Genomic DNA, 72089 nt, shown 5'->3' with positions numbered 1-72089 from the left:
TATATGCATACACTTCTGAAAACATTAACTGGTGTTATTCTGAGAATTATCAAAAAGTCATTTGAGTTATACACAAAGCTAAATAGAGGATGTTCTACACTAAATGGTGCATTTGATAGATTATAAAGCTTAGAGAGTGAATATTAAAGTGGACCACACCATTAAATATTTTCAATAAAACATAAAGTTGTAGCTACTAGCTAGGTCAAGGAAAACTGTTGGATATAACAATCATTATATTTAAATGAAAACAATCATTATATTTAAATGAAAACTACATGTTCAAATCATCCACTCTAGTTGTGTCCCATGTAAAGGCAGACATACTTCGTAAATTGTACTATATTCTTTGCAAGCTGTAGCTAGTTCATTAGTTGAGCACTATGTAAACCACATCATGTACTTGTTACTTGCAGTATACAGGTCTAGTAATAACCCAAAACAGAATAGAAGGTGGGAATAAAACTAACTGGGATGCGAGCCTTGCTTTCATCTATTTATACACCATTTTTGACTATCACACATAACTAGAGTCATGCTATAGCTAGTTCTCTATTGCCATAATATAAAACCATTTATGCAGATAATCCCGAATGTAAGAAAGTGTCACATCAGCCACCTATGCTGAAAAGATCATATAGCAATGCTGCTAAAGTAATATAATACGTTGCCAATTGCTTTAGAAAATCTATCTGGCTGTTACTAAAGGTTTGAATGCACAATTAAATCACTATAAGTAGTAGAAGAAAGTAGCTCATAGCATACTTCTATAGCTACCATGCAGCATCAAACTTAACTTGTGTTTAGAAACACATGCCATGTGGACAGGCATTAAATAGAAACTTCAAACAAACATTTACAAGTAGAAACCAACTAATTCCAGCATTATTACTGTCTGATAGTTGACTGCACATTCAATCCACAAAAAAAACAAAAAACACTTCCTGTGCCCCTGTTCTGGGTTTCGTAACTGATCTGTTACTTAATTAGCAAGTCGCAGTGATTAAATCATCTATAAAGTTTTACAACAAGCAACATGCGCACAAGAAGACAAATAGCAATTGTTCAACCATTTTCCCACTGGTATATACGTATATGTGAAAGCACAAACTGAGCTTAAAATTCAGTTTTGGAGATACATGCATATAGCGGCCATTAAACGTTTTATTCCATGATAATATAGCAATAGAGTAAATATTGGGGGAACAAATTATATGAATTAAAAAATTATTTAATCACCCGAATGTCACAGTTTTTGGTAAATATCAATAATCAAATTATTATAGTATACATCAATCTCTCTTCAGTAACAATCCACAGTTTCAAGCTTTTACTCATAGGAGAGCCCATGAAGTTAAGTGTTCTGCAAGCCTTGAGCCACTTATAGACTCCCACAACCCATCTCTCTAAGATATGAAATAGCAGGTGTATTGAAAAGCTAAAACCAGTTTGGCCATGTCAGGATACCACTGGCCATGGAGTTAGTGAACATTGAATTGTTCATAATTTTTCTAATACCAAGAATTCATAATAAAACAACTCTTGCTAATACAGATACCATCACTGTTAGTCCGTTGGAAAGCTGGAAGTATACATGACTGAATTTGACAAAATGCAGATCCAAGATTTGAGGTCAAGTTACAGCTTCTGAATTTCAAAGCATTGGGTATGTGTGTGGAAGCCTGGTTTTGTAAACTCCTGTCACATAATAGAAAAGATTCAAACGTTTTACATGCAAGTTCTATATGTGTTTCAAGTTAACAGTGTAGGGATTTTATTTTTGTTAAAACAAAGTGAAAGAAATACACAACATTTCATACCATATAATTACCTGGTATGTCGCATCACGTTACTCTACACAAGTCACACACACCTTACATATTACTTTTGTAGTTACAGACCAGTTAATTTTACACTAAGAGACCACAGTTGCTCAGCTGCCAGCTCATCCAGAGCTGCCAGTGATGGCTCCTTCTCTTTACAATCAGCAAAATAGTGACCAGACACTCCTTCTAACTCTTCAGCTACCGCACAATAGATATTTGTCTGGGCACCTTGCCATGGTGTCTTCATTATGAGCAAAGCTACAGGAAATAGGATGATCTTCATGAACCATCGTATATTCAAATGTCGTCCTAGTTCAGTGTAAATAATTCCTGGATGAAGACAGTTAACTGTAACGCTTGTTCCAGACAACCTCTTGCTTAATGCCAGTGTAAAAAGGTTGTTAGCTAGTTTGCTCTGACGATATGCAGCTCGAGGATCATAAGATTCTGTGCTGTTGATATCATCAAAATTAATTCCTTTGCATCTTTTGTGTCCTAGAGAAGAAACGACAACAATTCTGCTAGTTGGGGACTCTTTTATTCGATCAAGCAGCAGATTCGTTAGCAGGAAATGCCCTAAATGATTGACTCCAAACTGCATCTCAAAACCATCTTCAGTTTTCCAGTAAGGACATCTCATTATACCAGCATTGTTAATCAGAATGTCTATCCTAGATTCTTCCTCCAAAATTTCTGCGGCAAACTTCTTAATGGAAGCAAAGGAAGCTAGGTCTAGTTGTTTAAAAATCACATTATCACTCCTGCTTGCCTTTTTAATTTCGGCCTCTGCTCGAGTTCCTCTCTCTACATCTCTGCAAGCAAGAATCACTTTGGCGTTTCTCTTGGCAAGATCAATGGCTGTCTCCTTCCCTATACCAGTATTAGCGCCTGTAATAATAACGGTCCTGCCGTCCAGCAATCGTTTTGAGTAACAGACACCGCCATTGAAGTAGCGTCTCAACAATATAAGAATTCCTCCTACTGCTACCACGCCAATGGCCACAACATTGAATGGGTAGTGATCTACAGGCATCGCCGCGGCTTGCCAGTTCCTCTACCACTTTCGTGCACGTAACTATTTAAACTATATATTATTGATTGTGGTTTTCTTATTTTAATTTTTCCAAATTGGAAGGAGTGGCAAAAAAGGCTAGGCCTACACGAGGGTGCTTCCCCACACATACGTATATATAATAGTTACTACAGCATACAAAAATTAGCTACATGCATGGACAACGATTTACAAAAAGCGAGAACACACCGCGTGCGCACACAAAGCAAAGCCTCTGGCAGCCATGTGGAAAATAACTATTGCCGCCTAGTGAACCAGCACTGGGATGCCTGTGCACCACTCAGGCGCTTGAGCTTTGTGCAGGCAAATCCTCCTGGGACAGGGCTATAATAACCCGCAGGAGGACTGTCCAGGTCTCATGGAGAGAGGTCGCGGAGCCTCTCTCTCTCTCTCTCTCTCTCACACACACACACACACACACACACACACACACACACACACACACACACACACACACACACACACACACACACACACACACACACACACACACACACACACACACACACACACACACACACACACACACACACACACACACACACACACACACACACACACACACACACACACACACACACACACACACACACACACACACACACACACACACACACACACACACACACACACACACACACACACACACACACACACACACACACACACACACACACACACACACACACACACACACACACACACACACACACACACACACACACACACACACACACACACACACACACACACACACACACACACACACACACACACACACACACACACACACACACACACACACACACACACACACACACACACACACACACACACACACACACACAGAGGATTACACAAAACCAAAAAAAAGTAACAGTGTGACGAAAAGAGTTATGATTCGACAATAATAAGATGGAAAAAGGACTCTTGTTCCAGGTAAATGGAGTATTGCCAAAGACTGAAAGAATATGGGAGTGAATTGATGGTGGACTGTAGTGGAGAATAGAAAGTGAGTGCCGTCTCGTACAAGAGGACACAAAAGAACAAAAGTCACTAAATTTGACAGCAATTTTGTTGTTAATACTACTGGTGGCTGAGTACAGCTATCCAGCACCTTTTAAAGTTAGTACCTTGCTAGAGCAGTCTAAGAAAACTGCATTCTGAGTCATTTTAGCTAGCTAATTCAGCCATCTAGTCAGTAAAAGAACAAAATAAAAATCCCCTCTCACGCACTGCTATTATGAGTACAGGAAGAGAAACTAATAATTAAGTTTATGTGGCCTAACCAGGCCTGTTGGGACCAAAATTTTTGTCATCTCATTTAAGAAAGTTGGGATTATCAAATGAAATAATTATGGGGTCATGCAGATGCTGACTTAAAACTACAAAAAATCCCATGTGTTACACATGGTATTGATTTAAGTAAGTGTTCCCATGTGTTACACATGGGATTGTTTTAAGTAAGTGTTCCCATGTGTTACACATGGGATTGTTTTAAGTAAGTGTTCCCATGTGTTACACATGGGATTGTTTTAAGTAAACCATACCATGTGTAATGCATGGGATTGATTTAAGTAAACCATACCATGTGTAATGCATGGGATTGATTTAAGTAAACCATACCATGTGTAATGCATGGGATTGATTTAAGTCAAATGCTTTACACTTAAAAGACACCTATATATTAGATAGTTACTATAATTATATGGGAGCATTTTAAGTCAAATACTAGATTTATATTTATTGAATTATATGTGTATTTAGACTTGATTTACAAACAATATTTCTAATTAGGAGTGTGTGATAATGAAAAAACCACAAATACTGTCATAGAGTACTTTTATAATCACGGTTTTGAGTAATTTTAAGGATAGCGTCTCTTGGAAAATTCATTAGCTTTATCATGATAATTACATTAACTTTTATTATCATATAGCCCTAGCTATTTGGAATAAATCTTATATATACTCCACCTTGTTTTCTATACTCACACCTTAAGTGGTACTAGTTATCCTAAGCTTTTCATGCAGACACAGAGGTAACTAATGTAATTGTATAAGTTGATTGCAGGAAAGATCTCAGGACCCTGAAAGCTGCTCATCATCATCACATTGAAACCCAATTTGTGTCTTTCAACAAGCCCTCCATTTACAGTGGAACCTTTCTTATCCAGGTGTGCAGTCAGTGGGCAAAGTAGGAAGTCACTACAATGCATTCTGGTCCCTCCCCTGAGTTGTAAAAAAATGTATTATCACCTAGCAACCAAGTTGTAGTTATTATTAGTAAAATAAACAAGCTACTTAGCTAACATGTAAACAGCAACTTGGCTTTCATCTAACCTAAATTTTATTATTATCAAACCACATAACTTGTCCAGACAATGAAGGTGCCAGGAAAATAGAGGTCCGGAAAAGGGAGGTTCTGTACAATGCTTAAACTTAAGTATAATAAAGCAAGTTTCATGCTTTTATAAAAAAGTGCCTGCCTTTTGCATCATGTCACTGTACTATTTGGTCCTATTACCTTCCCTCTGTGATGAACACTGATAACCTCATTAATGTGATAAATATACAAGGTGGCCAAGCTTTAATGGTTACCAACAACTGGTTATAGTTTCTAAAATAGTAATCATTATTGGCTGTGGAGGCAAGATGTACATTAAATCAGTATTGTGATTACATAAGGCATTCCACAGTATGTTGTTGGAATAAAATCTACAGCCACAGGTGGTACCTAAGTGAAATTTTACTGCACACAACACCCAAGCGTTGCCGTGTGTTGTCCATTGGAAATAATTGATATAACCATAACAGATTATGTATATACTCTTGATCATTCTATCGCATGTGTAATTGTTTTTACCACAAATTAAAAGTGTTACGTATGTCAGTTACCAGTCAAAAAATCTAACATCTTCAAAGATGTATACTGTTTCCTTGTCGAATGGGAAGTACACTCCATACTTTCCTATTAGCCCATCATAAGCGTTTATGATGCCTTTGAACCACTTTATCTTTCTGTCAACTATGAATTTCATCACCTAACATAGATCGTTTTGGAGCCTTATACAATGAAGTTGAATGTGACATCCTACAGTAGTACATATATAACAAACTTTACTACTGCAAGTATAAAGTGCTTATACAGTACTTTTACTTTTTGATTGCAGTTGTAACAACAGAATCATTTACTGCAACTTCTTCATCCATGACACAATCTTCATGATCACCACACAGTGAGTTTGAGACAGTAGTTACAACATGCTTCCTACGATAACAACATGTTGATGTCAATGAACATTGTGCACTGACAAATATACCTTTGCTGCTTAGTTGCCACAAGTGAACTATCTTCCATGGTTAATCCTGAAGCAGAACTGGTTCCTGAGTCATGTGTCCTATATAATGTAGATATACATATCAAAACGTACCAATTAATTATGTATAATATTTCATTTGTAAGCAAAACACTTTGTTCAAGTACAATATTTCCTAACAATTTACAGATTTAAATTTTCCGACAGGTGGAATAAACAATGCCTAACCTTTAGCTCTCTTTGTAATAGTTAATCTAGCTCGGTTTCTATGTTACATCATTCTAGCACACCTCCTACTCAGCATTTATGCCTCGAAGACACTGGTACATAAGTGGTGACTTGACTGTTTTAGACAATGTTGCAGTAATAGTGAGTTAGAATAGAGAGCTCCGATCATAAACACCAAGAGAATTTCACGGCAAGCATGAGGTCACAGAAAGCCACAGAGGTTTGTAAAGTTGATAGCTAAACAGCATATAGTTTGAGGTTCCAGAGATGCATGAGAATGGCAGCTAAAGTGAGTAGCATGATTGTCTAGGCTTACACAGAGTGATATGGTGAAGACCACAAACTTAGCCAGCTGCCCGCTACTAAACCGGCGAGTAACACCATGGTTTTAACTATGGCCAGCCGTATAGAGATTAAACAGTGAACCAGCTACCAATGCAATGGTTTACACAAAAAAGCATACCTGAGTGCAATTTTTTGTTTTGTCACAATCAGCTTGCAACTGCTCTTGATGTTTATTTGCATGTTAAATAATAATCGTCAACAAGAGTTAGTACTAACTACATTACTTGTACTGTAGGTTGAATTGTGGTTGTCAACAGCTGTCCTAGGTCTCTTCGTGAATAAGAGACCTACACACTTTCTACGCAATTAATACCTGAGGTGCAATAGTACTGTATATTACGGATCATAGTGTTTTATATACACCTTTGATGAAGAATACTGACCGGAAACCAGCCTCATAGTACTATGCATAACGCAATCTGTACCTTCGCTGTTTGCTTGTAGTTACAACATCTGAAATACTATCCCCATTGCACAATGTTTTATTGCTGGATCCAGAGTCATATGTCCTGAATAATACCACTGTGTATATACATGAGCATTTAGAACATTATTTCACCTATAGGCTGTTTATTGGTAGTTGTCACTTCTAACTGCATATCTTCAGTTGCTGTGGCTCCACTTTTGGCAGTTCTATATACACATAGATAAATGGTAACAAGTTCAATGGATTCAAAATTACTTGTAAATACTAAAATTTTTATGTAATGTTATATACGTTCAGTCACCTATAATTCTCATATTTAGCTATAAATTTTAAAGTAAGGGGGCTAAGAAGGACCAGGTCCTGGTTGTTATATCTTATGCACACTTGACATATATAACTGGGGGATCCAGCCTCCGTAGCTCCCCTCCCTTGTGCTATGCCTACGTTTGTAACTTATTTTCTTGGAAATTGGTTTTTCATCTGTTACAAATGAAACTTACAATTTTGAAAGGTACATTGTTACTAGCCAGTTGATGCTTTGTTTAAACACCCATATGTATGTGAGGAGAAACAAGGAATCTTTGTAACCGGATCTGCAGAAACCCAACATAATCCAATGGTAAAACTAAGATTGTCTAATTTGCCCACTAAAAAGAAATTCAAAAATCTTTTGCTTCAGTGCAGTAGGCTAAAGAAAACGTAAGTTAATGTAAGTTATGAATGTGTGTTTTCATGATGTTGAAACAATGGTACTCAAACAAAGAAGCACCACAAAGGATAAAAATGATGCAACAAGGAAATTCCCTGTTTATGGAAAACATGATGATGGAAGTCTCAACCCATACCTCATATCTTTCACAATGTTTTAGTAAGCATCTGGAATTTACAAAAGCCGGCCATTTTCGCAAACATTTACTTTGCTATAAAAAACATATTGGAATAAAGCAGGTGAAAATATGTGTGCCACATAAAAAAAATTACACACGTTTGAGTTGCTTCAGTATGCAGTGAAACAAAGCTCAAAATAATAAAACCTGTACGCTATGAGATTCACCTATTCACACCTACGACTTTCCTACAGCCTGCTGTGAGTGTAGGTCTGGTTTAAAAAGTTAGTAAATAAACTTAAAATCTTGTAAAATACATATTATTGCTACATACATATGATCCCTACTCAGAATATTTCATTATTATTATTATTACTAGGACCGCGTCACATACAACCAAGTACATACACCAACGTGACAGCCCCCCAGTGAGGCTATTAGGTGGTGAATGCATTATCCCCAAATCAACTCAATATGTCACAGTAGTGACAGATATAATACAATAGTGGCATCGTAACTAAAGGCCACCAGTAGCTAAGTGCCAGTACATCATTGGTGTGCATAAATGGCACAGTGATGTGTACAAAGTATATGTATACAAAACATACAGGAGAGAACTATACATTATTGCAGTATTGTATGCAGCAATACATTATAGGCAACATCACCATGCAGATAAAAAATATTAGCCAATATACAGCAATGCATATCAACATCAACTAGAGCTAAGTAAGGTTCATCAGTGATGTAGCAATGGCACAGTGATGGGTGACACACTATAGTTATGCATACACAACTTGCAGGAGATAGCTACACAATGCTGTAGGCGTATGCAAGCCAGATGAACCAGATAAAGGAAGACAGCCAAGCCACTAGAGCCTGGTAGCTACGCCAGGTGAAGGCAAAAAAGATTAAGCACGTATTGAATTGCCTGACACCAACACAAAGAAAGTTCGCCATGCCAGCTGCACAAGACAAAATTGTTTACTTGTATTTTATATGTAACTGTAAGCTTATTGTAAAGAGCGTGGCATATGTCAGTTTAATGTTTTCTTGTATTGTTTATTTACGTGAATGAATCCACTGGCAGCTGGCATGGAGACTTGAGATGTTACAAACATAAAAACTTACTTGTAATCTTCTTGTTTACACAAGTGGCTTCTGGCTCTCCAGCACGGGCATCACTAATCTTCTTCGCGCAATATGTAAGTAATTAAGCAAGGGTGTGGTACTGGGCGTTATATAGAATTACACGTATGGTCAAGTCATCAGCACAAACAGGAGCGACGATTATACGTTTGTGCCTTCATTCATAGGCGAATCTATCCCCGGTTAGTTCATGTCTCTAGGCCTCGTAGTTTTCTCAAACATTAATTATTTATTTATTTAATTAATTATTTATTTATTTATTTATTTATGACGTAATTTTAACCGCGTTTCGTATTATTCTTAGTACTTGGTTGTATAATTAACACTTTATTATGGTGTTTATTAGTAAGGATTATAGAAATTGAATATCAAATCATAGTTTGCACTAGACAATTACCACCAGATATTGATAGATGACTGGCACACATTATTAGTTAATGACTGATACTTTTGTTCATTTTCCTTACTCACTGCACTGCCTCAAATTCCTCATTCCACCTACACATACAATAATATGTTGCATGTTGTGTCACACTGACCAGTGTGCATATATGTATCTAGCTGCTCTGGCATCTACAAAACAGTTTACACTACCTTATGTACTAGGGTCCGAATCAAAACTATATCAGGATTCTGAACACTTAATCCTCCACTGATATGAAGGGTGATTAGTGCCATAATTATGCCATATATTTACATTATTGAGGTAGACTATCATAGTGTGGTGGACTGCAGGGTAATGGTGATTTTGCCTATAATTACTGCCTTGTTACTATTAATTGTGTGATGTTTCCATTACATGTGATATACACAGTAGTTGTCATCATGATAAGTATGTATACTTTGATATAAACCATTATCATGCAGCATTGCCATTATAATAGACTTTTACCATAATGACATAGACCTTTGCCATTATGATATAGACTTTTACCATAATGACATAGACCTTTGCCATTGTGATATAGACTTTTCCATTATGACATAGACCTTTGCCATTGTGATATAGACTTTTACCATTATGACATAGACCTTTGCCATTGTGATATAAACTTTTTTCATTATGACACAGACTTTTTCCATTATGATATAGACTTTTTCATTATGACATAGATCTTTACCATTATGATATAGACTTTTTCATTATGACATAGATCTTTGCCATTATGATATAGACTTTTTCATTATGACACAGACTTTTTCCATTATGATATAGACTTGTAATAATGTGATATAGTTAGCTACAGTGGTAAATCTTGGGGGAGGTACTCCAGCAACCAATTATTTATACATACTTGAAATACTATCTAATAGAGCAGTAAAGTGTATATTCTTCTATCACAATTAAGACTATTTAACCAAAATCTACCTAAATTATCTATGCCATAGCAAGAGCAGATCAGATCTAGGGTTTTATAAATGGGTGCTCACAATGGCAACTAAAATAGAGAGGAGGGAGTGGTAGCTGGTTAATGCTCCTGGTTAATGCTCCTGGGTAGTACAGTAAGTATGCAAAGCAAAAACTCCTGATGCTTGTAACCATGACAACCATAAGCTCTATGTATACATTAGCCTATGTATACATTCTTTTCAATTAGGTATGTGTTCCCACATTATACTCAGTGATCTTGGCCCTAGCTTCCTTGCTCCTCCTCAAGTTGCTTGCCTTTACTATCATCAGATACTTCACGCTTGTACTGTTCTGGACACCATAGATAATAGGTGTCTACTTTCTATGTATGTTATACCCAGCCATACTTCCTCCCCAGAATCATATGGGACACTAAAAGCAAACTCCCAAGTACTAAAGTAAAGAAACTTATCTAATCTCCACTATGTTTCTGCCTCCTAAGAAGTATTTCTATAAGGAATCTGATCAGCCTATAGAATTATTTTGAACTGTACATGTCATTGTTCCAGGGGTGCCGTAGTTTTGCCTAAGACCACAAGGGATCTGATGACATGTAAATACAAAATCTTAGTGACTACTATGACGAGACATTTATCGGTTACCATTTAGACTCATGAACACCTCTTATGTCAGTTGTATACTTTTGTGTAACTAGAATTCACTTTATTCCTTATGCTATTACACTGTTCCTTATTGCCATCTCTATTACAGGTGACAGTCTACCAAAACATCTTTATTGTGTTCTAAGTAATGCTCCATATCAATTAAGATTGCTTCACAAAATATATAATATTGTAAGACTTTGCTTTACAGACAAACACATTTCTAGACTGAATTAAGTAGGTGGTCCTATATATTTTATAAATGGTGAAAAGAGCAGTACTCAACTATACTGATGTGAATGGCTGACCCAAAGTCATGGCAGTACAGTGGAGCTTGTCTTGATGTCTGTCCAACTATATACCAACCTGTCCAACCACCTTAGTAAGTCACCAACCTACATGATGCAGCTACTGTACAACACCTTTGTTGAAGGAAAATCTGACGAGTCCACACTACATCAGGCTTCAGCAATCATGTTTTCATAGTTCTGACATTCGTTTATAAAAGTGTGTGATCTAACAGATATATACAAGACATAACCCTACTACTTGTCTAGCCATGATGCTTTTATAACAAATTTGTGCATGGCACCATAGCACCATCCATGCAATTATTGCATATATATGACAACTGTAGGTTATGCATGTATGTATGTAAATCATTTCCATTTGAAAATTCAGATTCATTAATATTGCTATAATATATATAGGTGTTTTCCCTTAGCATTAAAGTAACCTAATAGTGCATGCATACCTTACATGCAGTAGTTAAAAAAGAACTCTTGACTTCACAGTTGCAAGCTAATTTAAGTCATACAAAACTTCTGTGTGTGGTTTAGTGTGTATATATATGTAATCCATCCTCCTGACAGTAACCTGACTGGAAGATGCATGAGCAGTAATGGTGGCAATACCACTAGCAGCAGCGACAGCATTGGCAGTCCAACTTTCTAAGTAAGATGTGTACAAGTAGTGTGTGTATGTATGTGTTTGTGTGAGTAGCTATAAGTATCATATGTGCATACTTATATGTGTGTCCCAGTGCTGGTTCATTGGGTAGGTGTGACTGCTAATTTTTATAGTAATCAAAGGCTTTGCTTTGATGTTTGATTGTGTGTGTGTGTGTGTTTGTGTGTGTGTGTGTGTTTGTGTGTGTGTGTGTGTGTGTGTTTGTGTGTGTGTGTGTGTGCGTGTGTGTGTGAGTGTGTGTGTGAGAGAGAGAGAGAGAGAAGCAGCATGATCTGAGAGCTAAATTTTGTAATCAAAAGGTTTTACGTTTGATGTTTTGTGATTGCTTGTTGTTTCCTTGAACAAGACACTTTATACTCACATATCACATTGCTCTGTTCTACCCAGCTGTTATAATGGGGAGTTGGTGTTAACTAGGAAAGGAAAAGCAGCCCACCTAGCTGTGCTGTCAAAGGCTAGCTAGACCTGGTGGTAATTGGTGTCCATGTCTCAATGCCCTCACACATTACAAGTGAGGTTCAAGTGGGACTTTGGAAGTTATTGTTGTGTAAAAAGAATACTTCAGATATAAAACTGAAAATTATTTATGAGATTAAGTATGGAAGTGACTTTTAGCCAAATGGTGAATTGCAGAGAAAAAATAAATAAAATATCTATCATTCATGATATTAGGCATTTTAGTCAAATGGTTTGCAAGTGCTTTTAATAAAAGTCTGGTCACCCAAACTCATCCGCTGGGTTGGAGCATACACAACAATATAAGTGCAGTATAGCTATTAGGGATCAAGGAGGTTTACAAAAAACACTTGACCATGGCCAGAAACCAGCAACACAATAATTTCATGGTATCTTGACTATCAGTTAGGTACCTGTAATAGTCCTGTATTAATAAGCCTAAACGTACCTTCAGCACAACCTAACCACTTCCTATAAGTTGCTACAATTTTTGGTACATTTTAACAGAAATTTTCTACTGATTAACTATCCGATGCTTCAGACAATTGTAATTAAATTACAGCTAAGGCTTTGGTCTGACTTTTTCTCTGCTGTGAGTATAGGCATCACTTCAGCTTGACAGGTGCCTTACTGCACTATGCATGGTGGGATTAATTACCTTTGTCTTCCTAATTTTTGCTGACTGCACAAGGTGTCAATTTGTGATAGCTTGTGATGATTTCCTACATTTGCAATAGGAATCATCTGTATTTTTATAGTAGCTGCAGAGCTCCTTACACTATTCTTCATTTGTAATGCAGTTTAACAGGCTGACACATAGCTGAAATTGAAGCATAATGACTGCTTTACTCTTCAGTAGTAATTGATAGTTGGAGTGTGTGTGTTCAGTTGAAAACATACAGTCTGCATATGGTGCTATTGTTTATTTTGATATGGTATAAGTAGATGTACCAGTTATAATCACATTATTCAAAAGTAAGCAAACAAGTATGTGCAAAGAAAACGAGGTCGATCAGGGATCATAGAAATACAAAGAATTGAAACAAGGAGATCACCTAAGCACATGAAGATATACCTGTGGACATTTAATTCCAAATTCAGTTATGGATTACTTATATCCGTACTTTTACTTTTATGATCAAAATAATGAACATTAAACTATATAATAGTGTGTTGTTATCTTTGCATAGGCTTACAAGGGGTATTCATCATCATAAGGCATGAAACTGGAATCAAGACATTTGATTGTTAATATTCACTTTGATCACTTGAATTAAGCTAAAATCTGTGCTTAATATTTTAAGCAGGATGTCTTATAATGATCTGGAAATTATAAAGTTCCTTGATCACCTGTTATTGGCAGTACTTGGCTGCTTTATATGTAGCTTTAACTAGACCCTTGATCACTTAATTGCATTTTTATCCTAGGTTCAAGCACTGGCACAAAACCTGTAGAAGTGACTACCCTTTAATTATTTTGAACTCTGGTCCAAGGGACATGCAACATCGCTGGGAAGGAAGAGATTGTATAATTAACTCTTGTGATTTAATAGTTACATTGCAGTTGTTAATAGACAAATTCCATAATAAGGCTTTATAGCATATAGAAATAACCGTTGTCCCTAGCAACCTGAATTTCCCAGTATTATTAGGTGATGATGCCTAAAGTAACTTCTCCAAATTGTGAAAGGATAGCACATATATGTCATAAGATATGACATTTTGAAATTTGTGGCTTTCCCATACATATCTATGTGAGAGGGCTACAGTTGCCCCTTCTGGGCAATCACAAAAATGAGGTATTTCAACGTATGGAAATTCTAAAATTAAAAAGTACATATATCTCAACATTACATAATTTGTAGTCAACAATAATCTCTCCAAGTGTTATATGGATAGTGTATATAGGTCATAAGATATGACATTACTTGAATCCCCTGATTTGTGTGATTACTGAGAAGGGGCAATTGTTGCCCCTCTGATTGACAATGTTTGGGAAAATTGCAACTTCAAAATGTAATATCTCATCATTCTCATGACTTATTTATGCTATCTTTTTAAAACTTGGAGAAGTGATTTAAGACAATGACACCTATAAATAATGTAAAATTTAGGTTGCTAGGGGCAACAGTCGAATTTTCATTGATGTGAAATTTGTCTATTGCATTAGCCACTGATGAGTACATAATGCATGGTGTATTACCTTTTATCACTGACCATCTTTACACAAGTACATCTCAGATGGTTGCTTGTAAGTTGCTTCATATTTGTGACCATCTCAACAAAGATGATCCACCTATGTAGTTCACACATTTTTTTGGTCTCAGCATTGTATACAGTGTCCAAAATAGGTTATCAAAGTTTCAGCCATTGCTTGGGCAGTGGGAAGGAGACTGTAGCCCTTGTCAAACAGATTATGGAGGGAATATCTGTCATCAAACATTGGCAATAGTTGTGCTGATTTATTACAGCTAATGGCTGAGTGTACAAATCCTTAGCTATGCCTACAATTCCACCAGATTCTACTTGCAATTATTGCTATTCAAAGAGGAATTCCAAGTTATCAGCTTGCACTGATTACGTCCCTGCCCTTTGTTCACACCACCTGACTATAAATGTATCAAGATCAATATACCCCAATAGAGGATTCATCCTAATACGACAGTCACACTTGTGTTAGTGTTCACTGCTGATCAAAGATTTCTTAGAAGGAGGGATCCTCCTATGTACATCTCCATCTATTTGATACTAACAGGAGTCCATAATAAAGAAGAGTCCTCTCTATTACAGATTCTTGATACTAATATAAAGGAGATCAATATACCCTAATAAAGTAGTTCCCTAAAACACCTAAAATCCCACTAAAAAGGTGCCTCCTCCACAAGACCTATTGAGGTAGGTAGATTTGGAATTATAGTGCTAGATACAATAGACATAGAAAAAATTTATTTGTACAGCAACTGCCCTGAAAACTGAATTTGTAACCATAACTTTCATTTGCATATATAGGCCTATAATGCTCACTATGAATTGACAAGTCAACCAAGTTATATACAGTTTTAGACCTGCATTTATACTTGTGCAAACAAAGTATTAAGGAATTTTAAATGAAGAAATGATGATTTTGATTACACCTACTGCATTGTACATGATCCTTTAAGCTATTTATCTGCATGCTTTAGTTGCAAACTAGACTGCAATTTGCTGAGACGGTCACATATGCACATATGTTGACAATTTGTATGTTTCTCAACAGTTTTTACAACCAACTGTCTGACTTTAACGATGAAGAACTGATCATGGACTAACAACTAACATTATTGATAGTCATAAGAGATGCCTATGTGTAATTTAACTACTTAAAATGTATACAGAGAATATTTATAGTTAAAGTAATAGTAGAATGAGTTACATGTATATTGCAATTCACACATTACAGTACATGTATGTTCCTGAGTGATCATTCCACGTTTATAGGGTAGTGTTCTGGGGTAATGCTAAATTGTGTTGTTATCAGCACATCCTTTATATGTAACCATTGTGGCCTGTAATAATGGCAAAAACTACACCCCTATCACATAGCAGGTCTTATCAATAGAATTGATATCTTGATTCTGAATCTTGTATAATGAAGCCAATTAAATGTAGAATATGGCCTGAAAATTTTGAACATATGTACTACTATGTGGCTGCTTGGTGCAGTTCCAACTTAATCTCACTATTCTCCTTTACTCCTCCACTGTGTAACGATAGTAATGATACATGGTACTAGAATACTACAGTCATGCATGAGATCAAGGAAAAATGGCCTCAACATTGTCAACAATGAGGTGGCTTTATTATTGTGTACACCTTAGCTATGTTATAGGGACTTCTGCAGTACACGACAATAAAGTCATGCATGTAAGGATGTGCAAAATAAATGTATGCCTACAAGGCTACGTAGCTATCCTTTAGTGCTAGGTAAAGCTTTTAGGTTGACATATCTTAAGTCCTTTTCAAAAATGAGTACATAAATGCAATCCTGCCTGTAACTATTGCATAGTAGCATTATGTACACTCATAACCTAAAAATCAATGTTATGTAAATACAGTTATAAAAGTACGTATCTACATGGACTTTTAATGATAGAAGTTAAGATACGTATGTTATAATATTATTATATAATGCAAGATCACAGCAAATCAGAGTTCAGAAGTATGAGTATGATATATACTTAGGATAACAAATTTATGGGTGTTACACAGTAAATTTCTTTATTAATTGTATTTTATAGTTATTTATATAATCTTAATTTAGTGAACTCTTCCTACTAGACTGCGACATGATCAATACAGGTAATATCGGGAGTTAATATATTCATAGGGGAGAGTGACTACATGGTGGTATAATTATATGGTCTGTACAAAAGCACTTCTGCAAGTTCTGATCATATCAAGAGTAAAATACTCTTGAACATATGTACACCACTATCCTGCTTCCAAAGAACTGTTAATGAGGTCAGCCTTCCTTCTAAGAGAAGCCTGTGGTGTTATTTGCAATTGCAGTGGAGCCTTTACTCAGTAATATTATATGCACTGAACCCTAAAATCAATAATAACTTAACAAGAGTAAATAATAAAAGTGAGACAATGAAGTTAGACACTCTCTTTATTGTTTACTCTTGATAGTATTATAGTATAAATCATCAAGAGTTAATAATAGTGAAGAGAGAAGGTATAACACTGCATAGGCCTTATAAAATGATCCTGAGAGAGTGACTCACTCCCATACTGGAGTTAGACACTCTGATGGTGGTGAGAGTGTGTAACACTGCATCCTGAGAAATTCAAAGGAATCCTTTCTGCTAATTTGTAGTATTCTCTATAGGTGAAGATTGTTTTAATTACCTAACACTGTATAGGCCTGAATAACTGAAATGATCTTCAGAGGTGTAAAATGTTTACAAGTAAATGTGATGTTGTACACTGAGAGAACAGTACTCTCCCTCTACTATTATTAGCTAACTCTTGATATCATAAATCATGTATTACTTCAAATTCATGCATGTGAAGATTAAAATAAAAAGGTCAGTCTCAATCTGCATGTACATGACACTGAAAGTTTGAAACTAACTTATCACTGTATATGGATATAGCTAGCCACACCAATAGCTACACTGCAAATTTTACACCACAGCCAGTCGTGCTCAGGCAGCCTTTTACAAAGTATTTCCCATGTATCAGGCAGGATCAGACAGCTCAATATGCTTATACTAATTCAGTCAAATTGTTACCAAATTGCATGTATCTTAGAAGTCTAAGTTTGCAAAAAATGTTGTGGGAGTGAGGGTTCAGGCCCCCTTGAGATAGAGCATACATGCATGCTCGGGACCTTGTGCTTTGCATAATGCATATGCTAGCAGATGTATCAACCAGTTACCACCTTTTCTCCCTACTTTAAATGCACTTGTTAGCACCCCTCTGTAAAATTCTAGATCTGCTATTAGATATAATTAAAATAGATGTTGGTTAAAATAGTCTTAATTGTGATAGAAGAATATACATCTGACTGCTCTATTAGATAGTATTATCAAGTATGTAAATAATTGGTTGCTGGAGTACCTCCCCCAAGATCTACCACTGTAGCTAACTATATCACATTATTACAAGTCTATATCATAATGGCAAAGGTCTATGTCATAATGAAAAGTCTATATCACAATGGCAAAGGTCTATGTCATAATGGTAAAAGTCTATATCACAATGGCAAAGGTCTATGTCATAATGAAAAAGTCTATATCATAATGGAAAAGATCTATGTCATAATGAAAAAAGTCTATATCATAATGGCAAAGATCTATGTCATAATGAAAAAAGTCTATATCACAATGGCAAAGGTCTATGTCATAATGGAAAAGTCTATATCACAATGGCAAAGGTCTATGTCATAATGAAAAAAGTCTATATCATAATGGCAAAGATCTATGTCATAATGGTAAAAGTCTATATCACAATAGCAAAGGTCTATGTCATAATGAAAAAAGTCTATATCACAATGGCAAAGGTCTATGTCATAATGGTAAAAGTCTATATCACAATGGCAAAGGTCTATGTCATTATGGTAAATGTCTATATCACAATGTCATAGGTCTATGTCATAATGAAAAAAGTCTATATCATAATGGCAAAGATCTATGTCATAATGGTAAAAGTCTATATCACAATAGCAAAGGTCTATGTCATAATGGTAAAAGTCTATATCACAATGGCAAAGGTCTATGTCATAATGGTAAAAGTCTATATCACAATGGCAAAGGTCTATGTCATTATGGTAAATGTCTATATCACAATGGCAAAGGTCTATGTCATTATGGTAAATGTCTATATCACAATGGCAAAGGTCTATGTCATTATGGTAAATGTCTATTATCATAATGGCAAAGGTCTATGTCATTATGGTAAATGTCTATATCACAATGTCATAATGGCAATGCTGCATGATTATGGTATCATTATAGTCTATATCTAAGTATACATACTTATCATGATGACAACTACTGTGTATATCACATGCAATGGAAGCATCACACTATTAATAATAACAAGGTTGTAATTATAAGCAACATCACCATTACCCTGCAGCCCACCACACCATGATCAATAATGTAAATATATGGCATAATTATGGCACTAATCACCCTTCATACACTGACAGTAGCAAAAAGAAATTTTGAGCCTTCCTATATGCAATGTAGACAAGTTCTTATACTGTAGTAATAATCTATGCCAATTACCTGAAACTCCCTGATTATACACTTATATTGAGGTGATGAAGGACTGGCTCCACTTTGCTGTCTGCATGACCCCTTATCCCCTTCCACCAGTATGTCATAAACAAGCTAAAATTTGATGAACATAATTATTTCAGTATAATGGAATAATTAATGTATACACACTTTTATTTGTCATGCGTTATAGTTACTAGGTCAACTTGTTCAGTGTAGCTATCTTGTGATGCTCCAGTGGCCATTACCTATTAAAATGAGATGAGTATCTACCATCCAATTTTATAGGTAGTTCACTTAATATGAAGCTTCTCATTTAAAGTTTACCAGAGTGAAATCACATGAAATACAAGATATATATTGTTACATGCAGGTGTAATGCATGGATGATCATTTACAAGATAGTATCATTGGTTTATACACATTATAGGAGGTGATCTTTTAAAGACATACTGACATTAGGCCAACATTTATTAATTCCTTGTTTTCTGTCCCTAAAAGAACATTCAACTAGTGTGGCGGATGGTTATTATTATTAATATGGTTCATTTCTCTTCATTGAGGCAGCCAGTTGGCTATCTGATGTTTGTTCTTGCAGTGTTTTGATGATTTTTGAAAATAATAAAATTTTAGTTATCTGTAGGGTCAAACAACCTGAAAAATGATTGGCTTTGCTTGTGAAACTCCAATAAACAATCATATTTGTGTGCTGACTTCATAGACAATCGCTGGAGGCACACAAATTACAAATAATATTCATAATGCTAATTATAATAATAATTACCAATGCGGGTGACAAAACTGGATGCGGGTGGGTGAAAAAAAAACAAGGTATTAACAAATGTTGGCCTTACTGTGAAAGTGAAAGCTAATTAGTTAGCCCAAATTTCTGAGTAATATTTAGCTACTTGCAATTCAGATGACTCAGTTAATTCAGTAGCAGATTGACTACTTGATTTTTGTGATGATAAAAAAAATTGCATTGTATCACCATAAATTTCTGCAATCATTGGGTTAATTCCATCAGCAATAAAACACTGATATGGTTAAATTGCTGCTTGCAGTTGTATAATGTTGTCTAACACACTGTTCATTCCACTTTTGCCAGCTAGCTATTCCATTGAGCCCGGTCTCAGATATGGCTTAACTAAATGTGCATTACAAGGACCAAAAAACAGCTATGTATAGCTGATATAATGTGGCTATAGTGTTTTGGCTAACTGTTCATGAATAGGTTTAGTTAAACATTAACGATGGTGAATATATAGCTGGAAACGTTCTTCACATATAAGCAGAATTGAACTACTGAAGTATCATTCACCCATATGGTAGTCACATGACCACTCAGAGTTAATTAATTATTACATGTGTAGAGCAATGTAACAATCATCTTTACTTCCAACAACATGGTGAAAAAAGTTATTTCATTAAGTCAGAAATATTTGCTGGAACGTGCTTGTACCCTACCTATGCTCTTAAGCCGGCAATACAATAGCAAGCATGTGCAATAATACTCTGATAGTCCGGATATACAGTCTTCACCTATACACTGGTGGGTACTGACTAATATACGTATTACTGTACCATGAAAGATATGACTATAAGAAGTAAAGCACGTGCAACTCACAACTGACACTAAAATCAAATCTTCCAAAGTGGAAAGAACATAGTAGTGCACAAGTAGCCTGCTTACATGTGACAATTGCTACCAGGCACTTTCACTTGCTGTTATACTCATGCAGTTTGATGTGATATGCAACTGAATCATTGCAACTGCAAATTTAATGCCTTTACTAGTAAATGTAGTACATAGAATTCAAGGACACTCTGCAAATGGAACAGAACACAGAACAGAATTACTAATGGAAAATGCCTGATAAAGGTTATCATGTCAACACGCAGGTAGGATTTTACAGCGCAATACTTCTTTGCAGTGTTGTTGCAAACTTTCACTGAAATGATTGAAATACTCTAATAGAGCAGCCACCTGCATTAAAGTGTACTCCATTAAATAGAGCAGCCAAGAAATTTTTTTACAAATAACTATTCCACCAGAGGCCTGCATTAAAAACCTGTGAAAATTTGATGGGAATCAATTCACTGGAGCCACTAGAACCTGACAAGCACACCACAACACCACACCACATGACTATTATCCTGAGTTTGCAGCACTGAAAAAAATATGTGTCGTGCACACCAAAATGTCACAATATATACACAGTTACACACCAATATGCAATTTGGTGTGTACATTGTAATTGTGACACATATTGGCGTGCAGGACACACCTTATTTTTTACAATGAGGTTATGATGTTCAAGGAGTAGTTGACTTCATTAACTAATCACCAACATTCACAGACTTTTACTGCAGTGGGATATTAATAAACAAAAAATATTTTGGCTGCTCTTTTACTATTAGAGTTTTAATGTATATGCAGTGATCCATTGTAGTACATGTAAATCCAACCTTTGTATTAACATGACAGGTATTTTCCATTGATTGTTCCTGTCTCTACTTTCTGTTCCCATTTTCCTACAGTTCTACTTCGCTACCCTTCACTATATGCCCATTAATATCGGATTTCAGATAGGACGAGTGCTATGATTTATGCTTTTGATCAGTAGGCCTGCTAATCGGGAGGTGACATTACTGAGCAAAGAATAGTATTTAGAAAGTACCTGGCCCCTCCACTTAAATTCTCTGAGAGAAATCCTAGAATCCATGCTGTTTTCCTGGACCTTCCAGTCAAAATAGTAATACAAGCTGGATTTTATGGAGCTTGTCTCCCACCTCTCAACAAAGGCCTATATATAATATATAATAGGAGCAAAGTCTAGCATTTGTACACATCCGCACTAGATTATGCAAATTGTGTTAGGAATTCGGACCCCCACCAACAATAAACAGTTTAGATAAAGTCCAACAAAGTGCTGCAAGATGGGTCACATCAGTGTGTAATCCAATGAGTATAGTGTTACACACTTATATTTAATTAGCTAAGTGTCTGACCAGCTAAACTGGAAGGTGTTTGCCACCTAACTTTACTGTATAAGTACTACACTATAATGACTTACCATCACGAGTTATAATAATATGGGAGAGAAAATACTGGACACAGTTACGTACCTTGTGTGCCTACACACATAATGTGAATCCACGCATGCACTGACAAAATGGAATGTAAGCGACCAAAGAATTATTTCACAAATATAGCAGTTAGCTATATATGTGTGTTGAGGATTGGACTTAACTTGTATGATATAACTAGAGGAGGTCTGTACTGGTATCTATTCCCTGCCATGCATAACAAAAACTGCAAGTCCTCCCCCGACAGATGTAAGTTCTATGATATTATAAATTGTTGCCGTGTCTGCCAGCAAGGCTCGGCATGCTGTTACTCATTCACTTTTGTGCTGCCAAAGTTAACATGTTATGTACCTGTTGAAACCTTTAAAACTTTATTTTTCCTGAAACCCCCTTCCCTACAATCCTAATATGATTAAATACTAGCTGGAAAGACAGCTTTATTGCTGACTGTCAAATAAAAAGAAAAGAAAGGAAAAAAAACAAACAATTAAGTTAGTTGCAACAAATCTAAGTTGAGTATTGTAATAAATTGCTCTACTTCAGTGATGTGATCTGGGAGGCTGTGCCGTTGTTTGCTAGCATGGGGGAAGAAACTCTGTTGGTAAGCCATTGTTTTAATTGGTTAATGGGGTGACATATCTATATCCAACTAGACTTTCCATCAGTACAGATTCTGTACTGATGGATAGGGACCATAGCCTATTATACATTTTTTTACTTATTATGCTATGCTGCACTGCACAAATTTTCCCCTTATATGCTCAATATTATATCGCTATGCTGTACTGCTCATAAATTCATATCATCAAGTAGCAGTATGAAGTATACATGTACATCACAACAATTTACAGTAACTTATAACTTATACGTACATTCATCTATTAGCTATATACTGTAGGTAAGGGCTTGCAGTTTTTTATCATGCATGGGTGCGATACCATGCAGTAGCTATAGACCTCCTGAATTTATATCATACAAGTCACCAATTCTCTACACACTTATAGCTATAGCTAACTGTGAAAATCAAAATAATACTTTGATTGTTTACAAGTCTTTCCATTTTAGTCAGTGGATTCACATCTGTATATGTGTAGCCCACAAGCTATGTAGCTGCGTCCAGTGCATTTTCCTTTGGGAGAGGATCAGGAATTTGGGGGTGCATGACTAGGTAAACTCAAACTAGCTTAAGTTCACAACCATAATACAGTTGAAATATAGCTGCCGGACTATAGTAAGGCTGTCTCATGAGTATTGATTTTTTGTTATTGACTCATTGGGTGAAGACAACCATGTGCACATGATTCTTTGTATTGAGGGTAATTCTATGATAGCTACCACCTGCTAAAAAGATTCAGGTGGATGTCTCCCAAGAGAAAAAATAATAATATTTAATGGTTAGCTATTGCTATATTTTTCACTGGTCATGCATATACTATTTTGAGGAATAGTGCACCAAGTTTAGCTAACCGCTAGCTATAGCTATGTAGCTAAGTATCAGCTACAGTGCAGTTGTCACTCACAATTTTAGAGGAGCAGGGCCACCCAGAGAAATTAGGAGGCCCAGGGCAAAGAGTTAAAGAGAGGCCCCAGGGTTCCACTCTGAATCACAACTTCAGCCTAACTGTATAAGTCGAAGACCAAAAAAAAGTTATTACGTGCTGACAATGAGAATAGCTGCCCCTCACCAACCATATCTCCTTATTTATAAGTTTGCTACACTGCTCCGGATCCTCTGAAGAATACTGTGACTGCTCTATTAGAGTATCTAGATCCTGACTGGTCTATTAGAGTAGACTATATCAATCTTTAAACAGGTCCCTTGATGGGGCCTCCTGGGGCCCTTTCAGGCTGTGGCCCGGGGCAAAATGCCCCAGTTCCCCTCCCCTTCTGTGTGCGGCCCTGTAGAGGAGAGGGGGTGTAGGTGAAAAGGTTCCCATGATTAGTTACATGATCTCTGACATTAATCAGCCCATCCATCAAATACTAAGTAATTAATCTAAGTAATTAATCTGCTGGGTTTTAGCCATTAAAATATACTTAAGGGGTCTCTTCAGCTGACCCCTGCTGCTGGTAACATCGTGTTGAAACACTCTTTAAAGTTTTTGGTTGATATACAGTGCTCAGCAAGAATAAGCGCCTTTAAATATTATTTTAAGTTTTAAAATGTATCATACGCAAAAGCCGCTCATTCATAAATCGTACTTCTCTCGTCCCAATGGATTGCTGCCAGGTATAAATATATAAATGTATACATATATGGATGTAGAATTTACTTTAGGTCTGGCCACTTCAATAAATTGACCAAGAAAAATTGACAATTCTGCTCGTGTTTCAGCGACCATGAATAATAGAATATGACGCTTTGAAGTACAAGTAAGAAGTAGATCATGTAGCTTTATCGTGTATATTACACTCGATATTACACGATTGTGTGGGTATAGAGTGAACCCACAAGTAAATACTAAACGGTTTGGTTAGGTTATAAATACATTTAGGAATCACTAGTAAGGTGAGCTGGGAGGACAGCGGCGACAGTAGTAGAGAGACACCTGAGATGAGAATTCCTCAGGGACAGGGGGCGCGCATGTATCGGAAGGTACATCCCTGTCCGTTGTCTCTCGAGCGGCCGATGCTCACCGTCGCCACCGTCGTGCCCAGCCCCTGCCCCGTACACACCTTCCCTCCTAGGGGTCGTGATGTGCACGGTGCAGCTTTTCTTTTTAACAAAACTTAATTATATGAAGCTGCTGGAACAAAATTCATCCCTTAGTGGATCTTGCATTCTTTTGTACATCTATACATACACATAATTGATGGCTGCTTTTGTGTATTGTGTGAAACAGCTGAATTAGTGTAAACAAATAGCAGTGCTTACTTACTGCCATGCTGTGCTGTATAGCTACATGCAAGTATCACATTCCATTACATAAACATTTCATTGCTTGGATCTCTTGACTTGAAAATGGGTAGCTTGAGACAGTAACCCCATTGGGACCACGGTGTTTAATAATTGTACTCGTGAGTGACTTATTACACAATTGCTCTGTCATCATCTACAGGTATGACCAATCCCAACGAAGGCTTCAATAGCTGGAAGAAATGGTGAAGTTGTTAGAGAAAAGAGACTGATTAGCTGTGTAATTTATGGTATACCCATGTGTAGCCATTTGGTCCCTGAATTTAAGATACATTTGCTAGAAGAAATCAGGTTGTCTATAGAGTATGTATATTATACACATAAAATGTATGTTTTCTGCCTAATTCACCTTTTGGTCACCTCTCTAAGTCAGAAATTGATCCAAGTAATAAGCATAATTGATAATCTACTTAATGTGGCCACCTCCTAAGAATGTACATCCTGCACTTGACTAATGTAAGCACAATTGTGAAATTTGATTCCTCAATTAGCACCTGCTTCATTAGTAAGACCACCTCATTATAATGGCCATTTTTTAGTACTTATTAACAAGATGTACTTTATAAATTATAGTGTGATTTCATTATACTATTTTAATAGTTCTGAAATTCAGATAACTCACTGCCTATTATAATCTCTCTAATTCCAAATCAATTACTAACTCATTAAAGATGCTTCCTTATTTAGGCATTTGTTTATTCACACTAAGATGTTATAAATATTTGACAGTATACCATGTTTATGTGGTGTGTATTACCCACCTGTCCAGGCTGGAGAGGGTCAGTAATGTTGTGTTGGGAAGAAACGACTACTAGAGACCAGTGAGTTTGTAGTTGTTATGGAAACGTGTATGTGTCCTTGATTTGTTGGTATATGATTATGATGGTGTAATTGCAGTGTTTGTTTGTGCTACATTAATGAAGTTACACAGTAATTGTACTTGAATAGAATAGTGTGTGTGTGCATGAGTGTGGTGTAGTGTGTATGTACACATACATACATACATACATACACAGATACAAACGTGTATGTGTATACTTCATGGTGTCATTGCATGTTAGGCAAGAAGCCCTGAGTGCAGATCTTGCTCAAGTACAAGAAGAATATGCCAACAGCAAGGACAACTCCAGGAAGACAATACAAGTGAGATGTTTAATCCTCAATCATTTGATGCATACAGAATACAATGCAACCTCCTGAAATTTAAATGTGACCAGCTATATTATACGTATTTTGTGGATTTTTTTGCTTGCATATTTGTTTAGCATAGCAGACGTTTACACAGTTCTAATAAAATAAATCAACTTCTTATTTGTGTCTATGCCTTAGTGGGGTTTTTGCTATATACTATATACTGTATGTACGTGAAAGAAAGTTGAACTACAGACAGTTTGTGGTGCTGAAAATCTTTATGCTTTTGAGTCTTAATGGCTACCTACTGTTCACTTGCAAAAATGGTAAGAGTATGAGGGAAAACCATTCTTGACAGTGAGGTTGCTGTATAAAATATATATACTACATATTTGTAGCTAATTTTGTGTGGTTTTTCAACTTGAAATGTCAGTTTTTGTGTGGGACAGTTGTGTATGGTACGGTATAGAAATGTTAGAGTGTATTCTTAACTGGATGTTCCTTAACTTGTCTGCTTGTAAACTCATCACATTAAGCTTGTCAGTTATGGATGGCCTGGATTAATTTTATATACACAAATGTTTTGTGTGCCTGAGTTTGTAGATATCCTAAGTTAAGAATTTTTGTTTCTTCAACTGTCACAGACATACCATCATCACAATATCAAGTGTGTTGAATATATGCCGAGACCTCATTAATAGGACCACATTTGAGACCAAAATATGGCCGCTATTGTAGATGAGTTTATTGTTGAGGTCATAAAGTTCCATTTGGGACCTACTTGGCTTGGTCACTATAAAGAGATGGTCTTATTAATGAGTACACCTTAGCTATGTATCTGTGTGTTAAACCTAATTGTATGCCTTAGCTATGTTTCAAGACATACTCGATATGGTCATTATAATGGAGTGGTCTAGTGAGGTCTTTAAGAGGCAAAGGGATAGTGAGTATACACACTTTGCAGCCACCTCTTTAATCAGACCACGTTCCATCACTTCCTTATTAATAAGCTAGACCACCTCATAAACAAAGTTATGGCAGAGCTTATGATAACGTCCGGACACCGGACAAAATCCGGTCAAATTGCATAGATGTCTGACCATAATGCAGTTTGTCCGGACACAGTGTCCCATCAAAGCATAAAGAAGGAGCCTAAGGGCTGAGCTGGCATGCTATCAACAATAACATTCACTTGGTTGCCAGGAGATAGTATACATTCTTACAACCCAAGGGAGTGACCATAAATGTACCATTGCCAACCCACTGGTGTACTTTAACCACATAACAGCTGCAGTAAGGCATGTGATGTCTTACCACTATAATGTTTATTTGCTATGCTACAGTAAACATGTTAGGCATTCATCTCATGTCCAGTCAATTTTGGCAATTGTCCGGCCGATTTTGGTTTGTCAGGACATTGTGGCAGGACAACAGAGAATTCTTATCATAAGCTCTGTTATGGTGTCATTAATAAGACTTGATCGTTAATACGGTGTCTGTATTTTTCAGTCCCAAATGTGCCCTTATTAACAATCAAGGCTTATTCTTTTCGGCCAACATCTCCTGACCTTATTAACTGCAATAGCATGTACTTGCAAATTGTACAGTGTATTTGGGGATTTTTCAATGGCCAGTTTAAACAGTTGACCTTGTTAGTTTGTCTACTACAGTTTTTACCACTTATACAATACCTACATAGTATTACATGTACGTATATTGTTTCTGGTTATTGTTCATGATCTGTTCCAAATAACAGAATCTATAGGAGCAGATTAAGAAGTATGAGCTGATGGTGGAGGTGGAGTTGAGGTAGTCTAAGGAAGGTAAGGACCACTGTATTGTGCATGTATAGATATGTCCAAGAAACTGCATCCAACAACTATGTAGATGCATACAGTAATTTAGTACAATTTGTATAGTGTGGACAGCTGATAAATTTTCATTGTTAAAAAATAGTTAGTGTTTGACAGCGACCTATGCATTTAAAATGCAGCTCTTGCTCTCTGACATAGCCAACTTAACTAAAACAGAGGAGGAATTAAGAAAAAGGTGAAAACAACCCCCAATGATCATGGGTACCAAAAGCTGATCCAGAAGTACAAAAAGACTATAGGCTTACAAAATGTTAGAATTGAATAGGTAAGATAAAGAAAAAGAGGTAATTCCATGGCTAGTGCATTTGTGTGTGTGTCATCTGTGCACTTGTGTTCATACTACACATTCTTTTAGTGTATATATATATCTCATAATTATGTAGGAAATAATAATTTCCATTCAATAACTAAATGTGAACTATCATCTTCTACTCATGACCCAACAGGAAGAAAGGAAAAATGGGAATTATAAACTTTTAACCTTTCCTCACTCTTGGTTGTTAACTTTTTTGTAACATTATTATGACAGGTGAATGCATAGAGCATTAAAGAAGAATGAATGGTGCCAAATTTATTGCTTCATCTAATCTAGTATCTGAGATGGTTATTACACTTATGTTCAGCCTGCTACACAGGGTTACACATGAAGAGCACTACAAGAAGGTACTCTGCAATCAATCCATCCACCGTTGAAAAACTTGAACAATCCCATTAAAAACATGTGGAAGTTATCATATGGCACTACCAGAATTGGCACCCGCTTTCACTGCATTCAGCAAAGATAAATGGGACACAAACCATGAAGCATGCATTATATGTACTGCGGTACGCCAAAGGCACCTGTAATGCTGGAGTGATGTGAACAGTAAAAAAAATCAAGCCTATAACCTTGGCTGTTATCAAGTAACAATTATCTGAAAGCATCAGGCTGTCAGTCAGTCAGTACAAAATCATTCCACTAAAAAAACTGTAGCAACCTACAGTACTGCCCAAAGGCAACAACCCAGGTAACAATTGCACGTTGTTAACACTCAAACCAAAAGGGGGCATGGCAGCCATTTCAATTATGAGTCTTCATCTTTTGACTGGAAGGATGAAGACTTGCAAACAAAATGGCTTCCATGTTCTTTCTGAGTGAGTTCACTTTAGTCGTACATAGTAACATTGTGTTTGGGCAGTGCTGTATTGAAAACTTTTTAGGAAGCTCTTTTTGGCTTGGTTATCTGAAGCTAACCAATACTGTATATATACCATGAGGGAATTGTGAGGCTGGCCCGGTATTTGGTCAATGTTTTTGCGAGAAATGCAAAACTCTCTGTATGATAATTTGTATCATGTACAACTAGCCAGTAGTTAGTTGTACATAATACAAGTTATACACAGCACTACCGTATCATCTTGAATTACGGCCGGGGAATTTATTTCTTTAAAACATTTATCATTCGTCCAAAATCACCACTAATTGGAGGTTAATCAGCTACAAAAGGCTTCTGTTGTTACAACAAAGGTTTCTGTTGATGCTAAGTGATGTCTATTAGAGCTATGAATACTTAAAACTGGAGTTATGATGTTATAAACCCTGCAACTAAATGAGACCAGGCGTTTATATGAGACTGACCATAATCCAAGGCAATACAATTAGCTATAGTTGATCTTCTTGTGGGGCATTGGATAGAAATATGTGACCGGATTTGTGAAAAGGTACCTTTTTCACACTCAAAATTTGACCCATTTTTTGAACCTTAAAGCCTCATAACATTTTAATCATGGCATATAATTGCTTGAAATTTTCAATGAATGCAGCTACAGTATCTGACTACATTTTGATACTAAGAGCAAGTTAATCAGTATAAGGAGTCATGTGTTACATCATTTTGTTTGCTGGTATGTCAAATGTGTGGAAAAGGTACCTTTTTGCAAATCTGGTCACAAATAGTGTAGCAATTGTAACCCAGTAGTAAGGGGTTTGGGGGGTACAGCTAAGGTACTCCTAGAATTGAAGCAGTTTTAATAGTTAATCATGCGCATGGAAAATTAGTGCAGCTCTTACTGTCTATAACTGAAGATCTTACAATGATGCTACACACTTTTGATATGTATATAGTTAAGATACAGCCTTAAAATTATGCTGGGATAATGTGTAGGTGAAAAGGGGAAAATAATAGGCAATAGTACACCGGCACAACACCTGCCCACTTGAGTGCATACTACATACACTGTACAGTCAGTGTATAGCTAATAGGAAATGATAGTTAAGTTTGTTCCATTACTTATCTAAATGTAAACTATCATATCCTACTCATACCATACAAAAACAAACATCACCATAGAGCTATAAAGTTTGAGCTTGATTCTTTAATTTCTCCTTATTCCTTTTTTCTTGTTGTTCACTTTTGAATGACAGGTGAACGTATACTGCATTGAAAGAGAGAATGGTTCTTTTATTGCTTTCATCTGAACATGCACCCAATTTGTCAATTACTGAGCCACAATGTATAAAGAAATTCACCTTAGAGCTACAAGCAGAGGGACTGTTAGGGGGAACTTCCCCGCCCCTACTATACAATCTCACACTCACCCCCTAAATTTGTGAGTGACGTAACATCTATACTGTATAGTGATTTTAAAATGCCACACAAAACTGTCAAAAATGCCTTCAGATTCAATCTCAGACAGTCTAATATGTAAAAATTTCCAATGTTAAAGATGTATACACAGCCTTACAATGCTCTTTGCACAACCAACAAAAACGCCCTTGGATTAGCTACTCTTAAAATGCCTGATTTAAAATATTCCTTGTTTTAAGAGTGGCCTGTAGCAACAATGCTGATGCATCAAACTCCTGATCTGGCTTCACCTAATCAAAAAATTATAACAATTAGTCTGGCAGCTGTTTTAAAGAGTTGTGAACTATATAGCCATCGTTATACACTTTCACAACCAACTATACTTGTAGCTATATAGCCATCGTTATACACTTTCATTTGGTCACCCCCCAACTTCCTGATTTCTCCCAAGGGAAAAATCCATTGGAGCCTAACTTAAATTTGAACATAATTTTAGTTTTTAAAATTTTCCTCTATTTCTTAAGACAGGTACATCACTGCAGAGCTACAAGTACGAGGAAACTTGACAGTTGGGTTCAGATAAAAGTAATAAACTTGGAGCCATTCTCTTTTCAATGGGTGAAAAAAGGAAAAGGAAACAGAAAAAGGAATAAGGAAAAAAATTTTTTTAAGTCCAAACCTTGAAGACTGCATTTTCATGCAGTTATGTTCAGCTTGTTACACAGCATTACAAATGAAGAATGCTAGCTACAAGAAGGAACTCTGCAATCAAACCAGCCACAATGTATAGTACAATTATAACATGTCACTACTAAAATTGGCACTTTTCACTGTCAACAAACGCATGCAAAGAAAGACACAGGAAGTAGAGGGGTGCAACACAGGACTTTTGTTGATATACCAACAACTAGTAAAATATAGCAGATAAGAGATGATGCTGATAGCTGATATCAACATTTATAATGCACATTATCATCAGTTAAATTTAATGACGAATTTATAAGATATTTATGAAATAATATTATGTTGTTGATTATGATGCTATTCAGTAGTATTGCTGCTTCTCTGGGGTTAGTCTCCTCATCCTCTCACCACAAACATCCCCAGAGACAGCCAATAATATTAAAGGGAGTGGATAACAGTCTGGCAATTAGTAGCTCATGCGATCATTGTATGGCTTTAAATAGAAGTAACTAAGATAACTGGTAGACATTTTATTAGTAAACTTAAAACTAATCATAAGTACAGATAATGATTTTATACTTTATCAACATAAGTTTGTTAGTATGTTTCTTCTTCTGCCTGTTGAGAGAATACATATGGGAAACTATATTTCACCATGTGATCAATATTGGCTACATTGGGAATGGGGAACCATTTATCCAATAACAGTATAGGCAAATACTGGCCAATAAACTCTTAACTGATAAGCCAATTAATGTATTGGTGCTCCTCTATCACAAAGCATGTATTAAATGTTAGTATTGCGTGTGATATGCCAAAAGTGACCTGTCAGGCTGAAGTAATGTTGAACAGTTACAGAAATCAAGTCTGTAGTTTTACCATTATCAAGTTACTTTAATCTGAAGGTATTAAACCATCTGTCAGTACAAAATTCGACTAAAAAAAAATTTGCAGTAACTTATTGAAATCATTTTATATACGTATATAGGTCATAGTTCTTTGGGCTTGGTTATACCTAACCAATACTGCCAAAACACCATGAAGACATTCTGAGCTAAATATTTTTTGTGAGAAAGAGCAAAAGCTGCAAAACTCCATGATCCCTAAATATACAGTGTATATTATGTCACAGTTAATCCCACCACAAGTAGTTATCAACTTGAGGCCGAGGCGAAGTAGAAGGCTACAGTGTTGATAACTAGATATCCTACAAGTGCAGGTGGGGGGTTTAAGTGGCTTATATCACACTTAGAAGCAGTCAAGTTCACAAACAACATGTTAATAAGGCTAGACAAGCATGTAATAGTTGTGTATGGCTTCAATTTTGCTAATCTTGTTATACTTAGTCTTGTTCCCAGCTGCCCACGCACTTGGTGTGGGAGGCTGGGGGTTTTATTTTGCTGAGTTTGTAGTTTCACATGTTTAAGGCTTCAATTTATAATATACATGTATGTGATCTTCCATATATGTACTGGGATTTAACTACCATTCCCAGGGTTTAACGACCATATACTCCAACTGTTTTTTACTTTGATGTATTAAGTGGGATAGAAGTATAACTAACTGCAAGACAGTTGTTTTATAAAATGTGATGTACAAATCTTTCTATGGGACATGTGATTAGGCTTAGATAGGAAGAAACTGTAAACCCTTGTGACTTGGTAGTAAGCAAAGCTAGGGTGCTACTGGAATTTAATGGAAGCAATTTTTACAGCAAATTATAATGCAGCTTTTGCTTTCTGAAACTGAAGATCTTATACAACTTTTTTGATATGTAAGTATAACAAAGATGTAGCCATATACCTGAATCAATTAATACGCTGCCTTAATAGGTGAGATAAAGCAAGAATAGATAAATAATAATAGGCAATAGTACACCTACGCAACACCTGTGCACTTGAGTGCATACTACACATCTCTCTGTAGTTTGTGATACATAGGAGACAATAATCTATTGAATAACTAAATGTGTACCATCTTCTCCTACTCATGCCTCCACAGGAAGAAACTTAGAGCCACAAGTATAAGGAAAAATTAGAAATTTCAAGTTTGAATTTTACATCATTACAGGATATTTACATCAAGTACTGGCTATAAAAGGATGGGTAATACAGTACATATGTACAGTAAAATAGTCTTTCCAGTAAAAATACTTTCTCGGCTTTGCTAGTAAATCAAGACACTATCATGACTGCTGCTGTTGCTAAAGGCTTCAAGGGTGCTTGCAGGTTAGGAAAATCAGTCTTCACTACAATCACGGGTGCCTTCTCCAACAAAAAAAGTGACTACTGTTCCATACAAACTTTTACTAATTGGAGAAACAGGATCTGGAAAAACATCATTTCTCAACTTACTCTGTAATTCTGACGTGGTCAAAAAATTGGGGTTTGAGCCAGCACTAGAAAACTTTGATAATTTTAGTGACATCGAGATGGAAAATGCTCACTCCAAGGCAGCGGAAAGTAAAACAAGCGGAGCAACATTGTACAGCATTACCCTAAATGATCTTGAAATTGGCATCATTGATACTCCAGGATTTGGTGATACCCGAGGAATGGACCAGGATATAAAGAATGTGAAGACAATTGTTGATGCGCTTAAAGAAATTGATCACGTTAATTGCATATGTCTTGTTATAAATGGTCGACTTGCTCGTATGACTACCACTCTCCAGTATGTTCTTGCAGAAATAACCGCAATCTTGCCTAGAAATGTTCTAGATAATGTGATCATTGTTTTCACTAACACCTCGAGTGCACTTGATTTAAATTTTGATGCCGAATCCTTAAAAGAATATTTTGGAAAAGAAATAGAAAAATGTTTTATGATAGAAAATCCCTACTGCCAATTTGAAAAGGCTAAAGCAAAGCAAGGTAAAATTGCAAATAAACTAATTGTTGAAGCTTTAAAGGAAGGGTTTGATAGGGCTTATAGGGAGCTGAACAAAATGCATGAAGCAATAAAAGACTTTAAGGCTGTGCACACTCATCACTTTACAACACTATATGAGAAAAAACAACAAATCGAATGCCAGGTGTTGGATATAAAAGCAGCTTACGATTCTCAGGTTGAACTTTCGCAAGAATTGAAGAAAGCGCAAGAAAAAATAGAAGCAGCACAGCGTACAAAAAAGCTGAACAAAGATTTCCAAACATACACAACAGTTACAAGATGGAACAGAGTATCAACACCTCACCACAACACCTTGTGTGGTGCACCTGGTTGCTACAAAGTATGCCATGAAGGTTGTGGCCTTGAAAAAAGTTTTGATCCAGAAACTTTCAAGCATTGTGCAGGAGTTGGTGGGAAAACCTGCAAGACTTGTGGGCATGACTATCGATCTCATCATCACAATGAAGTTAAGATGGTAAAAGAAACCAAGAGTGTACCATTGATAAATGATGAAATGAAGAAAAAGTTTGAAGAGGCTGACTCTACTGATAAAATGGCTGCAATAGCTAAAAGTAAAATTGAATCACAAATAAGTGCATCTGAAGAAGAAAAAAAACCTGTCTCATAACCTTTTGCTGATAATGGAAGAATTCCATAAGCTGGGTTTGAATAAAAACTATGCAAAGATCTTAGAAACACACTTGTTTACTATTCAGCAAAGGAAAGAAGCAAGTGATAATCAAGAGGACATCGCCAATTTAACTAAAACAGAGGAAGAAATTAAGAAAAAGCTAGATGTTGTAAGAACAACTCTCAATGAGCCGTGGTCACCAAAAGCTGATCCAGAAGCACAAAGAGACTGGGCTTGCAAAATGTTAGAATTGGACCCGAGTTCCAAGTTTGGCATAGATGAAGTAGACAAAGCCTTCAAAGCCTTAGTATTGGTCAATCATCCTGATAAACAGGGTAATCCAGAAGTAACTAAGAAGCTCAATCGTGCCAGAGAGATTCTTAAACAAGAGTAAAATCATTCATATAGAAACTGTTTTCGCACCTAATTGGCGACTTATTATTATTATTTGTTACATACTAAACCATTTCAGTATTGTACTTTACACATAGTTAGGTTGAAGCTATACATTTGATATTAAATGTGTATGTAGTAATTAGTTAACATATTTTATGCACACTTTACCCCATACATATTGCTGTTTGCAGTATTGCAATTTTCATTTGCTCTATAATCAGTAGTGATGTGAAATATACCGATTATATCGATTAATGTGATATAATAATTTTTACCGTATTCGTGATATATGATGGTGTAGCAATTTCATCAGCTCAAAACAGTATTATTCTGTTTATAACAGCAGGGGAAAGTAAATTCTAGGGACTATTTTATACTCAAATACATACTAGCAATTTACTACTATGACTTCATACAATTTGATAACTTATCATCAGGGGCGGATCTAGGGGGGTTTCTGAGGTTTCCAGAAACTGGTCAAGTGTATTCAAGTAATCAAAATAATATCTTACAGTGATTTGCAATGGTATAAAAGTCCAGATCGAAATACTCTAATAGAGCAGTCAACCACTCTAATAGAACAGCCACATTTTGGATTTTCTTAAGAACTGTAAGTAGCTAGCTAGCAACTTTATTTACCTGTGCCAACACAGTAAAAAATAGTCCAAAATTGTATAACAGAGTGTTAAAATCTGAAAGTCTTCCTGGGGGCATGCCCCAAGCCATGTCTGTAGTATGCTTCAAATGTCAAATTTTCTCTGTCCCTTAACTCTTTAGTCTGCATCTGATACTGTACCAGAAGCAAGCACAATTAAGCAGCCTACATTATACCTAACATAATTATATCTAATCCAAAACAGCCAAGCTGTAAAAAAAGTGTGCGGCCCTCAAATAGGCTATGGTGAAAAAAGATGTGAAATCCAAGGTGGCGGCCAAGAAATGGCTGTGATGGTAGGTTAATGGTAAAAATTTTAATAATGACAGTTCAGGTGAATTTTGTTCCTGTGATGGTAGGTTAATGGTAAAAATTTTAATAATGACAATTCAGGTGAATTTTGTGCCGCTAAAATTCACCTGAATTTTTGTTATTAAAATTTTTACCATTACCCTACCATCACAGCCATTTCTTGGCCGCCACCCATTACCAGAAATTTAGTACATTTTTTGGTCGTGTACATTAGTGTAGACAACCTGTGTAAAATATTCATATAATACAATCACTTTTGAATGCGACGCTTTTAAAGCTATGCATATGTTGGAATAAATGTCTAATGATTGAAACCAACACATTCCAAAGGGTTTGAAGCCATTTAGTCTCTAACCACAATATTATCTTGCACTAACCTCAAAATTTGCTTCCACTTAGTACACTTTCAAAGCCATACTGTGCATGTAGTGTGTGTCTGTGTGTGCATGGTTTAATCATGGCACATTTATACCTCATAAATTAGAGTGTTAACCACATCAAAGGGATACTCGAAATAACTGTTTGTTTGCTTAAACTTTCTCAGTTAAGGAACATGGTGTGAGATATAAACTGTTTGTTTCTTTGTTTTTTTTTCAATTTCTGTTGTAATTTACAAGTAGGGACCCGCCGATTATGCTCATAATTTTACCTATTATGCTATGCTGCATTGCTCAAAAATTTACCTATTATGCTTAAATTTATGCTCAATACTTACCTATTATGCTCAAATTATGCCCAATTATTTATGCCTCAGTTCTCATACTCTACTAATAATTTCCAGTTTATGGATAAATAATAAGTGGCTGAAGCACAAACTTACTTGTCAAAATGCGTATCACAGAAAAGATCGATATACTCTAATAGAACAGTCAGCTATGTGGTTGTTCTATTAGAGTTACTGACTGTTCTATTAGAGTATATCGATCTTTCTGTGATAACATACTATTACACAAATGTTCTACCTATTATGCTAGCATTATGCTTAATGCTTTCAGGCACCTATTATGCTCATAATTATGCCAGCATAATCGGCGGGTCCCTATTTACAAGTACATGTTCCTTTATAGCCTGCAGCTCGTCTATACAAAACCATTCATCTGGAAGCCACAAGTCACTGACTAAACTGATGATTGTTTATAATGTGCATGCATGTGTGCGTGTTATTGCATTTTTAAATTAATTGAGTTAATTGACTATAATGTAGTCTGTATCACAACGCGTATGCCATAAGTGTCTTGTCCTGTAGGAAGCTGGTCTATCACATCATATTTCAGTCGTTTTGCTTTGTTATTATCGCTAGCATAACTAGTCGAGCAAATTTTGGTCCAAATTTACACCAGATTTAACCTTAGATGGGTAAATTCTCAAAAAATCTTCTGTGGGGGCACGCCCCCCAGACCCCCCTAGACGAGAGCATGCTAAAGCATGCTCTAGGTAGGCATTCCAGTATCCAAGATTTTTTTAATAAAAAAATTCTCCGTATATTCCCCAATAGAACCCTGGCACAAAATGACAACTCGTGTTTAACTTGGGATTGCTCCGTCATCTGAGCTCCAATGAAGATGAAAATCGCTGTGGGGTTTGTCCACACGCTGATCATCATGAAAATCTTAGTTTTATCGTGCGCGTTACATATAAGTACGTTTTGTGTTGTTTTGTAATTTTTTCAAGCCTTGTAATATATGTAGAATACTTTAAAACTTAAAAAAACGTACTGTCGGGTGGAAGGTAGTCACTGGTGCTTACTTTAAAGTGCGTAGTTACTTCACTCGGGTTAGCGATTTTCAGCTCCAGAGCAATTTTCTGATGGCTGAGTCACCAGCTCAAAGGTATGAACCACTTCAAAGTCGGCATAACAATGCCATAATTGAACCACAACTCCACCTTAGGTATTGTTGCATCATTGTGGCACCTCCACTTTAGTTGTTTACCTTTATAAGTTGTTAACTTGATGTTTTTACCAACTTGAGATAGCCACTTGCCTATATGGGTATACACCATTGTATTGAGAAGTGTGCAATAGGTGAAGCATATTTGCTCACCACAAAGTATACAAAGATCGCTAAGATCCAATAAGACCTGAAGTTACTCTCATTACATGTACAAACTTGCAGCTAGAAGCAACTGCAGTTTCAAGATAGTCCAGATTGCTAGATGCTTCCTGATTCAATTGTGCCATTTTTCCCTTTAAAATGTATGGGGAGCCCTGGAGAAAAAATGTACCTTTTTTTAGTTTTTAAGCACTGTGCATGCCAAAGTAGCTAATTCCAACCCAACAAACTATATATTTCTGAGATTGGTAATCAATACTCTATCTATTGAGCATATAAAAAGCCTGTTTTTCCAAAATTTAAAAATCGGGCTGGAATGCCTACTCTAGGTTTTGCACTGTGTACGTGCATATATGCTCAAAACTCCTTACTTTAAAAAAGAACACCCATCATAATCTGCTGATTTTATTACAAGCATTTTCTAGTTCGATGTACGTGATTTTAATATACCCTGAAAAGTAGACTATCTCATTTGGCGCCGGTTTCAGCTAGCTACTACTTTCGTAGTTTACGTGCTGGAGAAAACAGAACACCTATAATTAGTTGGATTGAGCTTTCTAAGTAAGGTCAGTGCTGGATTTGCCTATTAATGACGAATGACGTAGGCAATACGTCAAAGACTGAAGCAGTTTCTAATTTGTTGGAGCATCGCTGGACATTTATGGACGGCCTGGAACCACAAGTAGATGGCTGTATTTAGCGAAGGTTTTAGCCTACGCGTTAATAATAAGGTGAAAATGATTGGTTACATACAGATTCAACCTACTTCGTAGGGTGAGTGAGTTTATTGTATGTTAAACCCATACATTTGGCCTACTGAACCATAGTCTGTATTGCCACATGTAGACGGACTTCAATCCTACCAAATGGGTCATTTAGCCTCTATTTATACATATTTCATTACCTTCACTACAGAGCGGACATTGTACATCGCTATTTGAGATGTATTGCCAATCAACACTGTATGTAAATTTAATTTTTAATTAGTAGGCCCATGACCTCAAATTTCTGGTATTGCTTGGATTTCACATCTTTTTTCACCATAGCCTTTTTGAGGGCCTCACACTTTTTTACAGCTTGGCTGTTTTGGATTAGATTTCATTTTTTTTGTATTTGTATAATAGGCCGGCTTTGGGACTTTTTTAACCTATCTATTTTTTTACCACAGGAAGAAGAAAAGATGAAGTAGATGTACTTTAAATATTTTATCAGTAAATGTACAAATTATATATATAATACATACACCTGTAGTAAAGAAAAAAACATAGGTTAAAAAAGTCCCAAAGCTGGCCATAGGCCGGCTTTGGGGTATACAAATACAAAAAGAAATGAAATCTAATCCAAAACAGCCAAGCTGTAAAAAAAGTGTGCGGCCCTCAGAAAGGCTATGGTGAAAAAAGATGTGAAATCCAAGGTGGCGGCCAAGAAATAGCTGTGATGGTAAGTTAATGGTAAAAATTTTAATAACGACAATTCAGGTGAATTTTTGTGCCGCTTCACAAAATTTACCTGAATTGTCATTATTAAACTTTTTACCATTAACCTACCATCACAGCTATTTCTTGGCCGCCACCTTGGATTTCACATCTTTTTTCACCATAGCCTTTCTCAGGGCCGCACACTTTTTTTACAGCTTGGCTGTTTTGGATTAGATATTGATTACAGAAATCTCCATGGTGGTTTCTTTGTAACTAAACACTCTACAAGGTGACTTCTTCTAGATGCTCTCTCTACAGGGTGAATTGTTTTTAGCTGAACGATCTACAAGGTAACTTCTTCTAGCTGATCTCTCTACAGGGTGATTTGTTTGTAGCTGAATTCTGTACAGGCGATTTGTGTGCAGCTGAGCTCTTTACAGAATGGTTTCTTTGTAGCTGAACTCTCTACAAGGTAACTTCTTCTAACTGATCTTTCTATATACAGGGCAATTTGTTTGTGGCAGAATTTTATACAGGGTGATTTCTTTGCAGCTGAACTCTCTACATGGTGGTTTCTTTGTAGCTGAACTCTCTACAAGGTAACTTCTTCTAGTTGATCTCTCTACGGGGTGATTTGTTTGTAGCTGAACGATCTACAAGGTAACTTCTTCTAGCTGATCTCTCTACAGGGTGATTTGTTTGTAGCTGAATTCTGTACAGGTGATTTGTTTGCAGCTGAGCTCTTTACAGAATGGTTTCTTTGTAGCTGAACTCTCTAAAAGGTAACTTCTTCTAACTGATCTTTCTACAGGGCAATTTGTTTGTGGCTGAATTTTCTACAGGATGATTTCTTTGCAGCTGAACTCTCTACATGGTGATTTCTTTGTAGCTGAACTCTCTACAAAGTAATTTCTTCTAGCTGATCTCTCTACAGGGAGATCTGTTTGTAGCTGAACTATCTACAAGGTAACTTCTTCTAGCTGATCTCTCTACAGGGTGATTTTTTCGTAGCTGACTTCTGTACAGGTGATTTGTTTGCAGCTGAGCTCTTTACAGAATGGTTTCTTTGCAGCTGAACTCTCTACAAGGTAACTTCTTCTAACTGATCTTTCTACAGGGTGATTTGTTTGTAGCTGAACTATCTACAAGGTAATTTCTTCAAGCAGATCTCTATACAAGGTAATTTGTTTGTAGCTGAATTCTGTACAGGTGATTTGTTTGCAGCTGAGCTCTTTACAAAATGGTTTCTTTGTAGCTGAACTCTCTACAAGGTAATTTCTTCTAGCTGATCTCTCTACAGGGAGATCTGTTTGTAGCTGAGCTATCTACAAGGTAACTTCTTCTAGCTGATCTCTCTACATGGTGATTTGTTCGTAACTGACTTCTGTACAGGTGATTTGTTTGCAGCTGAGCTCTTTACAAAATGGTTTCTTTGTAGCTGAACTCTCTACAAGGTAACTTCTTCTAGCTGATGTCTCTACAAGGTCACTAGTTTGTAGCTGAGCTCTCTACATGGTGGTTTCTTTGTAACTGAACTCTCTACAAAGTAACTTCTTCTAGCTGATCTTTTTACAGGGAGATTTGTTTGTAGCTGAACTCTCTACATGATGGTTTCTTTGTCGCTAAACTCTCTGCAAGGTAACTTCTTCTATTGATCTCTCCACAGGGCGATTTGTTTGTAGCTGAACTCTCTACATGGTGGTTTCTTTGTAGCTGAACTCTTCAAGGTGATTTCTTCTAACTGAACTATCTCTTTCCATAGTTGCATGAACTCCCTACAAGCCCGGGGGAAAAAAAAAATGAACTCCCTACAAGGTAACTAACTTCTTCTAGCTGATCTCTCTACAGGGTGAATTGTTTGTGGCTGATCTCTCTACAGGGTGACTTGTTTGTAGCTGATCTCTATACAGGTTTCTTGTTTCTAGCTGATCTCTTGAATTCTCTTCAGGGTGACTGCTCTATTAGGATGACTGCTCTATTAGAGTATCTCGATCTCGCACTTGCTGCACCAAGTTGGATTTCGTGTTATAACTCCGTGGCTTTAAGTCTGATTCTTCTACACCATTGATGAGCCTTTCTAATATGATTACTCCATCTGTACAATGATTTTCAATGCATTACCCTAAGCGGTTTATCTGGTAGGCGTGACAAGCAGTCATTTTTTTTATTAGCTAATCTCGATTGCATAATTCTTACACACTGTTGGTTTTTTCGTTGTATCTTCCTGTTTTTTTAACTTGATTTCTTTCAAACCACAAATGGTTTGAGGTTCAATAGTTAACCTATTCACCCACAGATTTTCAGCTTCTTCCCTTACGCGGTTTACCCTGTAGGCGTGACAACATATTGGTGTTAGTTTTCGTGAATAATCGCTCATAACTCTTTGCCTGTTTATTGTATTCCAGCCAAAGTTGGTACCGAGATGCGCCTTTATATCCCCCTTCTGTGTGCCAAATTTCAAGACAATCGGATAAGGCATTCGCGTTTTATAGCAGTTTTTGTAAGTGTGCGACAAGAAAATAATAATAAGAAGAAAAACAACGAAGAAACTGAGCCAATTTTTGAAGTCACATATCTCGGGAACGCGTGAAGCGATTTCGCTCAAATTTGGAATGTGGAGTGCTGCATTTGGAGGGCATGTCCACAGCAAAAATCGTCTTGTTTCATCAAGGAAGCACAGAGCTACGGAGGTGCGAAAATTACGTTTTCTTTCTTCCTGTCAGTATACTCACGGGTGTTACGCGCCGGCTTCTGGGCCGCACAACACACTACTGTGTGTCTTGATACTGTATGTACATGAAGGAAAGTTGAACTACAGACAGTTTGTGGTGCTGAAAATCTTTATGCTTTTGAGTCTTAATGGCTACCTAGGTCTTTAAGAGGCAAACGGATAGTGAGTATGCACACTTTGCAGCTACCTCTTTAATCAGACTACCTTGGCCATGTTCCATCACTTCCATTAATAAGCTAGACCGCCTCATAAACAAAGTTATGGTGTCACTAATAAGACTTGATCCTCAATACGGTGTCTGTATTTTTCAGTCCCAAATGTGCCCTTATTAATGATCAAGGCTTATTCTTTTGGGCCAACATCTCCTGACCTTATTAACTGCAATAGCATGTACTTGCAAATTATACAGTGTATTTGGAGACTCTTCAATGGCCAGTTTAAACAGTTGACCTTGTTAGTTTGTCTACTACAGTTTTTACCACTTATACAATACCTACATAGTATTACATGTACGTATATTGTTTCTGGTTATTGTTCATGATCTGTTCCAAATAACAGAATCTATAGGAGCAGATTAAGAAGTATGAGCTGATGGTGGAGGTGGAGCTGGAGTTGAGGCAGTCTAAGGAAGGTAAGGACCACTGTATTGTGCATGTATAGATATGTCCAAGAAACTGTATCCAACAACTATGTAGATACATACAGTAATTCAGTACAATTTGTATAGTGTGGACAGCTGATAAATTTTCATTGTTAAAAAATAGTTAGTGTTTGACAGCGACCTATGCATTTAAAATGCAGCTCTTGCTCTCTGACATAGCCAACTTAACTAAAACAGAGGAGGAATTAAGAAAAAGGTGAAAACAACCCCCAATGATCATGGGTACCAAAGGCTGATCCAGAAGTACAAAAAGACTATAGGCTTACAAAATGTTAGAATTGAATAGGTAAGATAAAGAAAAAGAGGTAATGCCATGGCTAGTGCATTTGTGTGTGTGTCATCTGTGCACTTGTGTTCATACTACACATTCTTTTAGTGTATATATATATATCTCATATGTAGGAAATAATAATTTCCATTCAATAACTAAATGTGAACTATCATCTTCTACTCATGACCCAACAGGAAGAAAGGAAAAATAGGAATTATAAACTTTTAACCTTTCCTCACTCTTGGTTGTTAACTTTTTTGTAACATTATTATGACAGGTGAATGCATAGAGCATTAAAGAAGAATGAATGGTGCCAAATTTATTGCTTCATCTAATCTAGTATCTGAAATGGTTATTACACTTATGTTCAGCCTGCTACACAGGATTACACATGAAGAGCACTACAAGAAGGTACTCTGCAATCAATCCATCCACCGTTGAAAAACTTGAACAATCCCATTAAAAACATGTGGAAGTTATCATATGGCACTACCAGAATTGGCACCCGCTTTCACTGCATTCAGCAAAGATAAATGGGACACAAACCATGAAGCATGCATTATATGTACTGCGGTACGTCAAAGGCACCTGTAAGGCTGGAGTGATGTGAACAGTAGAAAAAATCAAGCCTATAACCTTGGCTGTTATCAAGTAACAATTATCTGAAAGCATCAGGCTGTCAGTCAGTCAGTACAAAATCATTCCACTGAAAAAATTGTAGCAACCTACAGTACTGCCCAAAGGCAACAACGCAGGTAACAATTGCACGTTGTTAACACTCAAACGAAAAGGGGGCATGGCAGCCATTTCAATTATGAGTCTTCATCTTTTGACTGGAAGGATGAAGACTTGCAAACAAAATGGCTTCCATGTTCTTTCTGAGTGAGTTCACTTTAGTCGTACATAGTAACATTGTGTTTGGGCAGTGCTGTATTGAAAGCTTTTTAGGAAGCTCTTTTTGGCTTGGTTATCTGAAGCTAACCAGTACTGTATATATACCATGAGGGAATTGTGAGGCTGGCCCGGTATTTGGTCAATGTTTTTGCAAGAAATGCAAAACTCTCTGTATGATAATTTGTATCATGTACAACTAGCCAGTAGTTAGTTGTACATAGTACAAGTTATACACAGCGCCGGGGAATTTATTTCTTTAAAACATTTATCATTCGCCCAAAATCACCACTAATTGGAGGTTAATCAGCTACAAAAGGCTTCTGTTGTTACAACAAAGGTTTCTGTTGATGCTAAGTGATGTCTATTAGAGCTATGAATACTTAAAACTGGAGTTATGATGTTATAAACCCTGCAACTAAATGAGATCAGGCGTTTATATGAGACAGACTGTAATCCAAGGCAATACAATTAGCTATAGTTGATCTTCTTGTGGGGCATTGGATAGAAATATAGTGTAGCAATCGTAACCCAGTAGTAAGGGGTTTGGGGGTACAGCTAAGGTACTCCTGGAATTGAAGCAGTTTTAATAGTTAATCATGCACATGGAAAATTAGTGCAGCTCTTACTGTGTATAACTGAAGATCTTACAATGATGCTACACACTCTTTTGATATGTATATAGTTAAGATGCAGCCTTAAAATTATGCTGGGATAATATGTAGGTGAAAAGGGGAAAATAATAGGCAATAGTACACCGGCACAACACCTCAGTGCCCACTTGAGTGCATACTACATACACTGTACAGTCAGTGTATAGCTAATAGGAAATGATAGTTAAGTTTGCTCCATTACTTATCTAAATGTAAACTATCATATCCTACTCATACCATACAAAAACAAACATCACCATAGAGCTATAAAGTTTGAGCTTAAATTAATTTTTCCTTATTCCTTTTTTCTTGTTGTTCACTTTTGAATGACAGGTGAACGTATACTGCATTGAAAGAGAGAATGGTTCCTTTATTGCTTTCATCTGAACATGCACCCAAATTGTCAATTACTGAGCCACAATGTACAAAAAAATTCACCTTAGAGCTACAAGCAGAGGGACTGTTAGGGGGAACTTCCCCACCCCTACTATACAATCTCACACTCACCCCTAAATTTTTGAGTGACATGACATCTATACTGTATAGTGATTTTAAAATGCCACACAAAACTGTCAAAAATGCCTTCAGATTCAATCTCAGACAGTCTAATATGTAAACATTTCCAATGTTAAAGATGTATACACAGCCTTACCATGCTCTTTGCACAACCAGCAAAAACGTCCTTGGATTAGCTACTCTTAAAATGCCTGATTTAAAATATTTCTTGTTTTAAGAGTGGCCTGTAGCAACAATGCTGATGCATCAAACTCCCGATCTGGCTTCACCTAATCAAAAAATTGTAACAATTAGTCTGGCAGCTGTTTTAACTGCTTTAAAGAGTTGTGAACTTGGATACTTGTAGCTATATAGCCATCATTATACACTTTCATTTGGTCACCCTCCAACTTCCTGATTTCTCCCAAGGGAAAAATCCATTGGAGCCTACAAATATAAGAAAACTTAAATTGGAACATAATTTTGGTTTTTAAAATTTTCCTCTATTTCTTAAGACAGGTACATCACTGCAGAGCTACAAGTACGAGGAAACTTGACAGTTGGGTTCAGATAAAAGTAATAAACTTGGAGCCATTCTCTTTTCAATGGGTGAAAAAAGGAAAAGGAAACAGAAAAAGGAATAAGGAAAAAAATTTTTTTTAAGTCCAAACCTTGAAGACTGCATTTTCATGCAGTTATGTTCAACTTGTTACACAGCATTACAAATGAAGAATGCTAGCTACAAGAAGGAACTCTGCAATCAAACCAGCCACAATGTATAGTACAATTATAACATGTCACTACTAAAATTGGCACTTTTCACTGTCAACAAACGCATGCAAAGAAAGACACAGGAAGTAGAGGGGTGCAACACAGGACTTTTGTTGATATACCAACAACTAGTAAAATATAGCAGATAAGAGATGATGCTGATAGCTGATATCAACATTTATAATGCACATTATTAAATTTAATGACGAATTTATAAGATATTTATGAAATAATATTATGTTGTTGATTATGATGCTATTCAGTAGTATTGCTGCTTCTCTGGGGTTAGTCTCCTCATCCTCTCACCACAAACTTCCCCAGAGACAGCCAATAATATTAAAGGGAGTGGATAACAGTCTGGCAATTAGTAGCTCATGCAATCATTGTATGGCTTTAAATAGAAGTAACTAAGATAACTGGTAGACATTTTATTAGTAAACTTAAAACTAACCATAAGTACAGATAATGATTTTATACTTTATCAACATAAGTTTGTTAGTATGTTTCTTCTTCTGCCTGTTGAGAGAATACACATGGGAAACTATATTTCACCATGTGATCAATATTGGCTACATTGGGAATGGGGAACCATCTATCCAATAACAGTATAGGCAAATACTGGCCAATAAACTCTTAACTGATAAGCCAATTAATGTATTGGTGCTCCCCTATCACAAAGCATGTATTAAATGTTAGTATTGCATGTGATATGCCAAAAGTGACCTGTCAGGCTGAAGTAATGTTGAACAGTTACAGAAATCAAGTCTGTAGTTTTACCATTATCAAGTTACTTTAATCTGAAGGTATTAAACCATCTGTCAGTACAAAATTCGACTAAAAAAAAATTTGCAGTAACTTATTGAAATCATTTTATATACGTATATAGGTCATAGTTCTTTGGGCTTGGTTATAGCTAACCAATACTGCCAAAACACCATGAAGACATTCTGAGCTAAATATTTTTTGTGAGAAAGAGCAAAAGCTGCAAAACTCCATGATCCCTAAATATACAGTGTATATTATGTTACAGTTAAATCCCACCACAAGTAGTTATCAACTTGAGGCCGAGGCGAAGTAGAAGGCTACAGTGTTGATAACTAGATATCCTACAAGTGCAGGTGGGGGTTTAAGTGGCTTATCTCACACTTAGAAGCAGTCAAGTTCACAAACAACATGTTAATAAGGTTAGACAAGCATGTAATAGTTGTGTATGGCTTCAATTTTGCTAATCTTGTTATACTTAGTCTTGTTCCCAGCTGCCCACGCACTTGGTGATCTAATGTGTGGGAGGCTGGGGTTTTTATTTTGCTGAGTTTGTAGTTTCACATGTTTAAGGCTTCAATTTATAATATACATGTATGTGATCTTCCATATATGTACTGGGATTTAACTACCATTCCCAGGGTTTAACTACCATATACTCCAACTGTTTTTTACTTTGATGTATGGCTTAAGTGGGATAGAAGTATAACTAACTGCAAGACAGTTGTTTTATAAAATGTGATGTACAAATCTTTCTATGGGACATGTGATTAGGCTTAGATAGGAAGAAACTGTAAACCCTTGTGACTTGGTAGTAAGCAAAGCTAGGGTACTACTGGAATTTAATGGAAGCAATTTTTACAGCAAATTATAATGCAGCTTTTGCTTTCTGAAACTGAAGATCTTATACAACTTTTTTGATATGTAAGTATAACAAAGATGTAGCCATATACCTGAATCAATTAATACGCTGCCTTAATAGGTGAGATAAAGCAAGAATAGATAAATAATAATAGGCAATAGTACACCTACGCAACACCTGTGCACTTGAGTGCATACTACACATCTCTCTGTAGTTTGTGATACATAGGAGACAATAATCTATTGAATAACTAAATGTGTACCATCTTCTCCTACTCATGCCCCCACAGGAAGAAACTTAGAGCCACAAGTATAAGGAAAAATTAGAAATTTCAAGTTTGAATTTTACATCATTACAGGATATTTACATCAAGTACTGGCTATAAAAGGATGGGTAATACAGTACATATGTACAGTAAAATAGTCTTTCCAGTAAAAATACTTTCTCGGCTTTGCTAGTAAATCAAGACACTATCATGACTGCTACTGTTGCTAAAGGCTTCAAGGGTGCTTGCAGGTTAGGAAAATCAGTCTTCACTACAATCACGGGTGCCTTCTCCAACAAAAAAGTGACTACTGTTCCATACAAACTTTTACTAATTGGAGAAACAGGATCTGGAAAAACATCATTTCTCAACTTACTCTGTAATTCTGACATGGTCAAAAAATTGGGGTTTGAGCCAGCGCTAGAAAACTTTGACAATTTTAGTGACATCGAGATGGAAAATGCTCACTCCAAGGCAGCGGAAAGTAAAACAAGCGGAGCAACATTGTACAGCATTACCCTAAACGATCTTGAAATTGGCATCATTGATACTCCAGGATTTGGTGATACCCGAGGAATGGACCAGGATATAAAGAATGTGAAGACAATTGTTGATGCGCTTAAAGAAATTGATCACGTTAATTGCGTATGCCTTGTTATAAATGGTCGACTTGCTCGTATGACTACCACTCTCCAGTATGTCCTTGCAGAAATAACCGCAATCTTGCCTAGAAATGTTCTAGATAATGTGATCATTGTTTTCACTAACACCTCGAGTGCACTTGATTTAAATTTTGATGCTGGATCCTTAAAAGAATATTTTGGAAAAGAAATAGAAAAATGCTTTATGATAGAAAATCCCTACTGCCAATTTGAAAAGGCTAAAGCAAAGCAAGGTAAAATTGCAAATAAACTGATTGTTGAAGCTTTAAAGGAAGGGTTTGATAGGGCTTATAGGGAGCTGAACAAAATGCATGAAGCAATAAAAGACTTTAAGGCTGTGCACACTCACCACTTTACAACACTATATGAGAAAAAACAACAAATCGAATGCCAGGTGTTGGATATAAAAGCAGCTTACGATTCTCAGGTTGAACTTTCGCAGGAATTGAAGAAAGCGCAAGAAAAAATAGAAGCAGCCCAGCGTACAAAAAAGCTGAACAAAGATTTCCAAACATACACAACAGTTACAAGATGGAACAGAGTATCAACATCTCACCACAACACCTTGTGTGGTGCACCTGGTTGCTACAAAGTATGCCATGAAGGTTGTGGCCTTGAAAAAAGTTTTGATCCAGAAACTTTCAAGCATTGTGCAGGAGTTGGTGGAATAACCTGCAAGACTTGTGGACATGACTATCGATCTCATCATCACAATGAAGTTAAGATGGTAAAAGAAACCAAGAGTGTACCATTGATAAATGATGAAATGAAGAAAAAGTTTGAAGAGGCTGACTCTACTGATAAAATGGCTGCAATAGCTAAAAGTAAAATTGAATCACAAATAAGTGCATCTGAAGAAGAAAAAAAAACCCTGTCTCATAACCTTTTGCTGATAATGGAAGAATTCCATAAGCTGGGTTTGAATAAAAACTATGCAAAGATCTTAGAAACACACTTGTTTACTATTCAGCAAAGGAAAGAAGCAAGTGATAATCAAGAGGACATCGCCAATTTAACTAAAACAGAGGAAGAAATTAAGAAAAAGCTAGATGTTGTAAGAACAACTCTCAATGAGCCGTGGTCACCAAAAGCTGATCCAGAAGCACAAAGAGACTGGGCTTACAAAATGTTAGAATTGGACCCGAGTTCCAAGTTTGGCATAGATGAAGTAGACAAAGCCTTCAAAGCCTTAGTATTGGTCAATCATCCTGATAAACAGGGTAATCCAGAAGTAACTAAGAAGCTCAATCGCGCCAGAGAGATTCTTAAACAAGAGTAAAATCATTCATTTAGAAACTGTTTTCGCACCTACTAAGCGACTTATCATTATTATTTGTTACATACTAAACCATTTCAGTATTGTACTTTACACATAGTTAGGTTGAAGCTATACATTTGATATTAAATGTGTATGTAGTAATTAATTAACATATTTTATGCACACTTTACCCCTATACATATTGCTGTTTGCAGTATTGCAATTTTCATTTGCTCTATAATCAGTAGTGATGTGAAATATACCGATTATATCGATTATCGTGATATAATAATTTTTACCGTATTCGTGATATATGATGGTGTAGCAATTTCATCAGCTCAAAACAGTATTATTCTGTTTATAACAGCAGGGGAAAGTAAATTCTAGGGACTATTTTATACTCAAATACATACTAGCAATTTACTACTACGACTTCATACAATTTGATAACTTATCATCAGGGGCGGATCTAGGGGGGTTTCTGAGGTTTCCAGAAACTGGTCAAGTGTATTCAAGTAATCAAAATAATATTTTACAGTGATTTGCAATGGTACAAAAGTCCAGATCGAAATACTCTAATAGAGCAGTCAACCACTCTAATAGAACAGCCACATTTTGGATTTTCTTAAGAACTGTAAGTAGCTAGCTAGCAACTTTATTTACCTGTGCCAACACAGTAAAAAATAGTCCAAAATTGTATAACAGAGTGTTAAAATCTGAAAGTCTTCCTGGGAGCATGCCCCAAGCCATGTCTGTAGTATGCTTCAAATGTAAATTTTCTCTGTCCCTTAACTCTTTAGTCTGCATCTGATACTGTACCAGAAGCAAGCACAATTAAGCAGCCTACATTATACCTAACATAATTATATCTAATCCAAAACAGCCAAGCTGTAAAAAAAAGTGTGCGGCCCTCAAATAGGCTATGGTGAAAAAAGATGTGAAATCCAAGGTGGCGGCCAAGAAATGGCTGTGATGGTAGGTTAATGGTAAAAATTTTAATAATGACAGTTCAGGTGAATTTTGTTCCTGTGATGGTAGGTTAATGGTAAAAATTTTAATAATAACAATTCAGGTGAATTTTGTGCCGCTAAAATTCACCTGAATTTTTGTTATTAAAATTTTTACCATTACCCTACCATCACAGCCATTTCTTGGCCGCCACCCATTACCAGAAATTTAGTACATTTTTTGGTCGTGTGCATTAGTGTAGACAACCTGTGTAAAACATTCATATAATACAATCACTTTTGAATGCGACGCTTTTAAAGCTATGCATATGTTGGAATAAATGTCTAATGATTGAAACCAACACATTCCAAAGGGTTTGAAGCCATTTAGTCCCTAACCACAATATTATCTTGCACTAACCTCAAAATTTGCTTCCACTTAGTACACTTTTAAAGCCATACTGTGCATGTAGTGTGTGTCTGTGTCTGTGTGTGCATGGTTTAATCATGGCACATTTATACCTCATAAATTAGAGTGTTAACCACATCAAAGGGATACTCGAAATAACTGTTTGTTTGCTTAAACTTTCTCAGTTAAGGAACATGGTGTGAGATATAAACTGTTTTTGTTTCTTTGTTGTTTTTTTCAATTTCTGTTGTAATTAGGGACCCGCCGATTATGCTGGCATAATAATGAGCATAAGGCCAATGAAATTTGATTAGCAGTTTCGCGTCATCGCCCGCATACTTTTGATATACCCGCATGGAATTTCATTATTGGTATTGCAGATTGAAATACTCTAATAGAGCAGTCACTTTTACTCTAATGGAGCAATGAGCTATACTCTAATGGAAAAATCACTTGTTATATGGATTAGTAACGTATTTTAGCTATTTAATGCAGGAGCCAGGAGTACTCAATGTAGACTCAATTTTTTGGCAGAAATTTTTATGTTTGGGATGTGTGTTGTGCCTTTTGGAAAATAATGAATAATGAATAATAACCGCCCGCCCGCATCAAATTTTCAAAAATCTGAGCGAGAAACTGGTAATCAAGTTTCATTGGCCTAATAGGTGCCTGAAAGCATTGAGCATAATGCTAGCATAATAGGCAGAAAACTTGTGCAATGCTATAAATTCTTGCTTATCAAAATACACATCCGACAATAAGATCGATATACTCTAATAGAACAGTCAGTAACTCTAATAAAATTATCAGGTAGCTGACTGTTCTATTAGAGTATATCGATCTTTTCTGTGACATGCATTTTGACAAACCAGGATTTACAGTCTGTGTTTCAACCACTTACTGTTTTCCATAAAGTGCAAAGTTATTAGAAAAACAAGGGAACTGAGGTAAAATATTGAGCATAATTTGAGCATAGTAGGTAAATATTGAGCATTAATTTAAGCATAATAGGTAAATTTTTTAGCAGTGCAGCATAGCATAATAGGTAAAATAATGAGCATAATCGGCGGGTCCCTAGTTGTAATTTACAAGTACATGTTCCTTTATAGCCTGCAGCTCGTCTATACAAAACCATTCATCTGGAAGCCACAAGTCACTGACTAAACTGATGATTGTTTATAATGTGCATGCATGTGTGCGTGTTATTGCATTTTTAAATTAATTGAGTTGATTGACTATAATGTAGTCTGTATCACAACGCGTATGCCATAAGTGTCTTGTCCTGTAGGAAGCTGGTCTATCACATCATATTTCAGTCGTTTTGCTTTGTTATTATCGCTAGCATAACTAGTCGAGCAAATTTTGGTCCAAATTTACACCAGATTTAACCTTTGATGGGTAAATTCTCAAAAAATCTTCTGTGGGGGCACGCCCCCTAGACGAGAGCATGCTAAAGCATGCTCTAGGTTTTGCACTGTGTACGTGCATATATGCTCAAAACTCCTTACTTTAAAAAAGAACACCCATCATAATCTGCTGATTTTATTACAAGCATTTTCTAGTTCGATGTACGTGATTTTAATATACCCTGAAAAGTAGACTATCTCATTTGGCGCCGGTTTCAGCTAGCTACTACTTTCGTAGTTTACGTGCTGGAGAAAACAGAACACCTATAATTAGTTGGATTGAGCTTTCTAAGTAAGGTCAGTGCTGGATTTGCCTATTAATGACGAATGACGTAGGCAATACGTCAAAGACTGAAGCAGTTTCTAATTTGTTGGAGCATCGCTGGACATTTATGGACGGCCTGGAACCACAAGTAGATGGCTGTATTTAGCGAAGGTTTTAGCCTACGCGTTAATTAGGGACCCGCCGATTATGCTCATTATTTTACCTATTATGCTATGCTGCACTGCTCAAAAATTTACCTATTATGCTTAAATTAATGCTCAATATTTACCTATTATGCTCAAATTATGCTCAATATTTTTTACCTCAGTTCCCATGTTTTTTTCTAATAACTTTGCACTTTATGGAAAAGCAGTAAGTGGTTGAAGCACAGACTGTAAATCTTTGCTTGTCAAAATGCATGTCACAGAAAAGATCGATATACTCTAATAGAACAGTCAGCTACCTGATAATTTTATTTAACTGTTCTATTAGAGTATATCCATCTTTTTGTTGGATATGTATTTTGATAAGCAAGAATTTATAGCATTGCACAAATTTTCTTCCTATTATGCTAGCATTATGCTCAATGCTTTCAGGCACCTATTATGCTCATTATTATGCTAGCATAATCGGCGGGTCCCTAGCGTTAATAATAAGGTGAAAATGATTGGTTACATACAGATTCAACCTACTTCGTAGGGTGAGTGAGTTTATTGTATGTTAAACCCATACATTTGGCCTACTGAACCATAGTCTGTATTGCCACATGTAGACGGACTTCAATCCTACCAAATGGGTCATTTAGCCTCTATTTATACATATTTCATTACCTTCACTACAGAGCGGACATTGTACATCGCTATTTGAGATGTATTGCCAATCAACACTGTATGTCAATTTAATTTTTAATTAGTAGGCCCATGACCTCAAATTTCTGGTATTGCTTGGATTTCACATCTTTTTTCACCATAGCCTTTTTGAGGGCCACACACTTTTTTACAGCTTGGCTGTTTTGGATTAGATTTCATTTTTTTTGTATTTGTATAATAGGCCGGCTTTGGGACTTTTTTAACCTATCTATTTTTTTACCACAGGAAGAAGAAAAGATGAAGTAGATGTACTTTAAATATTTTATCAGTAAATGTACAAATTATATATAATACATATACCTGTAGTAAAGAAAAAAAACATAGGTTAAAAAAGTCCCAAAGCTGGCCATAGGCCGGCTTTGGGGTATACAAATACAAAAAGAAATGAAATCTAATCCAAAAGAGCCAAGCTGTAAAAAAAGTGTGCGGCCCTCAGAAAGGCTATGGTAAAAAAAGATGTGAAATCCAAGGTGGCGGCCAAGAAATAGCTGTGATGGTAGGTTAATGGTAAAAATTTTAATAACGACAATTCAGGTGAATTTTTGTGCCGCTTCACAAAATTTACCTGAATTGTCATTATTAAAATTTTTACCATTAACCTACCATCACAGCTATTTCTTGGCCGCCACCTTGGATTTCACATCTTTTTTCACCATAGCCTTTCTCAGGGCCGCACACTTTTTTTACAGCTTGGCTGTTTTGGATTAGATATTGATTACAGAAATCTCCATGGTGGTTTCTTTGTAACTGAACACTCTACAAGGTGACTTCTTCTAGATGCTCTCTCTACAGGGTGAATTGTTTGTAGCTGAACTATCTACAAGGTAACTTCTTCTAGCTGATCTCTCTACAGGGTGATTTGTTTGTAGCTGAATTCTGTACAGGCGATTTGTTTGCAGCTGAGCTCTTTACAGAATGATTTCTTTGTAGCTGAACTCTCTACAAGGTAACTTCTTCTAACTGATCTTTCTATATATAGGGCAATTTGTTTGTGGCAGAATTTTATACAGGGTGATTTCTTTGCAGCTGAACTCTCTACATGGTGGTTTCTTTGTAGCTGAACTCTCTACAAGGTAACTTCTTCTAGCTGATCTATCTACAGGGTGATTTGTTCGTAGCTGACTTCTGTACAGGTGATTTGTTTGCAGCTGAGCTCTTTACAGAATGGTTTCTTTGTAGCTGAACTCTCTACAAGGTAACTTCTTCTAACTGATCTTTCTACAGGGCAATTTGTTTGTGGCAGAATTTTATACAGGGTGATTTCTTTGCAGCTGAACTCTCTACATGGTGGTTTCTTTGTAGCTGAACTCTCTACAAGGTAACTTCTTCTAGTTGATCTCTCTACAGGGTGATTTGTTTGTAGCTGAACGATCTACAAGGTAACTTCTTCTAGCTGATCTCTCTACAGGGTGGTTTGTTTGTAACTGAATTCTGTACAGGTGATTTGTTTGCAGCTGAGCTCTTTACAGAATGGTTTCTTTGTAGCTGAACTCTCTAAAAGGTAACTTCTTCTAACTGATCTTTCTACAGGGCAATTTGTTTGTGGCTGAATTTTCTACAGGATGATTTCTTTGCAGCTGAACTCTCTACATGGTGATTTCTTTGTGTAGCTGAACTCTCTACAAAGTAATTTCTTCTAGCTGATCTCTCTACAGGGAGATCTGTTTGTAGCTGAACTATCTACAAGGTAACTTCTTCTAGCTGATCTCTCTACAGGGTGATTTTTTCGTAGCTGACTTCTGTACAGGTGATTTGTTTGCAGCTGAGCTCTTTACAGAATGGTTTCTTTGTAGCTGAACTCTCTACAAGGTAACTTCTTCTAACTGATCTCTCTACAAGGTGATTTGTTTGTAGCTGAATTCTGTACAGGTGATTTGTTTGCAGCTGAGCTCTTTACAAAATGGTTTCTTTGTAGCTGAACTCTCTACAAGGTAATTTCTTCTAGCTGATCTCTCTACAGGGAGATCTGTTTGTAGCTGAGCTATCTACAAGGTAACTTCTTCTAGCTGATCTCTCTACATGGTGATTTGTTCGTAACTGACTTCTGTACAGGTGATTTGTTTGCGGCTGAGCTCTTTACAAAATGGTTTCTTTGTAGCTGAACTCTCTACAAGGTAACTTCTTCTAGGTAATCTCTCTACAGGGAGATTTGTTTGTAGCTGAACTCTCTACATGATGGTTTCTTTGTAGCTGAACTCTCTGCAAGGTAACTTCTTCTATTGATCTCTCCACAGGGCGATTTGTTTGTAGCTGAACTCTCTACATGGTGGTTTCTTTGTAGCTGAACTCTACAAGGTGATTTCTTCTAGCTGAACTATCTCTTTCCATAGTTGCATAAACTCCCTACAAGGTAACTTCTTCTAGCTGATCTCTCTACAGGGTGACTTGTGTGTAGCTGATCTCTATACAGGTTTCTTGTTTCTAGCTGATCTCTTGAATTCTCTTCAGGGTGACTGCTCTATTAGAGTATCTCGATCTCGCACTTGCTGCACCAAGTTGGATTTCGTGTTATAACTCCGTGGCTTTAAGTCTGATTCTTCTACACCATTGATGAGCCTTTCTAATATGATTACTCCATCTGTACAACGATTTTCAAAGCATTATCCCAAGCGGTTTATCTGGTAGGCGTGACAAGCAGTCATTTTTTTTATTAGCTAATCTCGATTGCGTAATTCTTACACATTGTTGGTTTTTTCGTTGTATCTTCCTGTTTTTTTAGCTCCATTTCTTTCAAACCACAAAAGGTTTGAGGTTCAATAGTTAACCTATTTACCCACAGATTTTCAGCTTCTTCCCTTACGCAGTTTACCCTGTAGGCGTGACAACATATTGGTGTTAGTTTTCGTGAATAATCACTCATAACTCTTTGCCTGTTTATTGTATTCCAGCCAAAGTTGGTACCGAGATGCGCCTGTATATCCCCCTTCTGTGTGCCAAATTTCAAGACAATCGGATAAGGCATTCGCGTTTTATAGCAGTTTTTGTAAGTGTGCAACAAGAAAAAAAAATAAGAAGAAGAAAAAAAACGAAGAAACTGAGCCAATTTTTGAAGTCACATATCTCGGGAACGCGTGAAGCGATTTCGCTCAAATTTGGAATATGGAGTGCTGTATTTGGAGGGAATGTCCACAGCAAAAATCGTCTTGTTTCATCAAGGAAGCACAGAGCTACGGAGGTGCGAAAATTACGTTTTCTTTCTTCCTATCAATATACTCACGGGTGTTACGCGCCGGCTTCTTGGGCCGCACAACACACTACTGTGTGTCTTGATACTGTATGTACGTGAAGGAAAGTTGAACTACAGACAGTTTGTGGTGCTGAAAATCTTTATGCTTTTGAGTCTTAATGGCTACCTACTGTTCACTTGCAAAAATGGTAAGAGTATGAGGAAAAACCATTCTTGACAGTGAGGTTGCTGTATAAAATGTATATACTACATATTTCTAGCTAATTTTGTGTGGTTCTTCAACTTGAAATGTCAGTTTTTGTGTGGGACAGTTGTGTATGGTACGGTATAGAAATGTTAGGGTGTATTCTTAACTAGATGTTCTTTAACTTGTCTGCTTGTAAACTCATCACATTAAGCTTGTCAGTTATGGATGGCCTGGATTAATTTTATATACACAAATGTTTTGTGTGCCTGAGTTTGTAGATATCCTAAGTTAAGAATTTTTGTTTCTACAACTGTCACAGAATACCATCATCACAATATCAAGTGTGTTGAATATATGCCGAAACCTCATTAATAGGACCACATTTGAGACCAAAAATATGGCCGCTATTGTAGATGAGTTTATTGTTGAGATCATAAAGTTCCATTTGGGACCTACTTGGCTTGGTCACTATAAAGAGATGGTCTTATTAATGAGTACACCTTAGCTATGTATCTGTGTGTTAAACCTAATTGTATACCTTAGCTATGTTTCGAGACGTACTCGATATGGTCATTATAATGGAGTGGTCTAGTTAGGTCTTTAAGAGGCAAACGGATAGTGAGTATACACACTTTGCAGCTACCTCTGATCATCAATTCATCACTTCATCAAGGAGAACTTCCCATGGACTGGAAAAGTGCTAATATTGTACCTGTATTCAAAAAAGGAGACAAAACACTTGCATCCAATTACAGACCAATATCGCTAACCAGTATCAGCTGCAAGATCATGGAGCGCCTAATTCACACTCATCTCTTCTCTCACCTAGAATCAATAAATATCCTCTGCGACCAACAACATGGTTTCCGACCTAGAAGATCATGTGAATCACAACTTATTACTACCGTAAACAACATTTCTAAATCTCTTGACTCTGGATTTCAAATTGACATCATTTTTCTAGATCTATCTAAGGCATTTTATAAAGTCCCCCATCACCGTTTATGTAACAAATTATCCTACTATGGTATTAGAGGGGAACTACTAACATGGCTACAAAACTTCCTCATCGGTAGGCATCAACAAGTAACTCTTGACGGTTCAACCAGTGAGTCACATGCAGCTAACTCGGGTGTCCCCCAAGGAACAATCTTAGCCCCTCTATTATTTTTATGTTATATTAATGACCTCCCATTATCAATCAATGCCAACATTGGTCTGTATGCTGACGATACCATACTTTATACTGTTATTCACTCTACATCCGACTGTTTATCACTTCAAAATGATCTCAACTCCTTATCACAATGGGGCACTAGATCTGGTATGTTTTTTAATCCTGATAAAAGTGTATGCATGAGAATCACTCGTAAACACAATCCGATCACATACAACTACACCATTAATGACATCTCTATCCAAGAAGTTTCATCTACTAAATATTTAGGAGTTACAATCACCAATGACTTGTCTTGGTCCACACACATTACTAACATCACATCCAAAGCTCTATCAGTCAAAGCATTCCTACAGAGAAATCTTAAGTCCTGCCCAACTCAAATCAAATTGAAATGTTATAATGCCATGATAAGACCAATCTTAGAATACGCCAATCCTGTCTGGTCCCCTCACATAAGAAGAGACATTGATAGGCTTGAACGAGTACAGAGGCAATCTGCCAGATTCATTATGGCTGACTTCTCGCGTTTCAGCAGCGTAACTAACATGCTCATTGACCTTAACATTCCCAGCTTAGAACACCGCAGACAAGTATCTAGTATCACCCTCCTCTACAAAATTGTTCACAATCTCATTGATATATCCCCAGTTGATTTAATCCCTGTCACTTCTAACACCAGAGGACATGATCAAAGACTTCATCATATCTATGCAAGGACCAATCAGTACAGTAATTCATTCTTCCCTAGATCAATTAGACTGTGGAATTCACTCCCACCTGACCTAATCCAACAACAATCATTACAAAATTTTAAGTACCAACTGAAATTATTATTACTTTCCCCTACCAATCAGTAATCCCATAATCAATCATATTGTAAAACATTTTGTATGCATGTTTCATATGTGCGTTAATCCTCAAACTGAGGCTACACATTTTTGGAAAATAAAATAAAAATAAAATAATAATCAGACTACCTTGGCCATGTTCCATCACTTCCATTAATAAGCTAGACCGCCTCATAAACAAAGTTATGGTGTCATTAATAAGACTTGATCCTCAATACGGTGTCTGTATTTTTCAGTCCCAAATGTGCCCTTATTAATGATCAAGGCTTATTCTTTTGGGCCAACATCTCCTGACCTTATTAACTGCAATAGCATGTACTTGCAAATTATACAGTGTATTTGGAGACTCTTCAATGGCCAGTTTAAACAGTTGACCTTGTTAGTTTGTCTACTACAGTTTTTACCACTTATACAATACCTACATAGTATTACATGTACGTATAGTGTTTCTGGTTATTGTTCATGATCTGTTCCAAATAACAGAATCTATAGGAGCAGATTAAGAAGTATGAGCTGATGGTGGAGGTGGAGCTGGAGTTGAGGCAGTCTAAGGAAGGTAAGGACCACTGTATTGTGCATGTATAGATATGTCCAAGAAACTGTATCCAACAACTATGTAGATACATACAGTAATTCAGTACAATTTGTATAGTGTGGACAGCTGATAAATTTTCATTGTTAAAAAATAGTTAGTGTTTGACAGCGACCTATGCATTTAAAATGCAGCTCTTGCTCTCTGACATAGCCAACTTAACTGAAACAGAGGAGGAATTAAGAAAAAGGTGAAAACAACCCCCAATGATCATGGGCACCAAAGGCTGATCCAGAAGTACAAAAAGACTATAGGCTTACAAAATGTTAGAATTGAATAGGTAAGATAAAGAAAAAGAGGTAATGCCATGGCTAGTGCATTTGTGTGTGTGTCATCTGTGCACTTGTGTTCATACTACACATTCTTTTGGTGTACATATATCTCATATGTAGGAAATAATAATTTCCATTCAATAACTAAATGTGAACTATCATCTTCTACTCATGACCCAACAGGAAGAAAGGAAAAATAGGAATTATAAACTTTTAACCTTTCCTCACTCTTGGTTGTTAACTTTTTTGTAACATTATTATGACAGGTGAATGCATAGAGCATTAAAGAAGAATGAATGGTGCCAAATTTATTGCTTCATCTAATCTAGTATCTGAAATGGTTATTACACTTATGTTCAGCCTGCTACACAGGATTACACATGAAGAGCACTACAAGAAGGTACTCTGCAATCAATCCATCCACCGTTGAAAAACTTGAACAATCCCATTAAAAACATGTGGAAGTTATCATATGGCACTACCAGAATTTGCACCCGCTTTCACTGCATTCAGCAAAGATAAATGGGACACAAACCATGAAGCATGCATTATATGTACTGCGGTACGTCAAAGGCACCTGTAAGGCTGGAGTGATGTGAACAGTAGAAAAAATCAAGCCTATAACCTTGGCTGTTATCAAGTAACAATTATCTGAAAGCATCAGGCTGTCAGTCAGTCAGTACAAAATTCCACTGAAAAAATTGTAGCAACCTACAGTACTGCCCAAAGGCAACAACGCAGGTAACAATTGCACGTTGTTAACACTCAAACCAAAAGGGGGCATGGCAGCCATTTCAATTATGAGTCTTCATCTTTTGACTGGAAGGATGAAGACTTGCAAACAAAATGGCTTCCATGTTCTTTCTGAGTGAGTTCACTTTATAATTAGCCGTACACAGTAACATTGTATTTGGGCAGTGCTGTATTGAAAGCTTTTTAGGAAGCACTTTTTGGCTTGGTTATCTGTAGCTAACCAATACTGTATATACACCATGAGGGAATTGTGAGGCTGGCTCGGTATTTGGTCAATGTTTTTGTGAGAAATGCAAAACTCTCTGTACGATAATTTGTATCACGTACAACTAGCCAGTAGTTAGTTGTACATAGTACAAGTTATACACAGCGCCGGGGAATTTATTTCTTTAAAACATTTATCATTCGTCCAAAATCACCACTAATTGGAGGTTAATCAGCTACAAAAGGCTTCTGTTGTTATAACAAAGGTTTCTGTTGATGCTAAGTGATGTCTATTAGAGCTATGAATACTTAAAACTGGAGTTATGATGTTATAAACCCTGCAACTAAATGAGATCAGGCGTTTATATGAGACAGACTGTAATCCAAGGCAATACAATTAGCTATAGTTGATCTTCTTGTGGGGCATTGGATAGAAATATAGTGTAGCAATCGTAACCCAGTAGTAAGGGGTTTGGGGGGTACAGCTAAGGTACTCCTGGAATTGAAGCAGTTTTAATAGTTAATCATGCACATGGAAAATTAGTGCAGCTCTTACTGTGTATAACTGAAGATCTTACAATGATGCTACACACTCTTTTGATATGTATATAGTTAAGATGCAGCCTTAAAATTATGCTGGGATAATATGTAGGTGAAAAGGGGAAAATAATAGGCAATAGTACACCGGCACAACACCTGCCCACTTGAGTGCATACTACATACACTGTACAGTCAGTGTATAGCTAATAGGAAATGATAGTTAAGTTTGCTCCATTACTTATCTAAATGTAAACTATCATATCCTACTCATACCATACAAAAAGAAACATCACCGTAGAGCTATACAGCTTAAATTCTTTAATTTTTCCTTATTCCTTTTTTCTTGTTGTTCACTTTTGAATGACAGGTGAACGTATACTGCATTGAAAGAGAGAATGGTTCCTTTATTGCTTTCATCTGAACATGCACCCAAATTGTCAATTACTGAGCCACAATGTACAAAAAAATTCACCTTAGAGCTACAAGCAGAGGGACTGTTAGGGGGAACTTCCCCGCCCCTACTATACAATCTCACACTCACCCCTAAATTTTTGAGTGACATGACATCTATACTGTATAGTGATTTTAAAATGCCACACAAAACTGTCAAAAATGCCTTCAGATTCAATCTCAGACAGTCTAATATGTAAACATTTCCAATGTTAAAGATGTATACACAGCCTTACCATGCTCTTTGCACAACCAGCAAAAACGTCCTTGGATTAGCTACTCTTAAAATGCCTGATTTAAAATATTTCTTGTTTTAAGAGTGGCCTGTAGCAACAATGCTGATGCATCAAACTCCCGATCTGGCTTCACCTAATCAAAAAATTGTAACAATTAGTCTGGCAGCTGTTTTAACTGCTTTAAAGAGTTGTGAACTTGGATACTTGTAGCTATATAGCCATCATTATACACTTTCATTTGGTCACCCTCCAACTTCCTGATTTCTCCCAAGGGAAAAATCCATTGGAGCCTACAAATATAAGAAAACTTAAATTTGAACATAATTTTGGTTTTTAAAATTTTCCTCTATTTCTTAAGACAGGTACATCACTGCAGAGCTACAAGTACGAGGAAACTTGACAGTTGGGTTCAGATAAAAGTAATAAACTTGGAGCCATTCTCTTTTCAATAGGTGAAAAAAGGAATAAGGAAAAAAATTTTTTTTAAGTCCAAACCTTGAAGACTGCATTTTCATGCAGTTATGTTCAGCTTGTTACACAGCATTACAAATGAAGAATGCTAGCTACAAGAAGGAACTCTGCAATCAAACCAGCCACAATGTATAGTACAATTATAACATGTCACTACTAAAATTGGCACTTTTCACTGTCAACAAAACGCATGCAAAGAAAGACACAGGAAGTAGAGGGGTGCAACACAGGACTTTTGTTGATATACCAACAACTAGTAAAATATAGCAGATAAGAGATGATGCTGATAGCTGATATCAACATTTATAATGCACATTATTAAATTTAATGACGAATTTATAAGATATTTATGAAATAATATTATGTTGTTGATTATGATGCTATTCAGTAGTATTGCTGCTTCTCTGGGGTTAGTCTCCTCATCCTCTCACCACAAACATCCCCAGAGACAGCCAATAATATTAAAGGGAGTGGATAACAGTCTGGCAATTAGTAGCTCATGCGATCATTGTATGGCTTTAAATAGAAGTATAAACTAAGATACTGGTAGACATTTTATTAGTAAACTTAAAACTAACCATAAGTACAGATAATGATTTTATACTTTATCAACATAAGTTTGTTAGTATGTTTCTTCTTCTGCCTGTTGAGAGAATACATATGGGAAACTATATTTCACCATGTGATCAATATTGGCTATATTGGGAATGGGAAACCATTTATCCAATAACAGTATAAGCAAATACTGACCAATAAACTCTTAACTGACAAGCCAATTAATGTATTGGTGCTCCCCTATCACAAAGCATGTATTAAATGTTAGTATTGCATGTGATATGCCAAAAGTGACCTGTCAGGCTGAAGTAATGTTGAACAGTTACAGAAATCAAGTCTGTAGTTTTGCCATTATCAAGTTACTTTAATCTGAACCATCTGTCAGTACAAAATCATGCAGTAACTTATTGAATCATTTTATATACGTATATAGGTCATAGTTCAAAACAGTTTTGGGCTTGGTTATACCTAACCAATACTGCCAAAACACCATGAAGACATTCTGAGCTAAATATTTTTTGTGAGAAAGAGCAAAAGCTGCAAAACTCCATGATCCCTAAATATACAGTGTATATTATGTCACAGTTAAATCCCACCACAAGTAGTTATCAACCTGAGGCCGAGGGGAAGTAGAAGGCTATAGTGTTGATAACTAGATATCCTACAAGTGCAGGTGGGGGTTTAAGTGGCTTATCTCACACTTAGAAGCAGTAAAGTTCACAAACAACATGTTAATAAGGCTAGACAAGCATGTAATAGTTATGTATGGCTTCAATTTTTGCTAATCTTGTTATACTTAGTCTTGTTCCCAGCTGCCCACGCATTTGATCACACGACTTTTGAGTGATCTAATGTGTGGGAGGCTGGGGTTTTATTTTGCTGAGTTTGTAGTTTCACATGTTTAAGGCTTCAATTTATAATATATGTGATCTTCCATATATGTATTGGGATTTAACTACCATTCCCAGGGTTTAGCTACCATATACTCCAACTGTTTTTTACTTTGATATATTAAGTGGGATAGAAGTATACCTAACTGCAAGACAGTTATACATTATACTTTTATAAAATGTGTTGTACAAATCTTTCTATGGGCATTTGATTAGGCTTAGATAGGAAGAAACTGTAAACACTTGTGACCTGGTAGTAAGCATAGCTAGGGTGCTACTGGAATATAATGGAAGCAATTTTTACAGCAAATTATAATGCAGCTATTGCTTTCTAAAACTGAAGATCATATACAACTTTTTTGATATGTAAATATAACAAAGATGTAGCCATATACCTGAATCAATTAATACGCTGCCTTAATAGGTGAGATAAAGCAAGAATAGATAAATAACAATAGGCAATAGTACACCTACGCAACACCTGTGCACTTGAGTGCATACTACACATCTCTCTGTAGTTTGTGATACATAGGAGACGATAATCTATTGAATAATTAAATGTGTACCATCTTCTACTCATGCCCCCACAGGAAGAAACTTAGAGCCACAAGTATAAGGAAAAATTAGAAATTTCAAGTTTGAATTTTACATCATTACAGGATATTTACATCATTACAGGATATTTACATCAAGTACTGGCTATAAAAGGATGGGTAATACAGTACATATGTACAGTAAAATAGTCTTTCCAGTAAAAATACTTTCTCAGCTTTGCTAGTAAATCAAGACACTATCATGGCTGCTGCTGTTGCTAAAGGCTTCAAGGGTGCTTACAGATTTGGAGTATCAGCCTTCACTACAATCAAGGGTGCCTTCTCCAACAAAAAAGTGACTACTGTTCCATACAAACTTTTACTAATTGGAGAAACAGGATCTGGAAAAACATCATTTCTCAACTTACTCTGTAATTCTGACATGGTCAAAAAATTGGGGTTTGAGCCAGCGCTAGAAAACTTTGACAATTTTAGTGACATCGAGATGGAAAATGCTCACTCCAAGGCAGCGGAAAGTAAAACAAGCGGAGCAACATTGTACAGCATTACCCTAAACGATCTTGAAATTGGCATCATTGATACTCCAGGATTTGGTGATACCCGAGGAATGGACCAGGATATAAAGAATGTGAAGACAATTGTTGATGCGCTTAAAGAAATTGATCACGTTAATTGCGTATGCCTTGTTATAAATGGTCGACTTGCTCGTATGACTACCACTCTCCAGTATGTCCTTGCAGAAATAACCGCAATCTTACCTAGAAATGTTCTAGATAATGTGATCATTGTTTTCACTAACACCTCGAGTGCACTTGATTTAAATTTTGATGCCGAATCCTTAAAAGAATATTTTGGAAAAGAAATAGAAAAATGCTTTATGATAGAAAATCCCTACTGCCAATTTGAAAAGGCTAAAGCAAAGCAAGGTAAAATTGCAAATAAACTGATTGTTGAAGCTTTAAAGGAAGGGTTTGATAGAGCTTATAGAGAGCTGAGCAAAATACACGAAGCAATAAAAGACTTTAAGGCTGTGCACACTCACCACTTTACAACACTATATGAGAAAAAACAACAAATCGAATGCCAGGTGTTGGATATAAAAGCAGCTTACGATTCTCAGGTTGAGCTTTCGCAGGAATTGAAGAAAGCCCAAGAAAAAATAGAAGCAGCCCAGCGTACAAAAAAGCTGAACAAAGATTTCCAAACATACACAACAGTTACAAGATGGAACAGAGTATCAACACTTCACCACAACACCTTGTGTGGTGCACCTGGTTGCTACATAGTATGCCATGAAGGTTGTGGCCTTACAAAAAGTTTTGATCCAGAAACTTTCAAGCATTGTGCAGGAGTTGGTGGAAAAACCTGCAAGACTTGTGGACATGACTATCGATCTCATCATCACAATGAAGTTAAGATGGTAAAAGAAACCAAGAGTGTACCATTGATAAATGATGAAATGAAGAAAAGGTTTGAAGAGGCTGACTCTACTGATAAAATGGCTGCAATGGCTAAAAGTAAAATTGAATCACAAATAAGTACATCTGAAGAAGAAAAAAAAACCCTGTCTCATAACCTTTTGCTGATAATGGAAGAATTCCATAAGCTGGGTTTGAATAAAAACTATGCAAAGATCCTAGAAACACACTTGTTTACTATTCAGCAAAGGAAAGAAGCAAGTGATAATCAAGAGGACATCGCCAATTTAACTAAAACAGAGGAAGAAATTAAGAAAAAGCTAGATGTTGTAAGAACAACTCTCAATGAGCCGTGGTCACCAAAAGCTGATCCAGAAGCACAAAGAGACTGGGCTTGCAAAATGTTAGAATTGGACCCGAGTTCCATGTTTGGCATAGATGAAGTAGACAAAGCCTTCAAAGCCTTAGTATTGGTCAATCATCCTGATAAACAGGGTAATCCAGAAGTAACTAAGAAGCTCAATCGTGCCAGAGAGATTCTTAAACAAGAGTAAAATCATTCATATAGAAACTGTTTTCGCACCTAATTGGCGACTTATTATTATTATTTGTTACATACTAAACCATTTCAGTATTGTACTTTACACATAGTTAGGTTGAAGCTATACATTTGATATTAAATGTGTATGTAGTAATTAATTAACATATTTTATGCACACTTTACCCCTATACATATTGCTGTTTGCAGTATTGCAATTTTCATTTGCTCTATAATCAGTAGTGATGCGAAATATACCGATTATATCGATTATCATGATATAATAATTTTTACCGTATTCGTGATATATGGTGGTGTAGCAATTTCATCAGCTCAAAACAGTATTATTCTGTTTATAACAGCAGGGGAAAGTAAATTCTAGGGACTATTTTATACTCAAATACATACTAGCAATTTACTACTACGACTTCATACAATTTGATAACTTATCATCAGGGGCGGATCTAGGGGGGTTTCTGAGGTTTCCAGAAACTGGTCAAGTGTATTCAAGTAATCAAAATAATATTTTACAGTGATTTGCAATGGTACAAAAGTCCAGATCGAAATACTCTAATAGAGCAGTCAACCACTCTAATAGAACAGCCACATTTTGGATTTTCTTAAGAACTGTAAGTAGCTAGCTAGCAACTTTATTTACCTGTGCCAACACAGTAAAAAATAGTCCAAAATTGTATAACAGAGTGTTAAAATCTGAAAGTCTTCCTGGGGGCATGCCCCAAGACCCCCAGTCCATGTCTGTAGTATGCTTCAAATGTCAAATTTTCTCTGTCCCTTAACCCTTTAGTCTGCATCTGATACTGTACCAGAAGCAAGCACAATTAAGCAGCCTACATTATACCTAACATAATTATATCTAATCCAAAACATCCAAGCTGTAAAAAAGTGTGTGGCCCTCAAAAGCTTGGCACAAAAATTCACCTGAATTTTTGTTATTAAAATTTTTACCATTAACCTACCATCACAGCCATTTCTTGGCCGCCACCTTGGATTTCACATCTTTTTTCACCATAGCCTTTTTGAGGGCCGCACACTTTTTTTTACAGCTTGGCTGTTTTGGATTAGATTTCATTTCTTTTTGTATACCCCAAAGCCGGCCTATTTGGGACTTTTTTAACCTATCTTTTTTTTTACCACAGGAAGAAGAAAAGATGAAGTAGATGTACTTTAAATATTTTATCAGTAAATGTACAAATTATATATATAATACATATATTGATTACAGAAATCTCCATTGTGGTTTCTTTGTAACTGAACACTCTACAAGGTGACTTCTTCTAGATGTCTGTGCCGATTATCTGAAACTTCCTGACTATACACTTGTATTGAGGTGATGAATGACTGATCCCACTTTGCTGTCTGCATGACTCCTTCCACCAGCATGTCATAAACAAGCTAAAATTTGATGAACATCCTTCGGTATGCAACATAATTATTTGTCATACAATGTAGTTACTGGGTCAACTTGTTCAGTGTATCCCATGATGTGCTCCAGTTACCATTACCGAGATGAGTATCTACCATCCAATTTCATAGGTATTTCACTGAATATACGAAGCATCACAGCTTCTCATTTAAAGTTTACCAGAGTGAAATCATATGAAATACAAGATATACATTTTTACATGCAGGTGTAATGCATGGATGGTCATTTACAAGATGGTATCATTGGTTTTATATTCATTATAGGAGGTGATCTTTTAAGGGTTTACTTTACTGTAAAAGTGAAGGCTAATTAGTTATATAGCCCAAATTTCTGAGTAATTTTTAGCTACCTGCAATTCAGACAACTCAGTTAATTTAGTAGCTGATTGACTACTTGATTTTTGTGATGATAAAAAATTTGTGTTGCTGTGTTCACCATAAAATTCTACAATCATTGGGTTAACTCCATCAGCAATAAAAAACTGAAATGGCTGAATTGCTGCTTGCAGTTGTATACTGTTGTCTAGCACACTGTTCCATTCCAGCTATTCCACTGTACCCAGTCTGAGATACGGTTTAACAACTATAAACGTGCATGACATCAGCTGCCAGCAAGGACCAAACAACAACTATGTAACTGATACATGATAATGTGGTTATAGTATCAATGTAGCTATGTGTGTCTCATTAACTGTTCTTGACTAGGTTTAGTTAAACATTAACAATGATTAGTACTGCTTCACAATAGTATATTAGAACCTACTGAAGTATCATTCACCCATATATGGTAGTCACATGACCACCCAGAGTTAATTATTACATGTGTTGAGCAATGTAACAAATACTAACAATCATATTTACTTCCAACAACATGGTGAAAATATAGATTATAAAGTCTGAAATATTTGCTGGAACATGCTGCACCCAACTTCTTCAAAAGACACTGATGTACAGTATTGATAAAGTTGTACCCCTGCGTATGGTCTTTAGCCTGCTCCACATACACCTTTCACGCATCAGTTTAAAAAATCCTATAGTCAACCATAAATTATAGCTATTCCCTAAATATAATGGTAATTATATTTGGTAGTCTAATATATCTTGTTCCCTATATCTGTTTAATGTATCTGTTTAATTTTGTGCATGCAAACACCTACATCATGCCAAGCAATGGTCAGTTGTGAGTTGTGCTGTATGCTTCAAGACTAGTTAAACTCATATTTTCATGGTATATATCAGTCAGTAGCAAGAGCCAGCATGCATGTGACAATAGCTATCAGGCACTTACAGTAATTCTGAGCCGGCCAACTTAGTGCTCAGTTTGATGTGATAGACTTAGTTATAGTGTGTATCATTACAACTGAAAATTAATGCCTTCACTAGCTACTGGGTACATAGAAATCAAGGACACTCTGCAACTGGAACAGAAATGCCCGATAAAGGTTATCATGTTAAGGTAGGATTTTACAGTACACTGCTCTGTTGTTGAAAACTTCCACTAAAACTACTGAAACACTCTAATAGAGCAGCCACCTGCATTAAAATGCTATAACGAAGCAGCCAAGATTATTTTTATTGCAAATGACTATCCACTAGAACCTGAGTCCTGCAATGAAAACCTGGGAGTTTGATGGGAATAGATTCACTGGAGCCACTCCAACCTGACAAGCACACTGCAACTGCCACATACCTCACCATGTGACTTTTATCCTGAGGCTACAGGTTGCAAGGAGTAGCTGACTTACTTAACCAATCAGACCTTTTTTTCATAGCTTGGCTGTTGTTGTGTAGATAGTAAACATTTTGACTGCTCAATTAGAGTATATACAAATTGTAGTATACATGTAAACCTGTATTGACATGACAGGCATTTTGCGTTGATTGTTCCTGTCTCCACTTTCTGTTCCCATCTTTCTACAATTCTACTTAGCCACCCTTCACTATAATTATGCCTGATTTCAGATAGGATTAACGTGCTATGACATATGCTTTTGCTCAGTTGGCTAGTTAATCAGTAGGTTACACACTACTGAGCAAAGAATAGCATAATTATAGAGAGTACCTGGCCCCTCCATTTAAATTCTCTCTAAAACTGAGAGAAATTCTAAAATCCATGCTGTTTTCCTGGACTGTGTTGGACCTTCCAGTCCAATATAGTAATATGAGCTAGATTTTATGGAGCTTGCCTCCAACCTCTCGACAACAGGCCTAGGAACACAGTCTAACTCTTACACGTTCGCTACTAGAATAGATAAAGTCCAACGAAGTGCTGCAAGATTGGTCACATCAGTGTGTAATCTAATGAGTAGTGTTACACACTTAAGTGTTTGACCAGCTAAACTGGAAGAGTTTACAAAGTAAAAAGTGTTAGTCACCTAACTTTACTGTACAAGTACTATACTATGATTTACCAGAGTTAATAATATGGGAGAGAGAAAATCAAGTTACGTACCTTCACACAAATGTGAATCAACTGACAAAAATGGAATGTAAACAACCAAAGCATTATTTTTGCTAGATATAAGTGTGTTGAGGATTGGTGACCTTTAAGTGTATGATATAAATACAGGAGGTCTATATGGTTATCTATTCCTGGAAAAACTGCAAGTCCTTTCCTGAGAGATGAATGCAAGTTCTACGATACTATAAATTGTTGTCATGTACTGCCGGCATGCATGCTGTTACTCATTCACTTTTGTGCTGTCAAAGTTAGCATTTTAGGTACATGCTGAAATCTTGAAACTTCATTTTCAAAGGTTGTTCCCTGAAACTCCCTTCTAGGGATGCGGCGATTATGCCGGCATAATTTCGGGCATAATAGGTAGTCTATGCGTGGGAATCAGGAATTATGCTAGCATTTTGAGGTGATTATAAAGCTTTAACAGTAGGAAAATCTGCAGATTGCACTGTGACAATTCCGTTAAAAATCGAGATACTCTAATAGAGCAGTCAGAAACTCTAATAGAATTAACAGTCACTGAATATTATTTACTCTAATAACGCGGTCACATTGAAACGAAATACTCTAATACAGCAACCAGCTAAAGAATTCAAGACTATTGGAACCTTAAACATCAATGAAAATGGTCTGATATAGCAATAAACTGGCATTATTAGCCGATTATGGTGGCATAATTTTGGCAATTCTCAAAAGCATGATAGGTGATTTTTTGAGCAGCATAATGCTCAATTTTTGGAGCATAATAGTCTCATGCCTACTCCCTTCCCTACCCTTCTTATGATTATGATTAGTTACTATAGCTAGAAAGACAACTATATACATACAGCTAACTCTCAAAAGAAAAGAAAGGAAAACAAACAAATAAGTTATAGTTACAACAAATCTAAGTTGAGTATGTAATTATTAAATTGTTCTGCTTCAATGATGTAATCTGGGAGGCTTTTCCATTGTTTGATAGTGGAATTTTGGGTTAGCTATAGCTACTTGTCCAAGTTCTCAACTATAATACAGTTGAAATAGTTGCCGAACTATAGCAAGGTTGTCTCACGAGTGTTGATATTTTTTTCTGATTGTGGCAGCAGACTCTGACAACCATGCATGTGCATGCACACAATT

At 36.4% G+C, this 72089-nt stretch overlaps 3 protein-coding genes, 3 long non-coding RNA genes and 1 pseudogene across 7 annotated transcripts; 4 read left to right on the top strand and 3 right to left on the bottom strand.

The window, feature by feature from the left end:
* Positions 1-1757: 1757 nt before the first annotated feature.
* LOC136240346 (retinol dehydrogenase 13 pseudogene) lies at positions 1758-2909 on the bottom strand (annotated as a pseudogene).
* A 2770-nt stretch (positions 2910-5679) lies between these two features.
* LOC136239981 (uncharacterized) lies at positions 5680-9407 on the bottom strand. 2 transcript variants are annotated; one of them, XR_010693620.1, is made up of 6 exons: positions 9176-9407; positions 7350-7423; positions 7216-7299; positions 6221-6298; positions 6052-6168; positions 5680-5991 (listed from the first exon to the last, which is right to left on the bottom strand). It is a non-coding gene; the product is annotated as an uncharacterized lncRNA (long non-coding RNA). The 2 variants fall into 2 exon arrangements; XR_010693619.1 differs by having other exon boundaries at positions 6058-6168.
* A 9761-nt stretch (positions 9408-19168) lies between these two features.
* Positions 19169-19648, bottom strand: LOC136239982 (uncharacterized). Its single transcript, XR_010693621.1, has 3 exons — positions 19570-19648; positions 19408-19512; positions 19169-19353 (listed from the first exon to the last, which is right to left on the bottom strand). It is a non-coding gene; the product is annotated as an uncharacterized lncRNA (long non-coding RNA).
* A 5187-nt stretch (positions 19649-24835) lies between these two features.
* LOC136239979 (uncharacterized) lies at positions 24836-35849 on the top strand. The gene is made up of 6 exons (XM_066030721.1): positions 24836-24861; positions 25548-26226; positions 26467-26548; positions 28293-28359; positions 28549-28675; positions 33663-35849. Exon 6 carries the CDS (start codon positions 34093-34095, stop codon positions 35179-35181), a length of 1089 nt encoding a protein of 362 aa, XP_065886793.1. The 5' UTR covers positions 24836-24861; positions 25548-26226; positions 26467-26548; positions 28293-28359; positions 28549-28675; positions 33663-34092; the 3' UTR covers positions 35182-35849.
* Positions 35850-39015: 3166 nt separating this feature from the next.
* LOC136239980 (uncharacterized) lies at positions 39016-52895 on the top strand. Its single transcript, XR_010693618.1, has 2 exons — positions 39016-39372; positions 52764-52895. It is a non-coding gene; the product is annotated as an uncharacterized lncRNA (long non-coding RNA).
* On the top strand, positions 46428-50590 carry LOC136239978 (uncharacterized). Its single transcript, XM_066030720.1, has 2 exons — positions 46428-47673; positions 48403-50590. Exon 2 carries the CDS (start codon positions 48589-48591, stop codon positions 50317-50319), a length of 1731 nt encoding a protein of 576 aa, XP_065886792.1. The 5' UTR covers positions 46428-47673; positions 48403-48588; the 3' UTR covers positions 50320-50590.
* A 12459-nt stretch (positions 52896-65354) lies between the features above and the next one.
* Positions 65355-67085, top strand: LOC136239912 (uncharacterized). Its single transcript, XM_066030655.1, has one exon. It carries the CDS (start codon positions 65355-65357, stop codon positions 67083-67085), a length of 1731 nt encoding a protein of 576 aa, XP_065886727.1.
* The last annotated feature ends 5004 nt before the right edge of the window (positions 67086-72089 follow it).

Source organism: Dysidea avara, chromosome 12 (genome assembly GCF_963678975.1).
Source record: "Dysidea avara chromosome 12, odDysAvar1.4, whole genome shotgun sequence".
In the NCBI taxonomy this organism is placed as follows: Eukaryota; Metazoa; Porifera; class Demospongiae; order Dictyoceratida; family Dysideidae; genus Dysidea; species Dysidea avara.
The sequence above is the reverse complement of the archived record's forward strand: the minus strand, read 5'-3'. Positions and strand labels throughout refer to the sequence as shown.

What these genes read in the sequence shown, in the direction of transcription:
- LOC136239979 (XM_066030721.1), top strand. Translation starts at nt 34,093, where the DNA reads ATGGAAAATGCTCACTCCAAGGCAGCGGAAAGTAAAACAAGCGGAGCA.
- LOC136239978 (XM_066030720.1), top strand. Translation starts at nt 48,589, where the DNA reads ATGACTGCTACTGTTGCTAAAGGCTTCAAGGGTGCTTGCAGGTTAGGA.
- LOC136239912 (XM_066030655.1), top strand. Translation starts at nt 65,355, where the DNA reads ATGGCTGCTGCTGTTGCTAAAGGCTTCAAGGGTGCTTACAGATTTGGA.